We start from the raw sequence: 64,711 nt of genomic DNA on the forward strand, positions 1-64,711 counted from the left end.
TACGGTTTGTATCTCGTTTCAAAAAACGTTCTCAGACCATTTGTACGCATTTTAATGATTTGGAGAACTTACTGGAACACGTCAAATCGAAATTTTTCGAGACGCTTGTTTTTTTTTTTCTGGCAGTCATCCGGAAAGCCCAACGCCATGTAGGTGTGATCGGTTTTTAATTGTCTTTTATTTTTGTATTTATTGTTTGATATAAAAAGCTAGATTCCATCTTTTTTTGACACTGACCCTTGTCATTTAAAGAGCATCCTGATAGAATATATAGTAATAATCATATTTGACCTCAGGGATTTCCTGAATGCTCTTTAAACATATTACTGTAGTGAGATTTGGACCAATCTTCTTACATTTGCGCTTTTGAACATTCCATTGAATATAATCCATGCTTTTGCAGCCTTGACCAAAGTTCCATACGTTATAATGCACGACAGCCACATACATGATAATTAGGTACATGTGTCATTGCACAACACATTACTTTATTTTAAGGTGTCCAACAGCCTTTTACCTCTCTCTCTCTCTCTCTCTCTCTCTCTCTCTCTCTGTCTACAAGTCTGCCTCTCTCTCTCGCTCACACACACACACACACACGTGACTGCGGAAGTATTGTCTGCGACCCCCGTGACCTCTGCCAGGACAGTTCTAGTACAGCAGTGTCCTCTCCTCTGGATTGACTCATTGATTTGACCTGTTTCAACACTTTCCCAGCATGCATCGCTGCTGCTACACGCAGCAGTTGACTTAAAAGGCCAGTGCATTCTGATATCAAGCCATTTGAACCCCCGTCGATGAGAAGTTTTTTTTCCCCTTTTCTTTATTTTGCCGTTTTGCTGCTGATTTATTGTCCGCTTCACTGTCGCTCTTCCTAATAGAGCTGGGGATTTTTACCACAGCGAACTCGAGCTGTTTAGAACTGCTGTTTTTTATGTTACAGTTCATTCGCCCTTTTGAATTTAGCGTAGAGCAGAACATTGTCTTGCTGTGACATGGACACGATAAATACTATATCACTGCCAGCAACAAATGACCACCCCACCCTAGTCATTAGATGTTCACGTGGTGCTTTCAAGAATTATTACAGCCCTTTTTCCTAAAAATAAAATAAAATATAAACTGATTATTGCATTAGAAATAAGACAATTTCTACAGTGTGGTATTGCTTGTGTGTCCAGTACGATCTGTCTATTTCTTATTCCCAAATCGACCTTTGGGAGAACAGGTCTATAGCGGAGGGGTCCGTTTCGGAGGCTTTTTCTCTGGTGGAATCCTACATCTAAAGAACAGTCTCTGATGTGGAGACGGTCCCGAGCAATAATGTCGCTTCAAAAAGGATTTAAAAGCTTTGGCAGCGGCAGACGCACCTGTTCGGAGAAGGCGTTCATTTCAGGGTTGCTGCCGGCCGCACTGCGAGCCTCACTGTGCCTAACTTAGCTGCAAATGTAGGGAAACAGATTTGTTGTCTTCGAAGTATATCCGTGTAAAACATATCCTCCTGTTCCTTTTCATGTTTCTAAAAAAATGTTAAGATAAATTAATCGTATGAAATAAAATATATATACAGCAAATTTTCCACTTTTTTTTTTTCTTGTATCGGGGCCAAAGGAGTGTTAATGACTTATATGTTGAATTTTGATACAAATTTTGTTCTCGAAAATTTCTTCCACCCACTGTGACTCGACTCAGCAGCTGAGTCGCTGTACACTTCTTGTGCAGACCGGACATCGAAAAGCTTGTCACAGGAGCCTCCGGGTGGCTGCAGGAATCAAGAGTTTAAATGAATACCTTTTAAGACAACCGTAAGACTAATGTACAGACGAAAAATACGTTTATGAACTTCAGGTTTGGACTCGAGGCTGACATTTTGACAAAATAAATTGATTCAAATGAGATCAAATGTTTTGTCTTGAAAATTAAGACCTCGCACAAGACTTTCAAGGCCTAATGTTTGTAAAATAGAAGTTAAGGACATTTTAAGAACACCCATGTCATGTTGACCATTACCGAAACAAGTTATTTCATTGGTTTTACTATTGTACATATAGTCACTCTTCCTTAAATCCGTGTGTGATCAAGAGCAAAATTGAAAGCCTTTCCTCCGGTCACTGTTTCTAAACAGGAAATCCATACATCGGTTCTTCCTCTAGACACCAGGACACCAGAAAGGCACATCAAGAAGGGAGGGGGAAAAAAAAGCATCAAATGTTAACATTTTATTTACAAAGTTGTTTTCTTGTCATACAGAAAGTAAAAATGTAGCTACAACCTTGATTTATGCAACAACCGGCCACACACACAAAAAAACATGGCTCGCTTGTTGCACAGTTGCTATAGCAATAATTTTATTGGGAAAAAATAAGGAACGGAGGAGGAAAAAAAAAGAAAAAGAAACAAAAAGGACAAAAAAAATTTGAAATAACCAAAAAAAAAAAAAAAAAAAATTCATCCAACAAGTTATTAAAAGCACAGACCCAAAACTAGATACCAGTCCCAAAGTCCTCACGCAGGAATACATATAGAGGGGTCGACAGTGAAAGTGTGGAATGCTGAGTGGGGGGCTGCCTGAGAACCTTGGGAAGGGGGGGGGGGGGGGAATTCGTGGTGTGTGTGTGTGGGGGGTGGAGCTCTCGGTTCCACGGGAGAGGGTGTGGGGGTGAGGGGGGAGGGTGGCAGGTCCACTCAGCCCACCCACCCATCCTACAGTCTTGCCTCACAGAAGGAGCTCGGAGCGAAAGGTCGGCGGTTTGGGCGGGGCGGCGTAGAAAGGATGACAAGGATTTAAGGAGGGCGGGTGTTCGGTGGGAGTGGGTGGGGAGGGGAGGGGTGGGGTTGGTAACTCGGTAGGCTCTCGTTTTTTTTTTTTGTTCTTAAGTCTTGCTCATTAGTCGTCGTCTTCGTCATCGTCATCCTCGTCCTCTGGGTCCCGCTTCCGCTTCTCGCCCCCTCCGGCCTCCGCTTCTGCAGGACGACAAGATTTCAGGTCAAACAGGATGGACAAGTGTTCATCTTGACACACGGGCAGCCTGAATACCATCAAGACATGGTATTGCTGACAAGCAGTAAATGACAATATCGATAGATTGTCATTTTTAAGTTTGCATATCGAGCTGTCAAGTCAAATGCGGAAAATTCCTACGGGGCCCAAAGCGTCACCCTACATGCAGTTAAGATTTTTAGGAGAGGCCGCACGTCGGCCACAGCGGCGACCTCTACGTCCCGCACAGGGACCGGACGTACCTGGGGCATCGCTCCAGGCGTGTTTTCATGCACGACCATAAAGCTGCCCCTACTGTAGCACGCGACGTGTTACCACCGCCTGGCGTACGCGACTCGAAGAGCCGCAGCTTTTTGGGACGTATGACATCTTCAGGATTATTTCTGCTTCTTTCCGGCGAAATGTAGATGATCAATGCTCCCATAATGCATTGTGGGATGCGCTCGCCGGCTAAGCGGGCAGTGTCTGTATACTATGATATTTGGGGGGATGTAGGATGTCATCCCGGTGCATTTCTCCTACTATTTGATGCATACTATGGGTTTGGACTTATTAAACACACATTTGGCAAATTATTTTTTTAAGTATCTGGTGTGCCATACAATCCGCTCCCTCAGTCCATGTTTTTTCACCATGCTAACAGATGTATGTATGAGTATCAGCATATTTAAATTATACATTATTCTGAATATTTTAGCTTAGTCCAAATTTAGTGTCTTTATTGTGTCATTTCGTATGACCCAAAAAAGACATTTCATTTTATGACATTTCTGATAAGAAAGATAAATATTAAGTGAAGGCCTCACAAGGGTGTTGATGGGATTAATCAATGCATTTCTATGAGTTTTAACATCGGTTCTTTCCGGCTTCAGAAAACACATTTTTATCTAAAAAGACAAATAAAGCCAAACAGTTAACACTGACCATCTTCATCCTCGTCGTCATCGTCATCATCATCATCATTATCCACTTCCCCTTCCTGTCCAAAGTCTTCCTCCTTAATGAAAGAATGGATAAAATGATACACCACGCACCAACAGAGCAGCTGGTTCCTCAGTCTGAACCTGGTTAATACCATTGATAAAACAAGCAAAAACAAGGAAAAGGCCCTTTACTTCCTCCTCTCCGCTGCCCTCCTCGTCATCCTCCTCTCCTTCTACCTCCTCTTCCTCCTCCTCCTCGTCATCCTCTTCCTCGTCAAAGTCCTCCTCCTCCCCGTCCTCTTCCTCCTCCTCCTCTCCCTCTGTAAAGCCAAGTGGAACGCAGCTTGCTAGTCACGGGGAAACAGCAGCAGCAGCAGCAGCAGAGAGCCACGGTAAACACAACTGAATTTCTTTTTCTTTCTTATTTGATTGCAAATTCAATCATTTTTACCTATTTTTTTGTTGGAATCTGATTTTCCTTCACATGCAAAACATTTCATGCGTAGTTTGTAGACTCTTGTATTATGACATTATATGATGATTTCATTCCACCTCACAAGGATATCTTTCCCCTTGACTTTCTTAATCTACTTTCCTATTTTAACAAATATATATTCTCTTACTCCAACTAACGAAAGATACTTATTCCAAGGGGATGTTTAGCTGGCTGAGACATAGACAGCGGTTTGATACTGCCGAAAAAATTTACTTATTCTAACGCCGAGTTCAGACTACGTGATTCTGGCTGGTTTTCCACCCCGCAACAGGTTTTTGGAGATCGGCGAGCGAAGCCCCAGTGAGGAACGAGCGTGTTGTGTGAGACCGCTCACAACGCCATCCGAGCGCTCGCCGACGCCAAAGAGACATCAAGCAGGTTTAATATCCGGTCGTGTCGGGATGGAGTCAGGAGTAACGCAACGAGCTACAGCCAATAAAGCAGACACGGGGTGACCGGGGGGGTCGAGAAGGAGAGACTGGAAGAGGGGAGTGCAACATATCTATTGTACTGTTCTTCTCTGGGTTTTTTAATGTATTTCCCATTTCAATTCCGCTTTTATTCGTTTTACAGTGATCAAGAATCTAATAAAATATAAAATCCTGGCCCGCGCGTGGTATCACGTCATTTCCGGTGTCAATTCTCAGGTGCGTTTCCTCTACAAAACATAGTTTGGAGGCCCGGCACTCATCGGGGATTCCTCCCGGTGAAAGACATTGTCGCGTATGAGCCCCTGTACTGATCGGTCATGTAGTGTGAAACCACAACAACTTCAAGATTCCCGATCGCAAGACAGAAAGTTGTGTAGTGTGAAGGGTACAGCGATCTGATGAGTTTCAAACCCGTGTCGTGTGTCCACGCCGTGGGTCGCTTTCAACAAAAGCGTCTGCTAAATGACCAAATGTAAATAATGTCATTGAGCATTGATGAACAATATGCGGTAAGTTGACCCAGTATCCACCCAACAATGTATAATATTGATTCATTATTTTTCTCTATTGAGCACTTTCACTCCGATTTATTTTCGTTACATTTGGTATAAAGCAGAAACACCCTATCGTATTCCATTTCACAAGAGCAACATGGACTCCGTACATTGATCCAATGTAGCCCCCACTTGCTGCCACACACCTTCATCGTCGTCGTCGTCGTCGACGCCGTCCTCCCTGTCCTCCATGTCGTAGCCGTCCAGGTAGGTGAGCTGGGGCAGCAGCTTGAACACGCTCTCTCTGTAGTCGTTCAGGTTTGTCACTTCGCAGTTGAAGAGGTCCAGACTCTTCAGTTTGTCCAGCTTTTTCTGTGACGGGCGGACACGCAGGGTGAGAATCTGCCGCTGCGTCGTGCCCTCGGGGGGTTTACTTACTGTAAAGGGGCTGATTTCTTCGTGCCCGAGAAACCGCATTTGCATCGGCGTCCCCCGCCCCCAGGAAGGGTACCAGTAGGTGTTACACAGTTTATACCGAGATCTAGCGATAACTCTCTTAAAACAGCAGACCTTTCCTTTCAGATCAGATTATGTGTATCGCTCTCTTTTTGAGAGAAAAGCAGAAATGTTGCAATGACACTCAGTCGTCTTTTTAAGGGAAATGTAATACCAAACTATATTAAACTCAGTCACAATGCAATCAATGCAGCTAATTTGGTAGAAGTTTACGCCAAAAACGTCAAACAGCTTTACTCTTGCTCTGTGTATGCTTAGTATTTTATGGCATAACGGCCTAAAATACTGGCACGCATAACAAGTACGGCGTAGCTGTGGAAACTTATTGTAACCATGTGTATGGAACCTTTCTACTAAAAGACAGAACCGGAGAAGGCTTTACATTTTAGTGGTCTAACGGAACAGAGTTTATCCCTACGGGTCGCCGCTACTTTATGACACCTTGGGCCGAGCTGCTGTCTCTCACCGCAATGCGTCAGCACGGCCGCCATATTGGAGAGGTGAAAAGCCGCTAATAAACAAATACCATGTGTATTGAGAGATGCAGACCTCTCTACAAAATTGACTGTAACTTTGCTTAATTCTGAATCCGATTTTCATGAAATCGAGTTTGTTATAAACGTGAGACACTGAACGTGATGCTGGTTTCTTATCGGAATTCAGTTGGATTCAGTTGCCGGGGGCGGATTGAATCATATTTTTTCATTCGCTGCCATGTTTAAGCGGAAGGAGGTTTCATGCGCGCCTCACATTGCACTTTAATTAAACAACTGAGTAGTGAATATTTTAAGAATTGAGTTAAAATTTGGACATCTTGAGGGTTGCTTTCATTTCAAGATCTTGGGCAAAAGTCCCATGCTTTAAGCACAATGAATGGAAACCAAGTCTTGCAAAATGTCTCCCTGTCACTCAAAACCGTGATACCAACCCAGCCGTGAGTTTTGTGAAGCGTTGCACCCTGAATATTTTTTAGTAAATGACTATTAGTTAAATTAAATAAATGTCTTTTTGAGACGCTGTGGATAAAACTTTCCCCCCCGTGAAGCACCACCAAAGCTCAGAAAACCTAAAGACTAAAGAATTGTGTATAACAATTCAACAGTTAAACAACTGATTCAGTAAATGTTGTATAACATTTGATTAGGTCTCACTTAGTATACGGCAACATAAAAGGTGTACCGGTAAATTTGGTCATTGCTGCTTCTAAACTCTCTTCTTGGGCGGGGTGTGGAAACATACCAGAGGCTCCAACGTGCTGATGTCTTTCAGTTTGTTGCCGCTCAGGTTTAGATGTGTGAGGTTGGGGAGTTTCTCTGCTAAAATGTCGAGGCCGCCGCTGATTCTGTTGTCGCTCAACTCCAGCTGGAAGGAAGGGAAAGTGGCAAATGAAAATTGAGAAGCGCTCAAACTCGGCCACCTCGCAACACAAACCACGCCAGCCGTGAGCTATGAAGGTCCGGCGTCACCTCACCTTTTTCAGTTTTCCTAGTTTGGGCAGGTTGGAAACTGACATTACACCAACGTTTATTAAACTGAGGAACTCCAGGTTGACGAACTCCGCTGTGAGGCCGCCGATCTTCCCGTCAGAGGATCGGCAGTTGTCGAGGACGAGCTCTCGTACCTGGGGCACGGGAAACACACGTGCAAAGGATAACGTTGATTTTGCTGTAGCATCTGAAGGGTTAACTTGCTTATCAAAATATGAACTAACAAAACTAGTTGGAATAGTCTGCAATTCATACACACACACACACACACTTTTTTTTCAGTTTGCTTAATTTGATGCGATAATATTGCTTTAATAAATAAAAGTAAAACGTTGAACAGCACAAAATGGGGTAGAAGTTACTTTGTAGTCCTGGTGGTTTCTCAAAGTCCCCTCTATATAAACCACTAAATGCATTTTAACACTTGGGAAGGCGCGGTTACGTTAAAGCTTCTCCAAACATTACCATTCGGAGGAAGTCAAATTAACAGGCTCTAAACAATACACTGTGCACAACAAACGGAGTTGTTGTTTTTTCTTTGAAATAAATACTATATTTGTCCACACAGGAGGGGTTATTTTGTTTGAATGCACTGAACCTTCCCTTGGGCTTTTATTAAAAAGGGTTTTCAATATTAACTTTTTTTTAATTTTTTTTTTAATTATTTGGGCATTTTTTTTAGGTTTACTGTATATTGACATACTATATTTATTACATTCTATATGACTTCATTGTTATTGCCTATTGTTGCGATGGGCGCTGCTGTAACAGCGCAGTTTCCCTCCGGTGGCGAATAAAGTCTCCGCTAACGATGCAGCCGCTCATGATAAACACACTTGACTTGTGTTGGTTGGCTCAGCTAAAACAGGCTAAGCTAAGATAGGCTAAAGTAAGCTAAGCTAAAGTAAGCTAAGCTAAGCTATTGTCCTTTTAAATGCTGCCGAGCCGCGGAGGAGCCGCAGCAGAGGAGTCTGCCCGCCATTAGCCACCCAACGGCAGCGGAAAGGACTCAGTAGTCGTGCCTTTTTTTTTTTTTTTCTCTCAATTTAATCTCCTTCAAAAATAACTCGGGGAAAACGACTTAAATGGGGGAAGTGGAATCCCTACGGACGAATTGGGGGCATTTTGGCGAGTTTGTGCCGTCGAGTCGAGGTCGAGCGGCGGAGGAGACGTTGAGAACGGAGCGCTAGTGAAAAACAAAGATGGAGAGAGTTGCTTTCTCCACAGACCAGACAGAACGACAACATGGCGACAGACACAGTACGCAGCTTCAACACTTCCGAGGGGCGGAATGGCTACGCGCCGCGGCTTCCCGGCCTCGTTTATGCACCATTTCGACGGGGCTTTTCGATGATAATGTGTATTACTTTCGGCATGGGAACCATATAAAACGCCGAGCGTTTTGTGTTTTTGCAGCCCGGGCTAGGTGCGCGGCTGCGCCGGTCCAACTGGGCCTGATTCCCGGAACCACCGGGTCAAAAAACAAAACAAAACACCGAACAGATTAAAAAAACAACAACGAGTTGTCTCAAAGCTAATGATTATTTTCGGATTTATTATTGTTATTTTTTTTATGGTAATATTTCAGCGACGGGGCGCGCGGCGGTTTGTCGTAGTGGGTCCACGACGCAGTGGGTTCGGTTGTTTTTATTAGTGCCGTAAAGGGGTTAATTTGGCGGGAAGCGAACGGGCAGCACCGCGGGCGCCGCACGGATCCACTGGACCAGAACCGAGGACGCGACGGACACAAAAGGCTGGAAACAAGTTGGAGAACGTTCGTATCGATCCGTTAGGTCGAGCAATGGTGGTGGTGGTGGTGGTGGTGGTGGCGGGCAGGCGGGCGGGCTGGCGGGCGGGGGGGGTTACTTCGCAAGGGTGTAGGCTGCGTGTCGGCGGGGGGAAACGGGTCCGACTGAACAAGTTAGTGCGGGTGGAAGGTGTGTGTGTGTCGGCGTCCGGCGCCGCTATGGACACGGACATGTTATGGATGTGGATATTTACTGGTTCGCGGTTGGGGGTGGGTGGGTGGTGGTGGATCGGGCTGATTCCTGGACCCAAGTGACTTATCTTGTTGTTTGTCTGGCTCTCAGGAATGTCTCTTGGAGGATTTAGAAGAGCGCTCGGCCCGGGTCTGGGGACGGCACGACGATGTTGTTCCACGGCTTTAATTCCAGACACGAGGAAGGCATTTGGGGGAGTTTAGAACCGGGGTTTCGTGCGGGCAGTTGTGCTATTCACAAACATGGCTTCCAACAAGGGGGCTGTGTAAAAACGAAGCCGCTCCGTGGGAAAGCGGGGAAATGCCCCGCATACTACCCGACACGGCGACGCGGACACTAGTTTCTAAATCGTGCCGCGGGGGCTGGAATAGAAGATCGGGGTGAACGCGTGTGTTGTGCGGCATCGACGGGGAAGCTGCGAAGCGGCGAAAACGCCGCGATAACGAAGAATCTGCTTCGGAAAGTAACGATCGAATAACGAGCCTTTCTCGTCTTGTTTCCCCCCTCACACCCAAATCCCAGACCGGAGCCCCGGGTCGGCCGAGCGTGTTCCCCCGGTATTTTCCGTCCCCGTTAATAAAAGAGAAACGCAGCCCTCCAGCCCATGTGGTCACCATTACGTTTAGCCTACACAGGTCACTCGGAAAGCGGAGAAAAACTAAAGGATCGGCTCGGGGTGAGACTTACATCCGACGGCGTCCGGTTCCTCAGCTCCAAGTGGATCCTCCGCTTCATATCCATGTTTAAAATTAAACTTTTTCCTCTCCCCGGGGGTCGTGCGGGATTGTTCTTCAGTCCAAAAGGCAGAGAGATGCCCTAATGGAGGGAGAATACGGGACTAAGTTAGTCCGGCGAGGAGAGAAACCATGGAGGGAAACGGGACTGGAACCCAATGACTGCTCAGCAGCGCCCCCCGTGGCCAGAAAGGCACATCGCCCCGTTTTGTATTATTTTTTTTTATTTTTTTTTTATAAATAAGGCAATGCAGTCACAAAATATGACGCTGCTCCGAAGCGTTTGGAAAAGTGCTTTATTAAGTCGGATCGGGTGTAAACGTCTCGTGGATTTCGCCCCGTGCAATGAGATCCTTTATATTGACATGTTTTCAAATCGTGCAAAACATGGAATTCTATCGATACATAAATAATAATTAAATACAAATGGAGAAGATTATTGAAATACTACAATCCAATCCAATGTACTAAGATTTTTAAATGGAAAAAAACCCATTCCATCCATAACTACATGATGTATTATTTGTGTTGCTTAAATTCCTCTAACACGCTTTAGTTTTTTGCATTTAAAAATGTACAATAGACTTGTAGATTGTAGTATTAATTTCATCTGTATTTGTTTTATGTATATATGTGAATTGTGACACAGAATTCCTTCCATAGCAAAATGACATTTTTCCAATTAAAAAATAAATGTAATTGTTTAGGTTATATGTATGTTTGATATAACTTGAAATACTCATTAAATTAGTATCATGTCATTTTATATTTTTTTATTGAAAAGTAGAGTAATATAAAAAATGTCCCCATGTTCCATCTCCATAACACTACCTGTTGCCATGTGATTTCTTATTTCTCACAATACACTGCTCACTGTACATTATCCTTTAAAACTGCATATTCTTTTGCATACTGTACATACATATTTTGATTGTATATATTTTTGCTTATATTTTACCTATGTATTTTTGCCTATATATTTTGCTTTTCTAGTACATACATTTTTTGTGATTCAGATCATTTTTAAATTTAATTGTTTTTCACAATACTTTGTTTTGCACAGCACTCGCAGTATACTTGTATGGCTGCATGTCATGAATACAAATCTTGAATTTTGACTAAGCAAATGCTGAAGTTGTAAGCCCCCTCTGAGAAACTTGATCAATAAATCTCAGGTCAACTTACTGTTTTTGTTGTCTCTAGTCAGTTCATGTTCACCTTCTTTTCCTTTCCCGCCCGTGCTAACACTGAAGGTGTGTATTTGGTTCGTTGTGAAGAGAGCATTGTATATGTACATGGTGGGTCCCCCCCCCCTCCACATTACTTCCTGCGTAAAGCCAACATCCCTGCAGCAGAAGCAGTCTAGTGTGCCCCACTACACGGCCATGCCTCAAAACGCCATCAAATCTAAGTACTAAAAAATACTAATCCACATTATATTTGTGATACTGGAGATGTTTGCATAATAGTCACAACAGCTTAATATATATGATGTAATTTTAAATGTGATGTGGTGTTATTGATGGAGAACATGTCAGTCACTGTTTGAAACAAATTATTTTAAACACTGGCCTTTTGTAAGTGGGGAAAATTGCATTTTACCTCTTCAAAATCAACCTCCAGTATTTAAAATCATTTTCCAGGAGAGGGCACTAATATGCATTTTCTGAACAGTCTGCCTTTAAACTCAGGCGTTAATAAAATACAGCAACATGGGTTTACACAGATAATAACGCCTCCCCCCCTTTGCTATAACGGTTCATGATAATAATCTGACAATCTTTGGAGGTGGAGGTGTGTGGGTTATTTGAGGATTGTCAACATAACACTCCAGTCACTCCAGTGAATCTATAGAACTGCCATTGGTAGAGCTAGTGTTCGTCGTTTTTCACTGTTTATGTACTCTTTGTACTTCCTAAAGTAAGCTAAAGCTTAAGTAAAAATACTGTGCAAAAAGCACTCCAGTTAACGTAAAAGTTCTCCATTTATCATTATACTCAACAAAAGTATTAAAGTACTTGACATTAAATGCATTCAAACATCAAAGGTAAAATACTCATTTAACATGAGCTCATATTTTTGTGGAATAAAATGGTAAGTTTAGTAAGAGTTACACAAGTAATACCTCAAAAGTGTACAAAATTGTTAGTTACTTTCAAACCCCCAGGATCAGGATGCATAACACATATTTGTAAAATAATGTTCATATAAAATGTTAGTATTTTAAAAATAATTGTGTATTTTTGGTAAGGTTGATCCACTGCTGATCGCACAAAGTTGGAACAAACTTTTAAATTACGCCTTGTAGATGTAATATGAGTGAGGATTCAGCGACTGGATTGCTAATTTCTTGCTTCAAATTTGTTCAGAAACAGATTTTGGTGGACTGAAAAGGAGTTTACAGACGGATCACAGAATGCGAGGCCTCAAGGGGAGGGTGCCACCCATTTAATCAGACCGTTAGAGGTGTGTTAGAATGGTTAGAATGCATAATATGAGGTATCTTCAGCAGAAAACTTAGGTCCCCTTTAAAACCACCTACCTAATATTGAGGAGTACCCCCCAAAACAGCTCTGACCCATTGTGGCATGGACTCCACAAGACCTCTGAAGGTGTCCTGTGGTATCTGGCACCCAGACGTGAGCAGCAGATCCTTTAAGTCCTGGAAGTTGTGAGGTTGGGCCCCCTTGGATCAGGCTTGTTGTACCAGCTCATCCCACAGATGCTCCATCGGATTGAGATCTGGGGAACTCGGAGGCCAAGTCAACACCTTGAACTCTTTGTCATGTTCCTCAAACCATTCCTGAACAATGTTTTTGCAGTGTAGCAGGGTGTATTATCCTGCTGAAAGAGGTCACTGCCACCAGGGAACACCGTTGCCATGAATGGCTGTACTTGGTCTGCAACAATGTTTATAGGAGGTACAGTACCAGGTAGGTACAAAGTAACATCCACATGAATGCCAGGACCCAAGGTTTCCCAGCATCACACTGCCTCCACAGGCTTGCCTTCTTCCCATAGTGCATCCTGGTGCCATCTCTTCCAAAAAGACAAAAAAAAAAGCCACACTGTGTGCGCTGACACCTTTTCTTTTTTTTTTACATAGACATCACTACATTAGCTCTTGTGTGTGATCAGGCCAGACGGGCTAGAATTTTGCTCCCCACAAGCATCAATGAGCCTTGGGCAGCCATGACCCTGACCAATATTACACACACATTAAAAAAAAATAAAGCTTGAATAAATTGAATTTACTTATACTTCGCCTTTAATTATGGAAATAAGTATTAAGTCAAAGTATATCAAAATAAACTTGGTACAACAGTAGATCACCTCTTATTCGGTTTTTAGAGCATGAACCCTCTGAACAGTTGAGTGTGTCTTGCTACTGGGCATGTCATGAACATGTAACTGCCAGTTTAGTCTTCCGCAATCATTTGAAAACAGCAATTCAGCCCTGGTACAAATGGCAACATTTAAAAAAGCCACTGTTGCAACGATAAAACTGGTAGCAGCATCTTTCATCTACAAATCCCCAGCAACTTCAAATGGACAAAATAAAGCAAACAAGGACTGCTATACGTAAAGCTCGAACCCAGAACTTGTCCTCAAACCCCTTTGGCTCAGAACTAGGGGCGTGGCTGCTCCTTCCAATTAAAGCTACCCACACTGAAACAGCCCGTTTTGGAACAGTCTGGGTTTAGAGGCATGTCACAATGGCTAAAATGCAAAATTGGCAGGGTATTTTCAGCAAAAAAACGTAAAAAACATGTTTTTGGGACCTCAGAGACCTATATTTACATGTGTGAAAAGAAGCATAATAGGTCCCCTTATAAAAGACGGGAGAACAAAAGACATAAGAACTGGCGAACATGTCCCAGGACACCGTTGTCAGAATTCTCGAAAAAAATAGTGTTTCCACACAAAAATAAGCAGGGTCAACACCCTAAAATAGGCGATTGACACCTTTCCCATTGCCAGGAGAAATGCATTTTTTTTCTGGCGCGTCACGTTCGACCTCACAAACGCATCAGAAAAGGGGCGTGTCATGGTTCCAGCGTGATTGGAACAAAACATTAAGAGGAGACAGCAACGTCAACAAACATAAAACTTGGGGGGGGGGGTATTTTGAGCCGTTCAAAAGAGTTGGATCGTTCATGAACGACCCAACACTACAGTAGAAGCAGCGTGGTCCTTCGGTGGTGGGGAGCGGGGATTCACCGCTGTGCCCCCCACGGTGCGATCCCCACACGCACAAAACGTCATGGTCCCCCGTGCGGAAAAAAGTCAATAACTTCTGATTTTGGATCCTCAATGGGATATGAATCTTGAAATGATGGAATGACACACGGGTATTCCTGTCCATGTATGCGCCAACGTCCGGAACTTCAACGCGCGTCGCATCCCGCAGGTTAGGTGGCCAAAATGAGCAGGTCGACCCGGGTGTCCTGTTCTCACATCAGAGCCCATCAGAGCTGGAGCCGATAAAAACCCGGGTCTATTGCAGGGTCATTCGACCCGGGTTTTTCCCTTTCCCGCTGGTGACAAACACCGGGTGTTAGCGGGTGTGTCTGGGTTTTTGGTGCAGTGGGAAAGTTATAAGAACTCCGTCTACTTTACGTGCCATTAAATGCCACTAGGGGCGCAGATTCCGTGACACTTGTTTTCAGAGCGAGTTGCTAAACAGAGAAACAAGCAAAACAGCAGCAGCAGTGAAAGAAGCACATATGCAACAGCGAGAGGAGTCGTCTGTGTTTTTGCTTTGCATAAAGATAAAAAACAAACAAAAAAAAACAATCACCTATAGGCATTATTTTAAAGACCGGAGTTCATTTCAGTTTAAATTCTAGTTATGGCTTTTCTCATTGGAATAATTTCAAACTTGAATGTCTTATCAATATAATATGTTGATTGCATGATTGTTTTGTCTGTCATCATTACAGCTGTTTTCATATGCTTTGAGCCCTTTCTTCAGATGGGACACCTTTGTAGGTTTGTCGATATCAATTATCACCAAGTACAGTGGTGGAAGTGAAACTTTTATGGAATATAATTACAGTTTAAGTGGAAGTTCTGAATTCCTTATTCTGCTGAAGTGTCTACTTACCGTGGTGTCAACTGTAAGTAAACAGTATTTCTATGAAGTGTGGAAAAACGTGTCAGCAAGGTAGTGAAAAGCGATGATACATTGAAAGACAAAATTGTGAAATCAAACTCAAACTGTGTCACACAATGTCATTTATTAACAGTATATAGAAAAGTGAGAAAAATATATAACAAAACAAAGACGCACTTCAACAACTCAAAACTGGTCAAATTTCTTCACTGAAAGTGTGGTCATCCGGCTCTCCCATTTCCATTTCGTACATAACGTCATTGACCCTCTTCTTGAAAATGGCAGTGTGCCGCCGAGAGAGACCACGCATAAAGTGTCGAGCTCGGCATCTCTTCCCTCGGTGTTATTCATTTTTCACTAGTCGTTTGCTCCGAGTCTTGTGGCTCCGGGAAAAGAAAACAAAAAACAAAACAAGCCAGAAAAGAAGAGCCTGAAGTCCGTCCCCTGCCGTGACGCAACAGTATTTGGGCCAACATAACAAGGGGAGCTCTCAAATGAGAAAAAGACATCGGGGGCTTGCGCCGAGAACACCGCAACAACCCAGATCACCGTGTCAATTTGTTCTCATCTTGTTCTGAACGCGACTTTTTGGTGAAAAACTTCTACTTTTTTTTTTTTTAAATATGCCTCCACCTTAAGTCTTATCAACCTTCTTATAGGGATTATAAAATCTGAAGTGTGCCCAAATGGCTGCCTTCATTGAAGATGGCGCAGGTTGAATTTGGTTTTCCTCTGCCATGAAGTCTTACAATTCCACTGCTTGTCTTTCGCGGCAATGTGTTCTATAGTCGGAGATGAGACTCACGTTTCTATGACCACAACTGACCTGTCAACAAAGTGCCATCTGTAGGATTTATGCCTGCCACAGTCTCTTGCGCACGTAGTGCGTGCACTCGCGCACAAAGCACTGGGAGTTTAAAGTCGGCGCATTGTCCATTGCAGTATCCTCAGAAACCACGGGTGGCAGTAGAGAGAAAGTACCACGTGAAGAAGGACGTAGTAAACAAAGAAGAACGCTAAACAGCAAACATGGATGCACGCACAGCATCGGAGCATGTTAATGCCAAGGAGAAATTGCTGTTCATGGTGGTTAAACTGACAAAAGCGCAGAGGAGCTGGTCTTCCATGTCCGTTCCATGCAGACAGGAGAGGGGGGTTGAAGTGATGTCCCGCTCAGCATTTTATTGACAACTTACTAAACTACGGAACAGAGTCACAATGGGTAATTATTTCTCCCTCATTGCAAGCTTCTGTAAAAATAAACTGCACATACATACAAAGAAAAATAATTACCTTTTATTTGTAAACTAAACTTTACAATGCCCCTGTTAATTTTAAATAAAATCACCAAAGTACTTGAATTAGCTGTTTGCGTATACAGGTAGTCCTCACTCAACAACCTACCTGTTTAACAACCGTTCTGACTTAAGACCAGCTCTCTTACCAGTCTGTATTGTGCGCCTCCTACAATACCGCGGCGTGTGCGCTGTGTGCTTTGAGTCTCTGCGTCAGGCACCTCATCACCGTTCTCAGTCTCGTTCTCGCAGTCTGTCAGTATTCACTACCCTAGCGTTTGTAGTGGCCACGCCCCCTTACCGTGAAATAACACGGGTCCTCGCTTATCGACCAATTGGCTTAATGACCTGGTCCGAGGAATGGAACTTGTCGTTAAGTGAGGAGTACCTATACTATTTGGTATCGGTAGACTTTGTATTTCACATCTGGCTTGGGCTGCGGATCAATTTTGGCCAAAATATCAGAAAAAAAAACAGCAAAACGGTGATCTCCCATCGACCCAATGCATGTCTTCCAGGGAACGCCCCTTGCGCTGCTCGTCACCCATGCGAGCCAACCATATATAGTTCTTAGGAGAAAATGAAACCGTATCATCACAATTTAAAAAAAATAGATTTTTGGAATTTGAAAAATCGATTTAGAATCTTAGAAGACAAGAGTTGCGATTCTTACGTGAATCTATTTTTTCCAGAACCCCTATTAACCACTGCATACCGAGAACACCCTACAAGACCTGCTGTTTTGGAGATGCTCTGACCCAGTCGTCTAGCCATCACAATTTGGCCCTTGTCAAAGTCGCTCAGCTCCTCGTCCTCTGGGTCTCGCTTCCGCTTCTCACCTTTTCCGGCCTCCGCTTCTGCAGGACGAGAAGATTTCAAATGTCAGTCAGGTTGACTGACTCTGTGTTCATTTTAACACACTAGCAGACTCAATATCATAACGACATGATACTGCTGACAAATAATAAATGACAATATTGATAGGAAAGGGCGCCTGGATCGGGGCGGGGGACCCAGGTAGGAATGTGCGCGATAGGTCAGCTAGTTGATGAAACGTTGCTACCCTCGCTCGTCTGCACCATAAATGCTCAGTCAGTTAAACGTATTATTATTTAACTAATGTACACATTTAAATTACACATTGACATAATTTGCACTGAAATGTCATGTCTTCCTAGTCAAATGTTTATAAAAAAACGAGCATCCGTTACTAATGTCAACAATGCCGGATAGACAAACTACATAAATAATAATAAAATGAAAAACATCAATTCATAGCTGCGAGCAAAGACGGAAGAGCCCAGCGCCCAATGCCTGCCCGCCCGGCCGGGTGCGGGAAATGTGCCGTACGGAAGATCGTTTTCCAGATGTTGGCGTTCCCTCGTAGAGGGACCCCTCACCGGGCGCACGATAGTACCCGAAAGATGGTGAACTATGCCTGGGCAGCGGCATTTAAAACACAATTTGGTTATTGGAGAATGTGATTAACGGTATCAAATGGCTCTCAAAATATACGCAATATTTTTTTACAATATATGCAATCTTTTTTTCCCTGACTTTTGGACAAGAAGACTAGTCTAGGTTTAAACTTCCGCTTATACGGCAATTAGTCATTAAGAACATCCCTAGACCCAGGGCATTAAGGCCGAGACATGGTTCATTGTAAACTCTGCGGGTGTTCGCTGTGCACTGTCTATAGCGGTGGTTGGCTGTTGTTCAGTAATAGTAAAAGAGGGTGGCACACGCCGGCCTCTTTTACTATTACTGAACATCTTACTATTTTACTCAAATTTCACTGAGCTACTCATCCCAGTTCCCGAGCCACACACACGCCATAAAAAAATAAGTAATAAAAAAAATAAGTAATAAAAAAAATACATTTGTTAAGGGCTGGTGAATAATGGTGTGATAATTCATATTCTTTTGTCAATAGTTTTCAATAGTTATTTTGTAATTTGTAACTTTGTTCATTCGCTATCAAGTCAAATGCGGAAATACATACAGGACCCAAAAGAAGCAGGCCAATCACAGTGCTTGCTGTGCTGCATGTTTTGATGCACGACCATAAATCTGCCTGGAGCACTTGAGGGAAATGGTGTACAACATACAACATGATGCTGCCATCGTCCAGCGTATGCGAGTAAAAATATTTTCATATTTCAAGGGATGTAGTATGTCTTCCTGGTGCTTTTCTCCTACTTTTTGATGCATACTTTGGGTTTGGACATATTAAACACACATTTGGCAAACTTAATAGTATTCTAGTGTGCCATAATATCCGCTTCCTCAGCTGTTGTTTTTCACCGTGCTAACGGATGTATATGAGTATCAGTGCATTTAAATTACACATTTTCCAAATTTTGATAGTGTGTCATTTCTGATAAGAAAGATAAATATTAAGTGAAGGCTACACAAGGGTGTTGATGGGATTAATTAATGCATTTCTATCAGTTTTAACATCGGTTCTTTCTGGCTTCAGAAAACACATTTTTATCTAAAAAGACAAATAAAGCAGTTAACACTGACCATCTTCATCCTTGTCGTCATCGTCATCATCATTATCCACTTCCCTTTCCTGTCCAAAGTCTTCCTCCTTAATGAAAGAATGGATAAAATGATACACCACGCACCAACAGAGCAGCTGGTTCCTCAGTCTGAACCTGGTTAATACCATTGATAAAACAAGCAAAAACAAGGAAAAGGCCCTTTACATCCTCCTCTCCGCTGCCCTCCTCGTCATCCTCCTCTCCTTCTACCTCCTCTTCCTCCTCCTCCTCGTCATCCTCTTCCTGGTCAAAGTCCTCCTCCTCCCCGTCCTCTTCCTCCTCCTCCTCTCCCTCTGTAAAGCCAAGTGGAACGCAGCTTGTTAGTCACAGGAAAACAGCAGCAGCAGCAGCAGCAGCAGCAGAGAGCCACGGTACACACAACTGAGGTTCTTCATTTCTTTCTTATTTGATTGCAAATTCAATCATTTTTACCCTTTTTTTGTTGGAATCATTTTCTTTCACATGCAAAACATTTCATGCGTAGTTTTTAATTTGTTTAATTAATTTGGGAATACATTCAGTTGACATGAGACTCTGGTATTAGAACATTATATGATTATTTCATTCCATCTCACAAGGATATCTTTCCCCTTGACTTTCTTGATATTCTTTCCAATTTTTACAAATATATATTCTCTTACTCCAGTTAACTAAAGATACTTATTCCAAGGGGATGTTTAGCTGGCTGAGACATAGACAGCGGTTTGATACTGCAGACAAAATGAAATTATTCGGAGTCGCTTTGAACAAAAGCGTCTAAATGCTAAATGACCAAATGTAATTAATGTTATTTAGCATTGGTTAACAATTTGCAGTAAGTTGACCCAGTATCCATCCAACAATGTATAATATTGATTCATAATTTTTCTCTTTGAACACTTTGACTGAGACTTTAAGTCTGTTGTTACTGCGCAAATTGTTTTTAATTTTTGAAAGTTTTTTGAGCTAGAAGTATCTGAAACGCGACGGCAGAACGGCAGAATGCACAGACATGGTTGAGGTCTCGTTAGAACCAAGACGTATTAGACGTTTGAGTTTGATCAATATTGACCTACATTTGGAGCAGAAATTAGGGAAAATCAGTAGTAATTTCATTAAGTTCAGGAGCGGGCCACTTTGTGACATCATCATCCGTATTTATACAAGTCCAAGCCTCGTCTCTCCGAAGTCATTTTATATGCAGCGACTTGCGCCAGCCACTTGGACTGCATAGCGTTCACAGACAACCCATGTAGACGGACAACTCGAGCAGGGCTCCAAACTTACACCATCCGTTGACCCGGAGGCGATAGAAAATGTGTTTGAGACAAACAGAGATCTTCCCTGGGACGTCTCCGGGACCAAAGGGATTTTTGTATGTATCAGCCCGCCAGGCCAACCCCCCCCCCTCTTTTAAATGCAAAAAATGAGGCCAAATTTCAACTTATTATCCGGTACCATATGTGCTTGGTTAGCTCTCTCTACTATCAGTGAGTTGAGACACACACACACCCCGCTACAGCGCCCACATAGCCCTGCCTCCTAGCGGAGAGCAGCTCCTGCTTACACTGCTAACGGGACACACTGTACCTGCTTCTCCGCGTCGGGGGGCTATGTGTGGGGCTTTTGTTGCAAAGTGCGGGTTTGTGGTGCAGCAAAGCTGTTTTCCTGCTCCGTAACTTGTGCTCCGGCTCCATTTCTAGCTCTGTTAGCCGTTCTAGTCGTCCAGCCCATAGAGAACAGTAGGAAGCCCATGCCAAAGCTAATGCCAGCTCATTGGCCCGCTACTTTAACTGAAAGTCACGTGGAATTGACTTTTTAAAACTTGAAATATTCAAATACATACATTTCTTTATGAATGTTATTGAAATACAGTTATCAAGTACAATTTATTTAAATATTATGATTATTTTCTTATTTAAAATCGAATAATTTAATATGACCAGAGGAGAATATCAAAACAAAGCAAACACATAAGTAAATATTGAAGAGTACAGTGGTACCTCGACTTACGACTGTAATTCGTCCTATAAGAACGGTCGTATATTAAAACAGTTGTATGTCGAAGCAATTTTTCCCCATATAAATTATGAAATCATGAAGGGTGAAAATAAACAAAACACACAGCACAAACACAGTAAATATGAAAAAAATATGGATAAGCCACAAACTACGTGCACACACGATGTAGGTCGCCCGCTGACTGACTGCTGACTGGCCGCCGATGCGCCAACTCCAAATTTCCACGGTCGTATCTTGGAGCAGTCGGTCGCAAGTCGATACAAATTTTCGCGACTAACGCTGCTCGTATCTCAGATTAGTCGTAAGTAGATGCAGTCGTAAGTCGAGGTACCACTATCTCAGAATAAAAACATAATATTCTGATAATATATTATTTTTATGACTAGAGATGTGAATGTGTAACATCTCAGAGGCTTTTGAACAAGTGCACTACCTCAAGAATATTGTTTTCATTAATGTAAAAGCTTTAATTCTAGTTAATGTTTACTAGTTATTCTGCTGTTCTCTGCTACTAGCCAAGAAAAATAAAAGTTAGTAATAATAAAAATCGAAACTTTTGATCAAAACCTATTTCTTTGAATGGAGCAAAGTAAATATAATTAATTATTTCCTCAACATTTTAATGGTGTTCTTTTATGCCACTAAAAACTATATAGAAACAACATTTAGCTTTTGGGATGGTTTACATTCACTTCGGGATGGTAAAAATTGTTTTTCGAGACAGTGGTGAAAAAATTTAGTCTGGAGCCCTGCCGAGCCGACGCTACGTTGAATAGAAACTCGGAAAACTGTAACTCGCACTGTGTTTCACAAAACCCCGAAAACTATAATCGGTCACAGAAGGCGTTTATGCACCGCAGGAAGTTCTAAGAACCTTTGGAGGAAAAGTCCCTTTCTTTTCTGTACGCACTGCATAATCCAGGAACAATCGTTTTTGTTAAAACACCGCTCTTGAGGGACATTTAAACGACACATCACAAGAGGAACATTCAGTGACGTAAGTGCAATAGGATGTGTTTTACGGAACCTCGGAAAATATACCTTACATGGCTAAACTGGACCCTGTGTATTGCTGCCTGCAGCTAAATTTATCATTACTTTTGGTATAAAGCAAAAACACCCTATTGTATTTCATTTCAAAAGATCAACGTGGATTCGATACATTTAACAGCCCACCCAGCCCTCCACACCCCTGAACCTCTAATCCACACACCGTCGTCATCGACACCGCCCTCCCTGTCCTCCATGTCGTGGCCGTCCAGGTAGGTGAGCTGGGGCAGCAGCTTGAACACGCTCTCTCTGTAGTCGTTCAGGTTTGTCACTTCGCAGTTGAAGAGGTCCAGACTCTTCAGTTTGTCCAGCTTTTTCTGTGACGGACGGACACGCAGGGTGAGAATCTGCCGCTGCGTCGTGCCCTCGGGGGGGTTTATTTACTGTAAAGGGGCTGATTTCTTAGTGCCCGAGAAACCGCATTTGCATCAGTGTCCCCCCCTAGGACGGGTACCAGTGGGTGTGACAGTTTATACCGAGATCTATCGATAACTCTTAAAACTACAGATGTTTCCTTTCAGTTGTATGTGTATTGGTCTCTTTGAGAGTAAAGCACTAAGTTTTCTTTTTTAGGGAAATTTATCTGGGGAAATACATCCTCTCACACGTCGTGTGTTCAAATTGCACAGCAATACACCCCGCCAAGTGTGAAGTAAATCGGATGAATGGTTGTCGACTTCCTTTATAATTACAAACAGCCCAAAATACTTTGGACGCAGAACAAGTAGAGTGATTGTGAAAACTTATTTTGTATGGAACCTTTTCTACTAATAGAAGTGAGATCTTGAGAAGGCTTTACATTTTTAAGAAGTTACTAATATAGTTAGATTAAATAATTTTCTACATTTTTTTAGAAGCTGTGGATAAAACCTTCCGCCGTGAAGGACCGCCAAAGCTCAGTAAACCTAAAGACAATACTTGTTGCTCTATATTGCAAACATTTGTGTGTAACAATTCAACAGTTTAATAGCTGATTCAGTAAACAGTGTTTCCCCTAGAATTTTTTTTCAGGCCCGGTGGTACAAACCGAAGAAGCCCTGAACAGCCATGGTGCTAGGATGGTATATTGGTGCCGTCGGCTTCCGACAGATGCCGCAGCAGGCGGTCTACAATTTATATTTGCGTTTAAATTTTTGTTCGCTCTGTATATTCAAGACTTAAAACAAAGTGATCGCAAAGAGAGGACAACTTAATAAGCTGCATTTATTGCATAAAAATAAGCTGTGTAACCAATGACCTTTGCAAAACATTAGCACATCATGAGCACAGTGTGCATGATTCATTGCTGCACTTTATCTTCCTTGGCTTGGGGGCCCATTTTTTTAAATCGTCATGCCGGCCCCCAAGTTGCTGTGCTTGCAGCCTGCTCCTTGGGTCTGTTTTCACCTACAAAAAGCTTTCATTCCGATTCATGGGATCTTTCATCACATTCACAGCACCACATGGTTTCGTCAGACCCTCCAGATCTTATGGGAAGTTCCCATTTTCAAGCATGCAAAGTGAGAAGGAGAAGCGCCTGCAGCGCACGCCTGCAGCGCACGCCGCGGCGGCGATGCCAGTGCCAGTCGGTCGTTTAGTCGGTACATTTTAACATCCCTAGTTTTACATGTGTTTAAATAGCATAAATGGACTGCAAATTGACATAAAAAAAGGCTATAGTACATTTTTTGGTGGGGGGGGCTAGCGGGGGTTCTCATCGACCTGGTGGCTCGCCAGGCCTTTACAATTAAAGGGGAAACACTGGTAAATGTTGTATAACATTTGATTAGGTCTCACTTAGTATACGGCAACATAAAAGGTGTACCGGTAAATTTGGTCATTGCTGCTTCTAAACTCTCTTCTTGGGCGGGGTGTGGAAACATACCAGAGGCTCCAACGTGCTGATGTCTTTCAGTTTGTTGCCGCTCAGGTTTAGATGTGTGAGGTTGGGGAGTTTCTCTGCTAAAATGTCGAGGCCGCCGCTGATTCTGTTGTCGCTCAATTCCAGCTGGAAGGAAGGGAAAGTGGCAAATGAAAATTGAAAAGCCATCTTGCAACACAAACCACGCCAGCCGTGAGCTATGAAGGTCCGGCGTCACGTTACCTTTTTCAGTTTTCCTAGTTTGGGCAGGTTGGAAACTGACATTACACCAACGTTTATTAAACTGAGGAACTCCAGGTTGACGAACTCCGCTGAGAGGCCAGTGATTTTCCCATCGCATGATCGGCAGTTGTCGAGGACGAGCTCTAGTATCTGGGGGACGACAAACACACGTGCATAGGATACACTTCATTTTGGTGTAGCATTTAGGGATGCCCGACGAGTCATCAGTAGGAAGCCCGATCGAGCCCCGTTCCTCCAAATAAAACAACCAAAAACAGTGTGGGGACGGGGCACGACTCGTAGACCCCTTAAGATTATTTTCTTTGAATAATGCATGAGGGGGGTGCTCAGCGAGAGAGTCCCAGATGAAGTGTCCCCGTTACGCACGTTTCATTACGTACTGTACTCGTTTTGTTCCATAAGCAGACCTAAATTAAATGACCTACATCTTAAATAAAAACACAGTTTTGGCGCGCCGATCGCGGGCGCCCCGTCGTCGGACAGGTGCGCGAAACGCGACCCAATCGCTGTCTGGTCTGCAATCCATGTGTATGTGATAAAATGTTTTTTGGTTTTGTTTTTTTATAAAATATACGTTGAACAACACAAAATGGGGTAGAAGTTACTTTGTAGTCCTGGTGGTTTCTCAAAGTCCCCTCTATATAAACCACTAAATGCATTTTAACACTTGGGAAGGCGCGGTTACGTTAAAGCTTCTCCAAACATTACCATTCGGAGGAAGTCAAATTAACAGGCTCTAAACAATACACTGTGCACAACAAACGGGGTTTTTTTTCTTTAAAATAAATACTATATTTGTCCACACAGGAGGGGTTATTTTGTTTGAATGCACTGAACCTTCCCTTGGGCTTTTGGGCTTACTTTTTTTTAATTATTTGGGCATTTTTTTAGGTTTACTGTATATTGATATACCATATTTATTACATTCTATATGACTTCATTGTTATTGCCAATTGTTGTGATGGGAGCTGCTGTAACAGCGCAGTTTCCCTCCGGTGGCGAATAAAGTCTCTGCTAACGATGGCTGTTGATAACAACAACACTTGGCTCGGCTATAACAGGCTAAGCTAGCCTATCTGAGCAAGCTAAGGTAAGCTAGGCTAACCCTAACCTATTGTCCTTTTTAAATGCCGTGGAGGAGCCGCAGCAGAGGAGTCTGCCCGCCATTAGCCACCCCACGGCAGCGGAAAGGACTCAGTAGTCGTGCGTTCATTCCTTTCCCATCTCTTTCAAAAATGACTCGGGGAAAAAAACGAAAGGATCGGCTCGGGGGTGACGCTTACATCCGACGGCGTCCGGTTCGTCAGCTCCAAGTGGATCCTCCGCTTCATATCCATGTTTTAAAATTAAACTTTTTCCTCTCCCCGGGGGTCGTGCGGGATTGTTCTTCAGCCCAAAAGGCAGAGAGATGCCCTAATGGAGGGAGAATACGGGACTAAGTTAGTCCGGCGAGGAGAGAAACCATGGAGGGAAACGGGACTGGAACCCAATGACTGCTCAGCAGCGCCCCCCGTGGCCAGAAAGGCACATCGCCCCGTTTTGTATTATTTTTATTTGTAATAACACAAAATATGTGAATATGAATATGACGCTGCTCCGAAGCGTTTGGAAAAGTGCTTTATTAAGTCGGATCGGGTGTAAACGTCTTGTGGATTTCGCCCCGTGCAACGAGATCCTTTTCCGTGTGTTTTCGAAGTGTGCAAAAAATATTCTGTCAATTCACAAATAGATATCGTTAAATACCAATTGAAAAGAATATTAAATACTGCAATCCAACAATGTGTATTAATATTTGTAAACGGGGGAAAAAAACAAACAAACACGAAGCCCCGTCAGTCTAGTGTTTGACTGCGGGACAGTATGACAGGAGTACCCCCCTTATACAAGCACAAATCTGTATTCTACTGTATAAATAAATGAATAAAATACACGGAAAAGTATTGGAAAATTTAGAAATGAATCCGCCTCTATTTCCTTGTGACAGTGTGCTGATTATAATCGCAAATTAAAGAATAAAGCCGTTTTTCTTTTCCTTTTGAATGCGTTATGATATGCGATGTATACTCTCTGTGTATCATCTGATGAATCCCGTGTGCTTGTATTCGTTTCTCGTGTTTATTTATTTCAATTTGATTTTATTTTTTTTAATTGACATCTTATTTTGAAGACCGTGCATCGTCGGTGTGTTTCCATGTTTGGTCTCCGCCCCGTCGCGCTCTGGGTCGGTGCCGCAGCCTCTACAGTAAAGGTCAGTACACGTGTGCGCTCCAGTTTTAGGGGCGACTTATTGGAGCCCGTTCAGACACGCCAGCGGATCTGTGGGACTGCCCTTGGAAAGAGCCCGTGTTGATCATTCTCCAAGGTAGGCTTTCCACTGTTTATGTGCTTCTCACACTCCCGAACCGGCAGGTCCTTGCAGACAAGTAACCCCTAGCGCCTTCCTCCAGAGAGGGAGAGCAGAGCACGGTTTGTATTTTATCACCTTGCAAAGCAATGTTTAGAGGGGACCGGGGAGAAATAAAGAAATGGGGAAAACGTAGGTAAAGCTAAAGTAAAAAATACCGTGAAGAAGTACAGCATTCTACTCAATAAGAAGTAGAAATTACTTGACATTAAATGCAGTCAAGTACCAAAGGTAAATACTCTTTAAATATGAGCTCATATTTCTGTGGAATAAAAATGTAAGATATTTGCTTTGAAATGTAATGGAGTGAAACAAAGTTACAGTCACCTAAAATGGAGTAAGACAAGTAAATACCTCAAAAGTGAACAAAGTTGTACAGTTAGTTTGTCAAAACAGAGCCATCATGAATGTGTTCCATCAAAAACAGCAGGTACCACTGGATGAGAACTTTATGATACAAGAAAAAATAAAGCCTCGACTTGACCAAGATACTATGCTTGAGTTATGGATTATTTGAGAAATTCTGTTTGTGTTCACGCAGGGGTAAATGAATAAAAGTGAAGAAATTGATTTCAGTTTTTGAAATGACTATCCCGTATATATGTTACATCTATGACAAACAGTGTTTAGCATGTCTACACCAGTATAGATGCCATTGGCCATCAACTGCTATTTCCACACAGGCACAGTCGTGCCTCAATGTGCTGCGATAAGATTAAGAACACACCCCAAATTTAAGCAGCTCCCTCCAATGAGATAAGTTGGGTTTACCCATGCTCCCCTTTGGAAGATCTTGTTTCATGTAACACTGTTTTGGGCTTTTCCACCATACTAATAGTTTTTACATTTGTACAGGATAATGAAATATTTCCAAGTGACAGACTGAAGGAGCTTTAAAATCATTATTATTTTTTTGAGTTTCTTGAGTAGCGCTTTTATCTGTGTAACTACCTGCTTGTTATACAAGACGTTGACACGTGGAAGTGGAACGACGACCACATTTCTGTCAGATCCGACCATTTCCACAGCTAGGCACCAGCTGCACTCGGCACCTCTCATTATCACGCACACACACACACACACACACACACACACACACACACACACACACACACACACACACACACACACACACACACACACACACACACACACATGTTTTACAAACACACACACATTTTACAAACACACACACACATGTACATGCACACACACACACACGCAGATGCAGGCACACACACACACACACACACACACACACACGCACTCACATATCAGACTGACATTCTTCCACACACTCAGTTGCAGTTTGTTTTTTGCTGCCAAGTCTCCACCTTTTTAAATATGATAAGAGTGAAGCTGCAGAACTCTCCCGCCATCCTCATGCTAATGGTTAACCAGATAATTCAGTCTAGAGTGGCAAGTGGAAACAGTTTGAACATATTCGGTCTCATTCCTTTGTGCTTCTCCCTCCTGAATGGATTAAATATATAAATATATAAATATATCTATATATATTTATTTTTGGCCGTTGCAAGGATTAGGAATGGAAGAGACGTTGACCAAAGAGGAGCCAGAGCTGGAATGCAAAACCTCCGATGAGACTCAAGGTAACAAATGACCTTATGATAAATAAAACATTTTGTAAAAAATGTAACAACTGAGGTCTGACATTCCGACAAAAAAACAACAACCTACTACATGTGTATTTGGTAAACTTTGTCCATGAGTGGCTTTAATACGTCATCCCACCTCAGCATGGTACCAGCAGATGCTGGTTCTACTTCTAGATTCTCCAAACACATCAAATAGTCACATTCGCTGGAAGTTAATGTCAAACTTGAATAATGATTGATGTTTAACGTTTGAGCGTGGTTGGGGAAGGGACAGATATGAGTTTGAAGCCTCTGCTCACGTGTATTTTCTGTATTGGATTATATTTTCTCCGTTTATCTGGATTTCTGTTTGGTAGGTGGGACTGGGATCCGTCGCCGGCTGCGGGACCGGGATCTTCTCAAAAAGAGAAAGGCCGAGGCGGAGGAAAAAGAGACTGACCAGTGGGTTTATGGGTAAATGTATCAACTATCAGTCAGGCAAATGTAGTGACTGTTAACCATGTTTGGGATTGGTTCAGTACTGTAGTGACCATTCTTCATGAAGTGATCATGATGCAGCTCGTGAAGACCAAAATCCAGAGCTGAAGTTTGTAATGCACAGTTTTGTTTTGTTTTTTTTGTAATACATGAAGGTTTAGGTGAGGTTCAGGATTAATTCTTACAAAAGGCAGCCTACATTCGGAGGTGAACAGATGCATTATCAGTTTTGTGTTTGCTTATCAGTGTCATGGTTTATATTGAATGTGGAGCAAGAGGAAGCCAAAGGTTGCTCTTATATTTCTGACTATTTACTCCCAGATCCAGGTCAAGGACTTTGAACTATCAGCCTTGGGGAAAAAAAAAAGGTATCACAGAGAAGTGTATCGATATTCTGTGTTCTGTCAGGGTGGAGAGCAGGAGGAAAAGAGCGAGAAGAGAGGGAGGAAGCAGCTCGGGGAGGAGAGGGAGGCCGAGGAAGACCGAACCAGAGATTCTTGTCATCCCAGAGGAGCCGGCGCCGGGTCCCGAAGCTCCTGTCGGAGTCGTAGACGCGGACGTCTACGACCCTGACCCTGAACCCGCTGAGACCGTCCCTACCCAAACTTTCCCCTCCCTCACCCCGTTGCTCCCTGTGGAATCCCAGCCGGCGTACGACCCTGACTCTCCCATTCTGGTACCCGTGGATCCTTCTGTCCCGACCGCCGTCATCACCCTCAGTTCGGCCGCTCTCCCTGCTCCTGCGAGGGAGGAGGAGGGGGCCGCTTTGGCCCCGGACGCCGTCCAGACCCCGGTGTCGGCCCAGATCCCTGCTCCGATACCGAGCCCATTCCGAAATACTCCTCCATCTACTCCCATAGCTGAGTCCCCAAACATGGCACTCTCTGAAACGTCCGTTTTAGCTCCATCCCAGGCAGAATCTGTTTACATCGAGTCGACGGACAGAGAGATCCTGGACCAGGTCTTGATCGAAGACCTTGGCCCAGATGAGCAAGAGGACCTCTCCTCATCGCAAAAGAACGTTGGGGAGCAATGTACGGCTGTTGTGTAAGTACCATGGTAGCGCTGTACCAATCTGGTATTAACACATATCTTGTATTTAAAGACATTTGATGTGCCGCTCTGTTTTGCAGATTTCAGTGAGCAAGCGTCTCTCAACGAGCCTGAACAGAACAAAACGCCCACCAACCCATCGCTGATCTCTCTGCCTCCCCTGCAATATTTCTAAGGAATTTAATCTGAAAACGCAACTTTTAGATATTTTGTCTTCAAAAAAAGAACAGAGCATTGCCACCCACATATTTGATTTTTAGTTATTATTTGGTTTGCACACTTTATTGGTTTGAAACACTTTATTGATTGAAAAGAGCAAAAATATAGACGCTTTGCAGATGCTTATATTAAGTATATATTAAAAGCAAACCTGAACGTTTATTTATTGTCATGCTTTATTGTGCTTCTATAAAATAAATGGCATATGGTATTCAGCCTTTTTGTGCACGCTGTTTAAAAGTAAAAACTAAATCAAGCATGGGTAACAATGTCTTTATAACAATGATTTTCTACTTAATTTTGTAAAGATTGTTGTTAAGAATTGTAATAAAATAACTCTTTCAAGTTCAGCTGCATTGTTACTGAAAACTTTATTCACATAACTCTCATAAACAGTGTGTTCGAGCCGTTTTGAAAATGAAATGGATTTATTATTACGTGTGCTAGAGCAGGAAAAATAAGTGTTCCCACTCTGTTGACCTTTCTAGAAACAAAGAAAGAGCAATAGAAATGTAAGTAAGTACTTCTAAGAGGTTACACAGTTTAATAGTGTTAAGGTAAATAAGGTTAAGGTAAAATAAGGTTAATCAAGTAATATTAATCAAATAATATTAGCAAAATAATATTAATAAAACAAGGTTAATAAAATAATATTCATCAAATAATATTAATTAAATAGGGTTATTGAAATAATAATAATCAAATAGTATTAATTAAATAATATTAATCAATTAATATTGAAAAAAATGTGTTTTGCATTCGAAGCTGAAACTCACAAAGATTATGGTCATTAACCAACCAATTTAAAATAGTAATATAATAAAACATAAAACGTCAGACAGATTTGCTCAGTGGTGCCATCTTCTGTCTCCAAATAAACATATTTTACATTATTTGTTTGTGTAAATGAAATATTTCCCCTTGTCATGAATTGCAAATAGCTCGGTTGAATCTGAATTGCAATAACGGCGCCTTTTGTTGAAATCGTACCTGATTCATTCTACGGTTGCAAAACAAGTGGTGAAAATATTTTTTGGGATGAAACACATCATTGGATCATTTCGAGGAACGAGGTTTCCGCCCTCTTCGGCACACGAATGTGGATTTTTCCTGGGAGTCAGAAAATATCAATATTTTTGTAATATATCATGACTTCAGGTAGCTATGACATTAAGGCATGGACATTTCGACGTTGTCGCCCTAAAAAAAAAAAAGATTGTACGTTTGTTTCCCAAATCTGTAAATAAAAGGAAGTGTGAGAATACCCCGAAGAGTAATGAAACAGAAGCGCGTTAAACACAGTATACACGTGGCCCGCTAACCCCACACACACACACACACACACACACACACACTCGCACGCACGCACGCACACACACGCACACACACACACACACACACACACACACACACACACACACACACACACACACACACACACACTTTTTTCTCCTGTATTTGCTGAATGAATGACGTTGACTACTTTATTGGTTCTTTAATCTTGTATCTATTTGTAAATAAAATAAAAGACAGAAATAAAATTGGGGGAAAAAAAAAAAAGCAAATAAAAAAACCCGTGTCGCGGGGAAAGTCGTTGGTTGGCCAACGGGAATTCGCCCGCGTCCTTCCGCGTCGACACGCGTTTGTTTACGTTCCGCGAGGCAGGGGAGTGAAGGCCACGGGCCGGAGGCGCAGCGCAGCGGAGCGACCACGACGACATGTCTTCGTGCGAGGCTCGTGGGGATCGCGTCGAGGAACTGCACCAGCAGGTTTCCGTCATGCGGAGGGAAATCAAGAACCTCAGGTACGTGCGCTCACACGACCGAGGCACGTCCGCATGATCGTCGACGTGAGCGTGATGGGTGCACGTTTTTACTCCCACCCGACAGGCGGCTGCTGGGGTCCGCAGCCGGTTCTCACCGTAAACACGTGGCTTCGCTCCGGTCCCTGGTGTCCAACATGGGGCATGAGGGAAGCGCACTCCCGCAAGCAGCACCGAATGCAGGAACACTAGAACAAGGTAATCACCTGCTCGAGTCGAAGATCAAGACCATTTCGATCGTTTTCTAGACGAGTTGTCCACTGTGTTCCTTCCCCCAAGCAGCGTGACTGCCTGATATATCAGTTAACAGGTTGTTAAAGCTTTTAAAAGTATTGAATTCCGTTTTAGGAATAATTGATCTTCACAGTCATTAACCGATTTTAAGGGTGAATTCAGGAGCTAATCAATTAAAGATAAACACGTTGCCTTATCGTATTTATTTTTTGTCAAAAGGAGTCAAACTGCTTTGCATCAGTCATCATTTGTGATGCTTTAACCCTAAGCTGAACCTAACGCCTACCTTTATAACAAATGTATAGTAATTACCTCTATACTTATAGCCATCATTTATTGACTAAGCGAAATGATTTGTTAAAAAAAACCCTGTTTTAAATTCAGTGAAACATTGTCTTAAAAGGGTCTTTAGAAAGTATGGAATTTAACTCTACGATACCTGCGCAGGTATTGATGCAAATACACGTCACTGATTCCACTGTGGTCTGTTCTCTGTATTACACCTGAATTCAGGATAAATGCTCAATCCGAATGGCAGTAATGTGAAATGTAGAACCTTGCAAAAATGTAATCCAAATCGGCAACATCTCTCAGTACGACGGTCTTACCAAAAAAAAACAACACAACGTCCCCACCGGAATCTCAAGAGAATTTGGAGCTGACGATTCAGACCAACGCCATGTGGCCTTCATTCTGACGATCACTTGTCATTATTTACAGGAAACATCCAGACAGTTCCTATCGGTTACATAAGTTCTTGCTTCTCTGTGAAGAACGGGACTCCCAGACAGCCCACCATCTGTGGCCCCTCCAGGGCCACGCTGCGTGTCAGGAAGAGCGTGTTCAACAACCCCGAGCATGCGTTGCTGGGACTGGAGCACTTCTCCCATGTGTGGTGGGTACCAAGACCTCTGTAGTTCAACACTCAGTGCAGTACAGTCATTCGTTTATAAAACATGTGGCTTATGTTTTTTTTTCTTTGCTTATGGAATGAAACCGTGTTATTTCAAATGGTATTTGGGATTTCCCAGTGTGTGACTGTCTTTTGGTTTCCACAGGGTCATCTTTCTGTTTCATAAAAACGGACACCTGAGCTACAAAGCCAAAGTGAAGCCGCCCCGGCTTAACGGCCAGAGAGTCGGCGTCTACTCCACCCGCAGTCCCCACCGACCCAACGCCCTGGGCTTAACCCTCGCCAAGCTGGACAGAATTGAAGGCAAGTACCACGATGAAAACAATGCCGGCTGTCCCTCGGTTGCTCATTTTGTTGGCCTGCGAATGCATACTTTGACAGGGATTTTCACACAAACGCAAATGGATGAAACCCTCCTTGATGTTGATCTGAAAGAAACTGTTATACTTTTCAAACTTTATTTTCCAGGGGATACAATCCATTTATCGGACATTGACATGATTGCCGGCACTCCGGTTCTGGACATCAAGCCCTACATCCCTGACTACGACTCCCCGCGAAGCAGATCAGGTGCGGACGTAGAGCCTTGTGGGTCGGACGTTGAGCCACAGGAGATAGCTCCAGTGGCATTGGACGAGGTGACAGCTATCACACAGCTTTGTGAAAACTCTGGAACATCATCCTCTGAAGCGCATGAAAATATCCACATCAATGTCGGAGAGAAAGCCAAAATTAACGGTCAGAAGGGAGACGCTGTCTTACGCTCCGCTGCTTCCAACATCAGTACACATCTCAACACCGTGTTGAGGGAGGTCCGGGCCTACGTCGACGACACCGACCCCCCAGAGTGGAACGGCGCAGAAAAGCCCACTAGGCCTTCTGACTCACCCGAATCGAATCCGCCAGAATCCGCACAGCACAGCTCCACTCTGTGCTTTGGGGCCAGCACCATCGCTGGATGGGTCAGAGAGCCCCCCGTGTCCGGTCTGGAGGTGCGATTCACCCCTCATGCTGAGAGAGAACTGGAGCGCTTTTTACCCCCGGACCACTCGGGTAAGCAATGCTGGCGTTGCCCAAAAAGCAATTAAAGCCATCTTTCACAATGATTCATAATAATAATAATAATAAAAAGATGTTCTGTAAATCTTCTACCGTGTAGGAGCTCCTGGAGACGACAGACCCCGGTTTAACTTCTTGTGCAGCGCGGGGGAGGCCGTGGCTGCCATCAGGGGGGTGCTGTCGGCGGATCCCAGGTCAGTCTACAGGAGGACGCGCTGCGTGGACAGACTGTTCTTCTTCACCCTGGACACGGCACACATCACCTGCTGGTTCGGACGAGGCTTCGCCGAGGTGCTGCGGGTCCAACCGGTCGAACTGGAACCTAAGAAGCTCTCGACCTGAGGAGGGTCATCGGTCTTGTTTTTGAAGTGACGATATGCGCCAACTCAATACCGGCGTCCGATATACAGTACTAACGTTACATACAGAAACATTACGAGATTTACAGCTATTTTTAAGACAAAGAAGCGTGTAAAGTTGTCCGTAATGTAGAAAAGTGGATGTTCCAATGACTCCAAACTATCAATCTAAATCTACACTGTTAAGAAAAAGTGATGGTTTGGTACTTGATACTTGAAATCAGACAATATCAAGTACCTATATGATATTGGCAATAAAAGTGTGGCTGTTGCATCCCTACCTAAAATGCCCGTGATTCAGTTTGTGTTATAATTCTGTACTTACAAATGTATATTTGTAAGTACAGACGTATTTATCACTTGGATTTACCGAAGATCGCTCAACAATAATAAAAGGAACCTAAATCAAATACTGTAAGAAAGTCATTGACCAATAACGGAGTATTTTTAACCACAGAGTAATTGATTTTATTTGCTTTTCTGCCGTCTTATATGGGTTCTTGTATCGATATCCTGATCAGTATGCATGACGAGTCTTAGATGATCGCATCGATGTCTAGTTGCCTTTCACAGGTTTCAGTAGCAACGTCATAACATCTCAGGCAAATCAGTTTCTCCTAACTGATGAAGTAACTCCCATACTTGCAGCGTCGCACTTTGGGATGAGGAGATGCAGGTTCATGTTCAGGTGTTTCTGAAAACTGGTAAATGTGTTCACTGAATACATGTGGACAGTTGAAGTATTTTTTTTTTAAGTTTTTTTTTATGATTTTCTTTTTTGTGCACAACATGTCTTTCCCCGTGCTTTGTCCTTGGGTGGCCTTGATTGCCAACCATCCAACGGGAAAATAAATTGGGTGATTCATATGTCTTTCAGGTGAAGCTCTTTGTTTCTTCAATTTCAGCAGCAAACCACTCACCAGCCGGGGAATGTGAGTGTTGTGTGTATGCGTCCGTGTTTCAGTCTGAATGAGAGTAAAGTCAACGTGGGATACTTACAATTGAGCTCCTGATCATCAGATGCATAGAATTTCTAATTGAAGTGAGTGGTTGGACCCACTATGAAACAGACTTCTAATACTTGGTGCACTGTTGTACAGACGATTACCATAAAAAGCTTAATAGACAAAAATGTACACGAAAAAATGTGCATTATTATTATTATTATTATTATTATTATTTATTTTATTTTTTTGTAGTGCATCGCTGAAGATGAAGACCTGCACCGGTGTTACAGCGCCACCCACTGCTCCACTGAGGTGCTCCATAAAAACGTGCCAAAGTAGCTGCAATATGAAATCCCCCCAGCGGGTGGCAGCACTTTGAACCCGGAAGTAGTTTCGACGAAACAAGGTGACGTAGCCCTCCACGGACCAATAGGAGCGCAGCGCGTCTCATTTTGAACGTAGAGCGGTTGGAGCCGACGGAATGAAACGAAACGCGAGGTTTGTTTACGTCTTCGTTCACTTTGTTGAACCTTTCCGTCTTAAATGGTGAAACGTCCATTAAGCTTTTGCGAGAACTTATGCCCCAACGACCGTCTTAAGCGGGTTTTATCCATTTTGGGGTGCTCTTGGCTGCGGTAACTTTCTATCATTTGACGCTATTGCTGTTGGTAAACCAGAGCCTGTGCAGTTATCACATAACCCACATTATCCTAAACCTTTTGTAAAACACACTTCACCATCTATATCTCTATTATGTATAACGTATGTATAATATATGGATCTAGATCATCCAAGTGTCAGTGGGATTTTAAGCCAACTGATAAAATTGACGAGGTCTGATTTGAAACATAAACCTTTTGTCCGATTTTGTTTTTTTTCCCGTGTTTTTTATTTGGACAAGTTCATCTCCATTAGTCTTACATTGAACTCTCTGGAACCTGCAGACACACTGTCAAATATCATGACGGCGACAGCCCTGTAATCCGAACACTCGTACAATTTATATAAGATGACTGTCACCATTCCCATGTTTGTTTTTCCAGAGTTTAACATGTCGTCTTTGTATTTGTTCTTCTTTTGTGGGTTTTGTTCACCCAGTACTGAATGCTGAAAGTTCCCAAGGATGTCAAGTTCAAACGGAGTACGTTCTGTCACACTTTTTTTTTTTTTTTGTCTCTGTCTGTTTTCCACATATGATTGAGTACTTAATTGTAATGGAGCAAATGAAATAATTTAAGGACTTGTTCTGTTGTCGTTAGACTCCCACCAGGTCTTTGGATCGCACTCCTTTCAGAAGTCTGCAGAATGAAATGCAGCATTTTTCAACTCCATCGACATCACCAGCTATTGGAGATGCTACGAACACGATGAAGGCAAGTTCACATTGTGACTTCACCAAGCTCCTTTCATAGCAGTCTTTTTTTTGTTTTTTTTTTTCTCTCCTGTACTCTCTTTTTCTAAACCCACCTTTACTTTTATCCAACAGAGTAATGCTCTTGCCTGTGCCCAACAACAGTCCTCAGAGAAGTGTTCACCAAAAGACAAAGACGCCAGTTATTATAATTTAACCGGCCAAGTCCCCCCAGTACCTATTGGTACTCCTGAGGCGGAAGTTGGAGATGTGACATTCAAATCCTTCAACTGTGCTGGGGCTGAGATTGAGATCTCAGAGCATTCAGTGGTGGCGGAAGATGTTTTTAATATACCGGAGAACCAGGCCTTAAAAAACAGGTGTTTAAAAGAAGACACAGTCGTCTCTGACAGCATGATGAGCCAATCGTGGAACTGCCACATGGAGCATCCCTACTGTAGCCTTGAGACGGGCGCAGGCACCGTAAACCTCAACACGGGATCTTGTCTAGATGACACGGGTGCCAAACAAGACTCCGTAATGTCTCAAAACACCTGTTGTAGAGGAGCGGATGTCACAATAAAATCCTTTTTTTGCAATGGGGGTGAGGTGGAGGTCTTGGACACCACCAGCCGAGCTGATGCGACCATCCCTTTACCGAGACCAGAACTCGTGGAGCACCTACCGAGCGACGATGTGAATCTAAGTGTCACGCTGGATGACTATGGCCAGCGATGCAAAGAGGACCACGCAGACCATCCTTACTGCAGCGGAGAAAGGGGAATTCCTTATTCGGTTACCCGAAGCCCCGAAGCTGCCAACGGACAGGGTGACATAACTTTAAAATCATTTGTCTGCGCATGGGGTGAGGTTGAGGTTTCAGGTGACACTAAACCTGCAGATGACACAGTTCCTCTTCCCTCTGTCCAGTTTGGGAACATCACGGTGGAATGGAATGAAAGCGTCAACAAAAGTGCTCTAGCTGGTGACCATCACACAGGTCCATTTAAAGACCATGCAGAGCACCCCTACTGTAATAGTGAAAAGCCATTATCCTACCCAAGTGGTCCCCATCCAGCTGTCGAGGAGCTGTCAGCTAGTGCCTGTGATTATGTTGAAGTTGATGAACAAAATATCTTGGTCACAAGTGGTGGCAATGCTGAGGTCTTTTCCAATCCCTCCATTTGTGAATTGAGTGAGGTTAATCTTTCAGGCGCCACCAGAGGGTCTGAGAAGACCGACTTTCTTCCTGGAAATCACGCTGCCATTATGTGTGATCACAACCAAGGTCAGCTTAAACCCCCCTCCGGCACTATGGAGACTGGTGGAGTCGAATGCCCTACAGATAAACACACTTCTACGATGGGAAATGCATCTGCAGAGCTGATAAACTCTGCAGGTGCACTGAAACTGGATTTGTTACATCATGAAGACAACGGAGTGCACAGTGAGCTTCCCCACACAGAGGCCTCTGACGGCAGAGAGGATGTGACACCTGTCAAAGTGCTGGGACGTGTGAATCACAAGTCTAATCTGCATTCCAGGAGCGGAGCACCAGACATTTCTCAAGGCTCAGCTGGAAACGACCCAGTTTTTGGTGAATCCGACACAAGAACACACTCTGAGAACCTCTTGACTGTTTCGACCCCGGTACCTAAGTTTCCAGGCGTCGAACAGACCTTTCAGTTTGAACTCCACACTCCCGTGATGAGGGGAACTCCCCTAGCCAGAGTACAGGCTTACAAGGATTCTCCTCTGGCAAGGTTTTTGGCTCACAGACCCGTTGTGGGCCGTGAAAGGGCCACGGCGACTCCCGCTGACCCATTTGCTGGGCCGTTAGAGAGTCCCATGCCTGAACCATGTTTCAACTCCACTGTACTTGCTTCCGGACGCCAGAAGACGCCTGTGGTAGTCAGAGAAACAACTGAGCAACTGACTGTTGAAGCCCCATCAGCGCCCCCACTTGGAGACCAGATTAACATCTTGGACATCCCGTTGATCCCCAACGGCCCCCTGCAGCAGCAGCTGCGCCAGATGGCAGAGTTCCTCATGCTGGCATCAGGAAAGGTGGGCACCGCTGCTGCTCCGGCTCCTGGACCAGTAGCTCCGGCCCCGGCTCACACTTCTCAAACCGGTTCATCAACCGCCAATACTCCTGCAGAGTCAGTCAGCGTCTGCGTCGGCACCACGCCCGTGAAGCTGGTAGAACACAGCGTCAACACATCCGGCCAGTTTGAGAAAAAGTGGGAGATTTCTGTGGCCGACAGCTGCACTATCACCAACCCTCTCCTATGGAAGTGAGTAATGATCTTGGACTTTTAACTTTGTTGGCTGTTGATTAGTAACTGACTAAATCTAGGAGATAGCCTCAGGATTTGTTTTTGTTTTTTGACTGTGGAAAGACGCCCTCACTCTCTTTCCCTCTCAGCGTACCACCAGGCAGCCTGGAGGGACTTCCCAGGCCGGAGCTGGAGCAGAGGTTGAGGTCCAGCATGATCTTGGTGGAGGCCTTGGCGCAGCAGCTTGACTCGGCCAGGGTCCAGCGACATCCTGCGGCTGGCCCAGCGCCCTCGGAGCTCAGGGACGTGCTGGTGCAGACGGACCACACAGAACTCAGTCAGGTACGGGCTTTGGGGGACCAGTCACCGTATTCCAAAGGCAACTGCAATGAAGTACACAGGCACTAAAAGTATCCGCGATCTGTGAAATATAAAAACAGATATATCATAATTTATTTTTTTTATATTAGTTTTTGTTATTTCACCATGAGTACTCAACCAAATTCTTCACCTGACAATGGAGAATTGTTTGTCTCCACAGACCACAACATACAGGGACCTCTATGTGGAAGCTTTGGGTAGAATTAAAGAAATGGAGTTGGACAAAGGCTGTCAACAGAGCCTCATTCAATCCATGCAGGACTCAAAAATCGCCATGGTAATATCAAATAATGCATTCAATTGAATTCAGTTTTACGTTGTGTGATGAGGATAAATCTCTTTTGGGTTCTGTAGTTCTGTTTATTGGATTGGCTTTGTGTGTGCTTTGGGATCAGACGGCTTTGAGCGCTGACACAGGCTCGGCTCTCGCTGACATGAAGCAGATGGAAGAGCTTTTCCGAGACGACTACTGTAGTCTCATTACGCAGGTGATTCCTATTTAAATGAAAAGCAAAATATTGTTTTCACTAATCGCTATTGTTTAGTCTGTGGCGACATTGTAAGTATGAGTATAAACAAGTCTTTTGACTGTGCTTATTTCCTCTTTCTGTTTTAGTATGCGGAGATGAAGACCCTGTGTCAGAGGTTCAAGGAGGCGCAGGTCAGGATGGCGCAGAAGGTCCGACACACTCTCCAAGAGAGGGAGGACATGAGGCAGCGGAGGGACGAGGCCTCCACGGCCAAGGAGGCGGTAAGAGTGGTGTTTGTTTATTTACGTATTAAGTGGTCATCTCCGTATGATTTTGTTTTTGTTTCAATGTTTGGAAATAAAATTACTTTCATTTTTTTTGTTTGTAACTTGGGAAAAAGAGAGGTCTGGGTTACACATGTGAGAAACACATGTCTCATAGCTATGCCATAGTGAGAAATAATAGATCTATTACAGTAGATTTAATGTGGTGTTTGTGCTTTAAAAACAAAAAAGAAGAAAAAAAAACCCCATCTCATATAATTGAATTTCTTTTTTAAATTTTTTTATGTTTTTCTTTGTTTATGTATATTTTCTCAAATGCCGATTCAAAATGAAATTCCTCTGCAAGTACCCAGCATAAAACAAACCATTTAAACACACAATTCCTGTAAAACATACTTATTTTTGGTTCTCTGACACAGAAAATATTGCATACTATACTATCATATACTAGTAGTTGAATTTGGCATATCATTTTTTTATATGAAGGAACTGCTAAAGCAGTTGCAATTTATTTGCTTGTTAATTGTTAAAAAGATGAACATGGTTTTACGATGTTGCATGACATGAACATTTTATTCGAGTCCTCATCGCAGGAGCATTAATAAGTGTTTGTCTGAACATACGTTTCCAGGCGTTCAGCGTCTTGGAGCAGCTGAGAGTTCACTCTGCACAGCAAATATCCAAGCTGGAGGAGAGCGTGGGATCCCACCAAGAACTAATGGCCGCCCTCATCACGACGCACTCCGAGCAGGTGCAGCGCACGTTAAACACATGCAGGCCGACGGCAGTGGAGATTTTTCTCAGGATATCGGCAAATCATCTCTGTTTGATAAAATGTTTTATTCCTTCTTTATTGCGCAGGTCGCATTAAACGAGGCCTACGTTGAATCACTCAACACAGCGTCCGGTGTTTTGACCAGAGCCACGAGAGACCAAGCCAGCTTGACTGAAGAGGTGTGGTTGTTTGCTATTTTCAGACTTGAGGAAGCGATGGGGTTACCATTTTAACACGTGATTGAGACAATAATAATCAGCAAAAAATTAATATTCCAGAAGAAAATACCATATTATGTACATGTTATCCCATATCATATACTTGATTATCGTATACTTAACCTGTTTTGACTATGAACCAATAATTCAAAAAGTCCTGTAATGGAATTTTCCTCTCGCTCCCAGCTCCGAGCGGTCTGGTCCCTCGTCCAGAAGACGAATCCCATGTTGCTGAAGCTGAACGAGAAAGCCGCCGCTGCTCATAGAGAGAGAGACGAGCACCTGCAGGCGCGAGACCGAGCTGTGGAGGAGAGGCAGCAGGTCCGATCCCTTGTTTTTAAGGTTCTTCACGTCCTGCTTCCTTTTTCAGCCTGCGCTTGGCACGCTAATGATCGGTGTGACTATCAAACTGTACACCACAGATTCAGGAAGAGCTGGATCAAGCTAATTTGGATCTTCAAGATGCCAGGCATCATATTGGAGATCTCGACATACAGGTCACCATCATGACGACGGGTAAAACACCACCTAAATGCATCTTTACCCCAAAGCAACTTTAAACATATTCAAAAGGTTGAGGCCGTTAGGATAGCCAAATAGCAAAGCCAATCGTATTAAACTTGCTGTCACTCTGTGCACCAGAGATGGGTGTGCTGCGTCAGAAGCTGAGCGAGGGGGAGGAGGAGTGTGCTCAGCTGGAGAGGAAGGTGACGGAGCTGTCCGCCACCATTGACTCCACCCTACACTCCTACACGTTCCTGGAGCAGACCCTCGCTGCCACCACAACCAAGTAAGAGCAGCACAGTCACAAAATGGAACTTTCTCTCTCTCTCTCGAATCATCAATTGCTCTGATGAACAAGAGGTGCACAGCCGCCCCTGCTCCTGGGCCCCATTAGCTAGACCCAAGGCAGGTGTGGCTGCTTAAATCACACCGCCCCCACACCACATTCACTATGATGGTTAAATGTTGCGATTGATCCTCGGTTCACATGCGTGCCGTGGGGGGCGATCCGTATGGATCACGGATAATCTACGTTCCATTACACCACTAGTTTAGAGCGCCAACATGTTTCATTATAACTATCGATATTTGGCGCCAGTGTATGTAACGTATCGCAAGAGGAAGTATCACAATATATATTGTCCCAAACCTAATAACTGTACTGTATATATCCGCTATTTAAATACATTGAAGCTAAATGTTTTCTTCAATACAATGGTTGTCCAGGTTGGAGCAGTCATGGAAAGACGTCCAGGTAGCCAATGAGAGGGCAGACGGGTGAGTTATGAACTTAATTTGCATACTCTTCTCTAAACTCTGACTTAATTATCAACCACATCTATAGCACGGCCCGACAATAACAGTTGATCAGTTGCCCAGTTGCCCCAGATTTGCACCAAATTTGCGCCATTATCAATCATCTATTGTCGAGAACCTTTCATAATAATAATAATAAAAAAAAAACAAAAAAAAAACTTGGTGTTCCTTTGTATGTTTAGAAACCTCCACCATAGAAAATGAGTTATCCTGCAGCACTGATTTACTCTAACAAGTGAAAATGGAAATTAATTATAATTTTTTCGGATTATTGTCACTCATTTATAAAATAAATACATTTTTGGCAGCCGTTTTGTCAGTCTTGGCAACCAATGGCTTCTTATAAATGTTCATGTCAGGTCCATCATATTACAACATTAATTTTTATTAGCCACAGTAGGGCTTCACAATTAATTGTATATTAATTGTGACGATTTTTATAAAAAAAAATAAAAATAGATTCATAATGGTATGCCAGCACAAACAAGCCCATAAAGTTTTGCTGCTGAGTGCAATTTGCCCTTGTTTTGCGTCTGATCGCAATTATCCATGTGGCTAGATAAATAATCTGTGCATCCGTGCGTCAGCAGGAGCCCGATGCAGGCTCTGTGGAACACACGGCCAGGAACCCATCCTGGCTTGTCCTTCCTCTGGGGGGGCAGCCAGGAGCAGTGGGCAGCATTCAATGACGTGCCCGGGGACCTGGTTCCAAATGTCCATTGCTGGTCAGACGATGATCTGTGCATGTTTTTTAGTGGGGGTCCTTACTGATGTTAGATGGAGGAAACCCCATGTGAGCACGGGGAGAACATGCAAACAGAGAAACAGAAATGGATAAATAATCGTAATTAAATAATAGTGATCACAATATTGGGATCACTATTGACTAGTGTGATCACACTATTGACTAGTGTGATCACACTATTGACTAGTGTGATCACACTAGTGCGATCTGAATAAATAATCTTGATTATCATTTTAGCCATAATGGTGCAGCCCAAGGCCAGGGTAATGACCTCTTTCATATCTTTATTAGTTTAGTCAGTCGTGGACTCGCTCAAACGCTGTCTCCCTGTATGTGTCCACCCGCTGCAGGCTGGAGGCCTCGCTGACTCAGTCTCAGCAGAGTGAGTGTGAGCTCAGCGATGCTCTGTCTCGCAGCTCGCAGGAGCTTGAGCAGCTGCAGACACTGTCTCACACTCAGAGTGTACGCATCCAGCAGCTCCAGGACACTCGCACTCAGCTCAACAGCGTCACGGAAATGAACGAGGTGTGTACGAGGGTGTATATTTCGCTGTAAACTGTATGTAGAGCATTTATATATTGTATAAAATAATAAAAGCAACTGGTTGCATTAGTGTTTTTTCACCCAATGTAATCTCTACTCAGATAAATTAGTGACGTGTTCCTTATCTAGAGAGATAAAGATCGGCTTGTCTTCTGTTAAATATATTAACTTTAATCCACCAAAGGGCTATTTGTGTTTGTTTTCGCCCGTGCTGTAACCTCTTGTTGCTGCATGCTTCAGTTCCTGCAGATTGAGTACGAGCTGTTGAGAGAGCAGATGGCAGAAAGCGAGTCCACCCTCCGGGCCAACCTGCAGGGGCTCCGGGAGAGGAACATCGAGTGTGAGGACCTGAAAGGGGCCCTCGCTAAACTCCAGTAAGCGTCGCTGTTGTTACGGGGGAACTTGGAAGTCGTAAACAACAACAACAACAATAATTACGGGATCAAGTTCCAACGTTTTGACACTTGGCATTCGCAGACTGGAGAAGCTGGCATTGCAGGAGGAAGCCGACGCCACCCGGCAGAACCTGGGGGAGCAGCTGGCTCAGGCCGTCAGCGACATCACCGTGCTCCACCACACCCTGCGAGGGCTGACGGACGAGCTGCATACGGCGCTCCACGGAGAGGTCTAGTGTTTCCACTATACTGCCTCTGTTTCTTTTTGTTGTTTTTTTTGTTGGAGGAAAGTAAAGGGCTGGCCGGTATGGCCTAAAATTGATATTGCGGTATACTTTGATTCACGGACGGTAACGGTTTATGTCATAGTATTGGAAACAATTTCAAATATTCAGAATCCATATACATCAGCACAGTATAGTCAAAATCCATACTGTAGAGTAAATTCATACCGATGTACTTTCTATACCGTTTCTACCGTCCACCTCCATCTAATCTCTCAAGAAACTATTGTTATATAACTTTGCTCTGTGGAAGTTTCATCTCCAGGTCAATTCACACACCTTTGATTAAAGTATATACACGAGAAACGTTGCGGTTACCTGATAATGTCAGCACAACAAGCGCCGGGCAGATATAAACAATGAAGCAACAATGCTGATCAAATATTCAGGATTATTATTCGGTGAAGGGGAAACAGTCCTGCAGCTTCACGTGACTATCGCACAGTAACAACAAAGCAAACTAAACCATTTGAACGGAGTACACGAGGAAGTAGAAGCGCCCCAGTTAAGAAATTGCTTACATCCCACTCATACATATTATTTGGATAGAATTCATCGCACGTGCGTGAAAAAATAAATAAATAAATAAAATAAAAAATGTCACCTCCGCTACAACTCCATCCTCAGAGAAACACTGAAGTCACTCAGACTCTGTTGTTGGACTAAGTCCACTGGTTACCGTAGCGAGGCTTGAGGTTTTGTTTCACTCTTTGTTGTGACTTTCAGAAGCGGGAGTCCTCTGTGGACAGAGCTCAACAGACCCCCACCGGCCCTGCCTGCAATCCCCCCTCCAGCTCCTTCGTGGACGGCGTCATGTTTGCACTGATGGCCGCGAAGGGAGAAGAAGGGACCAAGAAAACGCCCGCTGAGCAAGGTTCCTCATCCTTCCTTCCTTCCACTAGAGATGGAGCGATGCTGCGATCTGATACTGACCAGATATCCCACTAATTAGGGCTGTAACTAGGCTTGGGTGATGGATGAATATATTGGATACCCCCATATTTTTTGGGGGGAGGGTTTTTTTTGTTCTTTTATTTCGCTAATTTAATGACCTCCTCCCCGTCTGGCGAATTCCTCAAAAAGTAGGAATAATTCTGAAACGGGCTTCAGAATTCAGGTATTGGAGGAACAGCATGGCGGTGCAGAGCGCACTGAGAGACACCTGTTACCGGGGGGTGGGGGGACCGTCCCGGGGAAGCCGCCCAGACCGAGAGGCCCCTTTCTCCGGGATAATTACACAGTTTTATCCTTTTATTTTGCTCCTGCGCTTTTTGTTGTGAGATTTTAGAAAGCGGCCCCAAAAATTGGAAAAGGAAAAAAAACAAAAAAAACGCCAAATTAAGCGAACTTTTTAACCGAACCTCCGCACTGCGGCTGCTGAGACCCAGTGCTCCATCCCGGGCTGCGTTTGCAAAGACGGAAAGTTAGTTATTTGCCTTTTGCTTGCCGGTTGCGTCCGCCTTAAAACCAAAATAATCCCCAAATAATCTATTTCGCCACAAGCTCTTCCATGATTGCATTCGCTGAAAATCTTTGTTCCACCATAGTTGCCCTGCGCGCGCCACACAGAGTTGGAAAACTTTGACATATCGCCCAACTCTAATAACCATTCATCCACCTGGATTTATTCATGAACTTATTGGGCTGCGATTATTTATTCTTTGGATAGAAACAAACAATTTTGAAATTAAACTCCTTAAACATGGATCTTGTGTTGGGCTAGATATTGATCTGCATTTCCAAGAGAGGCCTCCTTTTTTTTTTTTTTTTTTTTTTTTTTTTTTTTTTTTTCTCCTCCAGAATTGAAAGTTCATGGTGCTCATCTCAGGGTTATTTAAGTTAATTGGTCAAAGCCAGTTCTTCAAGAGGAATGTGGAATTAAATAGTGCACAACAGAATCTTCTACAAATCTATCTGGATTGTTTTAGCCATGCGTATACAATATTTCGAATGAAATAGTTCTAACATTTTGTCAAAATAATTGATATTGCGAAATATAGAATGATGAAAGTTGTAGATGTACACCCAAAGCTACTGTATAACTGGATATCCTGTTAAAACAATTTTCTACCAAGAGCCATCTCAAATATGACAGAAAACCAATTAATTTGTCTTTGATTTTACACATGGGGCCATGTAAAATAGATGATATGTTAATTATAATGTTGTGATGACCCCCAGCGATCGAATTCTACACTGTTAAAAATAGTGGATCAGATGTGTACTCTTTCACTCTTAATGTTTAGGATTTGGGATCTGTAATGAAAAACGGGGCGTCGCTCCATCTTTATCTCCCCCCCCGTCACTTAAATACCAATTTAACGGGAATATCACCGTCATATCCGCCCCCTCAGACGTGCCGCAGTTTGAAGGCTTGTTGAGCCAGAGGAGCGCCTTCACCCGCATCGTACACATCACCCCCGAAGAGGAAGCGAGAGCCGATCCGGAAGAGGAGGACAACAACGTGCCGGAGCTGCTCGCCGACCTGGGCGACACGGTGTCCGAGCTGGTGTCCACGCTGAAGTCGCTGCAGCAGCACAAAGACACTGAGCTGCGGGAGCTTCAGAACACCATGTAGGTCCTGAGAATCATGTGTGGGGGCATATGTGTAAATAAGAGAACATGTGCATTTGCCCCCCCCCCCCTCCAATAAAAACATGAAATTACATAAGTAAATACATTTCCACCGTGAATGACTGTGTGAAAAGCCTAAATTGGTGCAGGAAAAATTCACTGGAATTCAGGGAATGAAGTGTAGGATGCTCAAAATTTCCTGTGGGAAATGTTCAAACGAAACCTACGCCATGTTGTGGGGCACAGTTCTCCTGCTGTTGGACCCATTTTCTGTGTTTATATGATTCATTAGATTGTTACTCATTATTATTATTATTAGATGATGATTGTTCATTCTGACTTACAGGACACAGGAAAATCCCCCCCCCCCCCAAAAAAATTGTGTACCAGTGTTCTCAGAGCGTGTTTATTCAACTTAATGCCAATAAGTTTCAATCTATTGGTTTATCACAATCATTGAATTGAAAAAAATAATGACAATTTTTTTATTCGCTTTTCAATATTTAGAAAAATGCATGTACATTGTAATGATACAAATACATTCAACATTTTGTGGCCCACTTGCAGTACCCTCTCACGCCAAGGGCTTCTGTGTACCGTACGCTGATTGTGTCGCATGTTGGATGACCGTGTTGCTTTTCCAGTCTCGGCCTGCAGGGGGCGCAGCAAGCCGCGGCCAGCGCGCACCAGGACGAGGTGAGGGAGCTGAGGGCTCAGCTCAGCCGCCTCGGCAGCCAGGTGGAGAGGGGTAACCAGGCGCTGCAGCAGAAAGCTCAGGTAAGAGCTCAATTGCGTGCGGGTGAGAGCCCCCCCCCCCCCCCCCCACACACACACACAACACACACAACACAAAGCAATTCCAGAAATAATGGAATAAGTACGTCAACATGTACCTCAAACGGATCCCCCCTTGGTGGTTTCCAGGACGAGAAGACCCTCATGCAGCTGATCGCGGAGGTCAGCCAGGCCCAGGAGCTGCTCAACAAGCACAATGCCGACAACAACGTAACCGAGCAGACCTTTTTTCTTTTTTTTTTTTTTTTTTTTTTTTTTTTTAACATTTTATGTCTGTATATATTCCTGTACAGCTGGCGGAGGAGGTCAGCCGTGTCTAACAAAGGCTTTTTTTAAAATTGTATTTATTTTTCTTTATCCGCAGGTGTTGCGTAAAGAGGTTTCGGAGCTCCGTCACACGGCCCAGAAGTCCCAGGTTGAGTCCAAGGCCCTGTGGGAGGAGCTGAAGAAGGCCGGCAGTGCATCGGCCAACCAGACTCAGTTCATGAATGAGAAGATCCAGCTGCTTGGAGAGGTATCGGCCAATTAGCTTCCTTATTTTTATTTTTTTTACCTGGATGTGGAACCTTCTGTGGTCCAACGACGTTTAGTTCTGCCCTGAGTTAACCGTGACCTTCCCATGCGAGGTGGCGAGCCTGAAGGAGAACCTCCAGGATGCTAACGAGACCAGAGCCCGGCTTCTGGAGAGGGCCAAGAGACACGTGAGCACTGATTCTAGCAATGACGAGGTGGTTCTTCAACCGTGTTTTAAACAAGCAGGAAGTGTGTTGATGGTGTTGTTTTTTTGTTTTTTATGTCTGCACAGCAAATGATCCACCAGAGCAACCAGCAGAAGATGGAGAAGGAGCTCCTCACGCTGGATCACATGATCGATACCGTCAGGAAGGTTAGACGAGGCACCTTGTCGTCTTTTCGGAGTCCTCCTCTCTTAAAGCTCTTTGAAGCGTGAGACTTTTCAAGGAACGAGAACCGTAGTAAAATGTTGTCTTCCCCTCTCCACAGGCCCTGCTGTCTGTTCCGGACGTGGTGAACAGCTGCAGGGAGCTCAAACAGCTCGCTGACTACATCGGGTGATGCGCTCTACGTTGTGATTGTCTCTGTTGTGTTAGTACTAACTTTTCTACGGGCCTTTAAACTTTTATTATATCCTTTTTTTTTTATAATATATTAAAAATGTTCCTGATCACCAATGGTGTGTATTCATTTCACTTATATGCCTTACCACAGTAGAGTAAAAACATCTACGCATCTTAGTGAAGCCGATGGCACAACATCTTCTTTATTTTTTATTTTATTTTTTTCAATAAATACGTTTATGTTTACTAGATATCTGGTAGAAACTAAGTAGTGTATTTTAATGTCTTAAAAGACAGTATACATGGGAGAAGCAAGATAAATAGAAATGAACAGGTGAAATGAATGGGTAGTGTTGACTACCTTTACTAATCATAAATATACTTTAATAATACCTGCACAGAGTTCCACTTTTAAGGCCATAAATAACAGGTTATTCTGATCAATCTTTTCAGTGCTCGGGCATATTTAATTTCACTTCTCTCCTGTACATTATGTTTATCCATTTATTTAAATGTATTTATATTACAATTTTCAGGGAAAACCCTTGAAATCAACATTCTTATTCCAATGTTAACTGTATAGGCCTCTTCAAAATGATTTGTTAAATCTTCGATTTTCGCGGTTAATATATTTCGATCGATAAGGCATAGAAAAAAATCCCATTTGAAACAAGAACTGTGGGACTGTTTCAATCCTTAAATTTGGCCTTGTCGCTGCAGTCAACATTTTTATTTTTTTTAAATTGTATTATTATTATTAGTTTTTAAAGCTTTCAAAGGACTAAGTACATTCATTGCACCAAGCGTTTTCTTTTGTGCCTGACCTTGTCACATCTAATGGTGTGTTGGTGTGTGTCGGTGTCGGAGTGTGTGTGTCGGAGTGTGTACGCTTGAAAAGACTTTACATTCACAGATAAAAATATCGAGTCAATTCATTTTGCTGATCGGTTGCCCTGCGTGGCGGATTAGCTGCGGCTCTTTGTCTAAGTGCTGTGTTGATGTCTGGATGTGATAATAGAAGCCGGTCATGGTGAGTGAGCCACCGTGGCTCCAGACAACACTTTAAACCCGGCCGAGCCGAAATGGAGAAGAAAGCGCTGGAACAAAAGAAAGAATTGGAAGAACGCATTCTTGTATGTTTCCTTTTTCAGGTCAAAGATGTTCTACTAAAGCTCATTGTAGTTACTTTTTTTTAAATATATATATGTGTGTGTGTGTATGTATATATATATATATATATATATATATATATATATATATATATATATATGTATATATATATATATATATATATATTTTTTTTTCCTTTTAAATATATATATTCCTTTTTTTAGCAGGTCAGAATGTAAGCAGCTAATACAAAAACCACATAAGTAAAATGCAAATAACAAACAAATTTATAATCCTGGATTTATTTATTTTGAATATAGCGATCAAAAGCCGAGATGCCTTTGATTACCACTTGGCAAAAAAAATGCATCCAAAAAGCATTCCTATGCTTTCTCAAAGCAAGCCCTTTATTAAAAAGCCTGTCATAATAATTTATACAGAAATCTTTTTTTTTTCCATCAAGTTTTTTTTTTTTCTTCCATATTCGAAATCCAACTCACATATTTCACTCACGTACAGCTTGCAAATACAGAGGACACGCAGCCGACTCTCTTGGAGCAAGTATCTCAGTGGATCAAGTTTCTGATGTCTCAATAATTTACAAATATTATCTGTTTAATTGAAATCACTTAAATGTCATCTTTCACAAAGACACTAAAAACCACGACAACGGCTGCAGTCCACAAACATATCATTCATTTCATTTTCTGACCCGAGCAACTTCCCCCCGACGTGATCTTCTGCGTTGACCGGCTCAGACGGCTGACACGAACCTGTCCATATTCCCCGGGTACGTGGGGTGTCTGAGGTAGCCTCCGGTGTTAGCGGTGGGCCCCGGAGCTCCGTTATACTGCGAGAAGGAGGTTAAGTGCACCGGGGAGACCCTGCCGTAATGGTCCACCGTCTCCATGGACCCGGAGGACGCGGAATGGAGGCGTCCCATCATGCCGTACCCCTGCCCCTGGCCGTGTCCTTGTCCGTATGAGCCCTGCGCGGCATGGTGGGCGGGGTGGCCGTGCGGCCCCGAGTAGCTAAACCCGACCCTGTCAAATCCGACGTGAGCCGAGGCTCGAGGCGGCACGGCGGCGCCGCACGACTGGTTCTGAAACCCCGTCGCTCCGAGGCCGCAGGTGCCGGAGCCATTCGGACCCCCCTCCGGGCTGAATCCCCGACTCCCCGGGTGCTGCAACACGTCTTGGCCCTGGCACCCCAGAGCGCCGGACGGAGCCGGGTGCCCGATCAGGTTGTTGATGCTAAACATCCGGGTCTGACCGCCACCGAACCCGGGTGGCGACGGGGAGGGGTAGTACGTAGAAGGAAGCTGCTGCCCGTACGTGGGACTGACCGTCATGTTGGGGTAGACAGAGTTTGCGTAAGTCGCCGACCTGGCGATCTGGACGGGAGAGAACACGGGCGTCTCGTGGGCGTACGAGGAGTAGGTGGAGAAGTCGCAGCGCTTGAACCTCTTCCTGCGCCGCAGGAAACTGCCGCTCTCAAACATGTCCTCGGCGTTGGGGTCCAAGGCCCAGTAGTTGCCCTTCCCCGGCCGCCCGGGCTCCCGCGGTATTTTGATGAAGCAGTCGTTGAGGGTCAGGTTGTGGCGGATGGAGTTCTGCCACTTCTTGGAGTTGTCCCTGTAGAATGGGAAGCGCTCGGTGATGAACTTGTAGATGCCGCCCAGCGTGAGCTTGCGGTCGGGGGAGTTGGCGATGGCCATGGAGATGAGGGCGATGTAGCTGTACGGGGGCTTCCCCCGCTGGAGGGGCCTCTTCCTCCTGCGACCGCGTGGCTGCTCCCCCGCCTGGGCGGGCGCGTCGGAGGAGGGCAAGGAGATCTCCGACGGGGGCTCTTTCTCCACTTTCACGACTGGCATTGTGTGGCGGGCGCCTCCAAATGTCATCCAGAAGACCAAGACGTCAGCACTGCGGGAGGCCAGGGGGAGACGATCACACCTGCGGCGCCGCGCAGTCACAGTTCCACGGAGGAACAGCTCGATTCAAAGCCAAGCTTACCAACGGTCATGCCTAGTCCTCAGAGAAGTGAAAAGATTTACTTTTGATTACCTGCTTGTCTTTGAACCCCAAATAGAAAGATTTCCGTCACAGAGCCCGTCTCGTGCCAAAATACGGAGATCCGTCGAGGAGACAACGCTGCTAAGTCGGTAATTCCACGAGTGTGTTTTTTCGGAGTTGGGGTGAGAAGTCAAGGAGAGTGAACACCAGACATGTTCTCCACGCCAAGTGGGAAAATGACTCACTGTTAGTAACCTGAGGACCTGGGTTAGTCCTCTCCGCGCACCTGAAAGACCACACCTCCCTGAAACACATGCTCTCCACATACCTGTGCTCATAAGGGTCTATTGTTACCGTTCCACGAAATGCACAGGCTCGCTGACGGAAATTTCAATTTCAAGTGTCTTCTCCATTTTCATTGTGTGAATTTCACGTGTTGAAACAGCATTTATCCACTTATTATTTTGTTTTTAAACCCAAGGCTTTAAATTAGAAACCATTTGAAGAAATGCATTTGTAAATAACTATTTGCTAAATTTGTCAAATACTTTCACTCTATACCGGTGACACTATCATTGTCCTTGATCAGAACTGAAACCCCTGACGCATCGTTGCATCATCGCATCATTGCACCATTGCAGGGCACTATTCAAATCCCTTTCCGAAAGTAAACCTTGGTTTATTTAGGATCCTACAAAATGGGCCGTGCTGTGCTGATGTTTAACACTAAAAGACCTCTTTAGTGGTAACTTAACCTAGATATTGTTGTTCTTCCTCGTTTCCTTGTTTGTTTTGTGCCAGTAGTTGAACAAGCTGCATTATGGGATGTAAATGTGCCAACAAAGACTATCATCATGCAAAGTACCGGCCGTCCGCCTGCCTGGAGGCCAACAGATGCCTTCAAGCAGGCTGGAACCAATGTCACTATATATGACTATATAATACATAACTAGTTATATATTTTATATATATATAATATTTACTGTATATATAACCTGTATATACTGTATATATATATATATATATATATATATATATATATATATCATGGGAAGAGGTAGAAATCAAGTAGGCTGGAAGCAATATATAACTATATACATAACTATAGTTATATTATTATATATATGTATATGTTGTATATAGTCGTATAGTTATATATATGTAAATATATTACTATAGTTCTAGAGAGTCATATAGTAAATATGTAACTATATTATAGATATAAAGTTATATAGTTGTATAGTTATATATAAGTATCTATATTACTATACTTATGGATAGTCATATATAGTTATATAGTTGTGTAGTTAAATATATATGTAACTATATTACTATAGATATATAGTTATGTATAATCGTATAGTTATATATAAGTAACTATATCACTATAGTTATAGATAGTCATGTAGTATATATATATATATATATATATATTACTATAGTTATATAATTTTTTATAGTCATAAAGTTGTATAGTGATATATATGTAACTATACTACTATGATTATAGATAGTCATATAGTATATATGTAGCTATATTACTATAGTTATATATAGTCATATAGTATATATATATGTAACTACAGTTATATAGTTATATATAGGAGTATTGGGAGTGGGGAGTTGGTGAGGCCCGCTTCAGCACACATATAGCTATAGAGAAGGCTGGGCTGCACCATTAATCTGTTAGACAAACAGAGCAGATAGCAGGGCTGTGCGCTCCCAGCGCTCATCACCACACGGGGTAACACATGACAAGTGTCAGCGTTGCTGTGGGGCAAAGGGAGGCAGATCTTTGTGAGACAACGGCCCGTTGAAAGGTCTCCTCCTGTGGGGAGACGTGCTTCCCAGGCAGGGGCCGGTCCTGCAGGGCCCCGCCGCAGGGCCCGGCGCTGCGAGCGGAACCCCCCCGTGGGCTCTTATACCTGGGTGGAGAGCACTGCTCCGCTCGGCGCCTGCACATCGTCATCACTGGTGGTGATTCAACTGTGTGAACAGGTCGCTAGTGCTGTCGCTGCATATTATTACGATGACCTGCTCATACGTATATTGATGCCATTTGCCAGTATATAAAATGTGTGTGTGTGGGTATGTGTGCGTGGTTAATATATTTCGATCGACAAAGCATTAAAAAAACCCATTTGAAACAAGTAGTGCGACTGTTTCAATCCTTAAATTTGGCCTTGTCGCTGCAGTCAACATTTTAATTTTTTTAAATTTTTTTTTAAGCCTTCAAAGGACTAAGTACATTCATTGCACCAAGCGTTTTCTTTTGTGCCTGACCTTGTCACATCTAATGGTTTGTGTGTGTGTGTGTGTGTGTGTGTGTGTGCCTGTGTGTGTCTGTGTGTGCGTGCGTGCGTGAGTGTGTGCGCGCGCGCGTGCATGTGTGTGTGTGTGTGTGTGTGTGTATTATAGTGCACGGTAAAGGGTGTCGGCTCCTTTTTGAGCCGGCACCCTACTTACCTCAGAGATGAGATTAGGAGACACAGTGATCACAAGGTGCTTTCTGGAAAATCAAGATCAGATCAACGATATCATACGAGTTGCGCCATCTGTGAGAAGTATCAGGAACCTATTTCAGAAAAGAAGACAGAAAATAGATATTGCAAAAAAAAAAAAAGGAAGAAATATAATCGATTTAGCATATTCTTAACATTTGACAGTTTTTCCCGAAATAACATAGTATAAATGATAGTGCATTTAAGACACGGTTTTACTCGTGTAAATACCTGAAAGCTTGGTCAAACCCCCTGACACTTCGTGACAGACGAGACAGGCTCACGCTCTGCACCGGACCTCACCCTGCGCCCAAAACGTCTCATGCTCTGTGGTTCTGAACAATTACCGGTGACTAATAAAACTCAGATACACAGTGCTGTCAAGTGCTGAAACTAATACTCGCCATAGTTTACTCATGCTTCATGACTTGGCACCGGCACAGCATTTGCTTTTAATATTTGCTTGTGATCCTTTTTATCTGCCTTTGTTTTGATGGAATCAAATGTGACTAACGCCGATCAACATGTATCCCGCTTGTTTAAATAGTGGAAACTATTTGGAATCAGTTCAACTATTGACTCAGATGGATATGTTTGTTTGGAGCTAACCCTCGAATTCTCATTTAATTCAGAGACGTTTTTCCTTTTTGATGTAAAAAGCAGAGTTGCAAGTCGAGATTATCCCAAGTTGAGAGGCATTGAAGGGGAAATGTAAAAACCTAGCACCGCTGCAAAGCCAAAGCCCAGAGTGTTCCTAGTGAAGCAGTGGAACGGTGTTCGGTCTTCCGCCAACAAGGGTCCTGGAGCCTTGATAAAGGGTCCTGGATCCATGGAAAAGGCACCGCAGCCCTTTATTGCCGCACAGAGAGGCCTCGGCCTGCTCGCAGCTGTCGGTCACGCTGCAGACCAGACCAGGAAAAAAAAAGGCAAATGACGGCCGCCGCCCGAGTGGCGCGGCGGCCGAGGCAAATGAAGACGCTTGGATTCGGGTCTGACGTGTAGTTCTGTCCGAGGCCGAGAGGAACGGCTCTCCCTCCAAACAAAAGCAAACAAATCAGCCATTTGAATTTGAACACTTGACTTCAACCATTAAAGTGGCCGTACGTGGTCAGGTGTTGTGTAACTAGAACTCAAGGCCCGATGGGCGAGTTGGGAAACAATGCAGAGAAAGGCTGCAATGATGGAGGAGCCGTTCACTGATCACTGAAGTGGGCGAAGACCAAAACACATTTTAATATGAGTGATTTATTTATTTATTTATTTATTGATAATCCATTAGGAGTACCATGGGTAAAGGGGAGACTATTTTGTTTGCCGTTCTCCCATAAATTAACTATTTTTTAGTATTAAAACTTTAATCATTTTAATATCACATGTTTATATGCAACGAAAAAGCACCTCAATGGAACACACATTTTGGTTAATAGAAAATAAAAACAATAAAAAATGATCTTATCTGTGTGAATATCCTTTTAGTATCTTGGTGGTGGTGTTTTAACTGGAATATGTAATTTTGATAAAAATGTAAATTTAAACATTAGTAACTAGACATCAGCAATTATTCATCTCCATACACTCACATTTACTTTCCCAAATTTCGACTATGAATCGATCAGTTCTGAAGTGTATATCAGTTCTTATTTAGGTGAATGTTAATGCCTCTACTATTTGTAAGAGAGGGTTTTTTTTTATAGGGAATTGAGCTCCTCATTTCAATTCATTTTCTAGTCGCTCCCAGTGTGTAGGTGCCTGTGTGTGTGTGTGTGTGTGTGTGTGTGTGTGTGTGTGTGTGTGTGTGTGTGTGTGTGTGTGTGTGTGTGTGTGTGTGTGTGTGTGTGTGTGTGTGTGTGTGTGATCGTGCTAAGTTGACCCTCCAGTCGGTCCACGGTAGCGAGGCCTCTTGTTTGCATTAGCGCTGCAGAGTGGAGGTGCAGATGCAAAGCCCTGACGGTTGACTGGCTCCAACCTGGGACCAGTTTACATAACTGAAGCAGCATGCACCCAGGAAGACCGCCGTTAAATCATTGTGTGTGTGTGTGTGTGTGTGTGTGTGCGTCTGCACCTGTCTCTCAAACAGGCATGTGCAGAGGGGGTGGGTGAGGGTTCCCCAGCACCTGCCCATTTGCCCCTTGATGTCCATGGCGCCCTTTTTGATCAGGCACCGTTTTTTAGCGTATATGGGCATTGAGATGTCGTTGGGAACAGCTGATCACATGACGTCACTCAGTAAGACTCAGTGGCTCATAGAGATAAGTCGTTACCTGAGAATTTCAGTGTTGACGTTCACGCGTGCTTTTGAAACAGGAAACACACACGAGCGTTTCAAAGCGCCCGGTGACCCAGGTCAAATGTGAAGGCGACCCGGGGGCGTGGCGGTGTTATAATCGTGCGCAAATCTAACGACAGACGGATGCAGTTTTGTGGTACTCCAGCACTCGCAAGAATGTATTTTCTCACGAGAGGCAAAATATCTCGCAATATTTTCACCCGAAAACAAACGTAGATGCCATACAGCTCGCCACTGTGGTTGTTTGTGCAGTGCGGACACTATACACTAATTAGACCCTCATGAGTTCTGTTATGTATGTATGTATGTATGTATGTATGTATGTAAGTATGTATGTATGTAAGTATGTATGTATGTATGTATGTACTGTTAGAAATAATATGGTTGGAAATGTCCTTTTGTGACCAGTCGTGCACATGTTGTTCCTGTACTTTTCCGTTTGCGTAGATGTTGTTCATGTTGGTCGCCTCTGGTTGGAGTCAGTTCTTTGTGATCCATGTGTCCTTTTGTGACCACTTACTTAGATAAGACTATATAAGGATCCAGGGAAGAAGGATCAGGGCTTCCAGCGTTTTCCACGGGCTGGGCTGAGACTTGGCTGAGCTCGGCTCCTGGAGCCCGGGCTCAGACTTCGTGAACTGAGCCTGCTGCACTTTCTGATTCTGCCTGACAATAAATATGACCAACTCTCCAACCCATCAACGAGCATGTGGAGAACCTCGAAGGTAATTGTTATACTTTAATTGACCAACAGAATAGAGTAATTGATTGAAACAGGTTTTCTACAACAGAACAACTGGGTGATCCTCAAGGATTATATTCTCCAACAGTATGTATGTATGTACATATGTATGTATGGATGTACATACGTATGTATGTATGTATGTATGTACGTACGTATGTATGTATGTGTGTATCTATGTATGTATGTATGCATGCATGTATATTTGTATGTATGTATGTATGCATGTATGTATTTATGTGTGTATGCATGTATGTTTGTATTACAGTATATGTATGTATGTGTGTATGTATGTATGTGTGTATGCATGTATGTGTGTATCTCTGTATGGGTGTATGCATGTATGTTTGTATGTATATGTATGTATGTACGTATGTACGTATGTATGTACGTATGGATGTACATATGGATGTATGTATGTATGTACATATGTATGTATGTACGTATGTATGTATGTATGTATGTATGTATGTATGTATGTATGTATGTATGTATGTATGTATGTATGTATGTATGTATGTATGTATGTATGTACAGTGGGGCAAAAAAGTATTTAGTCAGCCACCAATTGTGCAAGTTCTCCCACTTAAAAAGATGAGAGAGGCCTGTAATTTTCATCATAGGTACACTTTGACTATGAGAGACAGAATGGGGGGAAAGAATCCAGGAAATCACATTGTAGGATTCTTAATGAATTAATTGGTAAATTCCTAGGTAAAATAAGTATTTGGTCACCTACAAACAAGCAAGATTTCTGGCTTTCACAGACCTGTAACTTTTTCTTTAAGAGGCTCCTCTGTCCTCCACTCGTTACCTGTACTAATGGCACCTGTTTGAACTTGTTATCAGTATAAAAGACACCTGTCCACAACCTCAAACAGTCACACTCCAAACTCCACTATGGCCAAGACCAAAGAGCTGTCAAAGGACACCAGAAACAAAATTGTAGACCTGCACCAGGCTGGGAAGACTGAATCTGCAATAGGTAAGCAGCTTGTTGTGAAGAAATCAACTGTGGGAGCAATTATTAGAAAATAGAAGACATACAAGACCACTGATAATCTCCCTCGATCTGGGGCTCCACGCAAGATCTCACCCCGTGGCGTCAAAATGATCACACGAACGGTGAGCAAACATCCCAGAACCACACGGGGGGACCTGGTAAATGACCTGCAGAGAGCTGGGACCAAAGTAACAAAGGCTACCATCAGTAACACACTACGCCGCCAGGGACTCAAATCCTGCAGTGCCAGACGTGTCCCCCTGCTTAAGCCAGTATATGTCCAGGCCCGTCTGAAGTTTGCTAGAGAGCATTTGGATGATCCAGAAGAGGATTGGGAGAATGTCAAATGGTCAGATGAAACCAAAATAGAACTTTTTGGTAAAAACTCAACTTGTCGTGTTTGGAGGAGAAAGAAAGCTGAGTTGCATCCAAAGAACACCATACCTACTGTGAAGCATGGGGGTGGAAACATCATGCTTTGGGGCTGTTTTTCTGTAAAGGGACCAGGACGACTGATCCGTGTAAAGGAAAGAATGAATGGGGCCATGTATCATGAGATTTTGAGTGAAAACCTCCTTCCATCAGCAAGGGCATTGAAGATGAAACGTGGCTGGGTGTTTCAGCATGACAATGATCGCAAACACACCGCCCGGGCAATGAAGGAGTGGCTTCGTAAGAAGCATTTCAAGCTCCTGGAGTGGCCTAGCCAGTCTCCAGATCTCAACCCCATAGAAAATCTTTGGAGGGAGTTGAAAGTCCATGTTGCCCAGCGACAGCCCCAAAACATCACTGCTCTAGAGGAGATCTGCATGGAGGAATGGGCCAAAATACCAGCAACAGTGTGTGAAAACCTTGTGAAGACTTACAGAAAACGTTTGACCTCTGTCATTGCAAACAAAGGGTATATAACAAAGTATTGAGATGAACTTTTGTTATTGACCAAATACTTATTTTCCACCATAATTTTCAAATAAATTATTTAAAAATCAGACAATGTGATTTTCTGGATTTTTGTTTTCTAATTTTGTCTACATTTTTGACTAAATACTTTTTTGCCCCACTGTATGTACGTACGTGTGTATGTGTGTATGTGTGTATGTGTGCATGTGTGTATGTGTGTGTGTATGTGTGTGTATGTGTGTGTGCATGTGTATGTGTGTGCATGTGTGTATGCATGTGTGTATGCATGTTTGTACGTATGTTTGTATGTATGTATGATTGTATGTATGTATGTACGGATGTATGTATGGATGTAGTATGTATCGATGTACGTATGTACGTACATATGTATGTATGTATGTATGTATGTATGTATGTATGTATGTATGAATTTATGTGTGTATGCATGTATGTTTGTATTACAGTACATGTATGTATGTATGTATGTATGTATGATGTATGCATCTTTATTTGTATGTATATATGTATGCATGAATGTATGCATGTTTATTTGTATTTATATATGTATGCATGAATGTATTTATGGGGATGGTAGCTCAGGAGGTAGAGCTGGTCGTCTAGTAATCCAAAGGTCGCTGGTTCGATCCCAGGCTCCTCCTGCTAGCATGCTGTAGTGTCCTTGAGCAAGACACTTAACCCTGATGGCTGCGTCCGTCGGTGTTTGAACAATTGTAAGTCGCTTTGGATAAAAGCGTCTGCTAAATGTAAAATGTAATGTTTGTATATGTGTATGTATGTATCTATTCACACCAAAGCGGGTGTAATTCCGCAGACACTTTTTAGGTAATAATAAAAGATTATCAAAATAAGTTGTAAATAAAATGGCTGGAATGCCAGCAGGGTTTATTTTGTGCATAAATATAACATACATATAACAGCCAGAAAACACAGATAAAGCCCTTAATTTAAAAACAGGAATGGCAATTCAGCAATGTCTCTATTTAAGAAAAGGTAAGGTAATTTTCCCTCATCCTACACACACACACACGCATGCGCGCGAGTTACCACATCGCAACAATTGGTGCTGGTGTAAAGGCCTCCACCTCAGATCTGCTCGGCTGCTCTGCCAGAATCCTGGCATCCACGCCCTGCAGACGTTCCAGAGCACCTCAGCGTGCCAGGCCCCACGCCGTCATCCTCTCTACCCTCTCCTGCACCTGAATGGAGTCGTGCTTGCGCAACCTCAAACACACACGCACCCAGTCCTCTAAAGGCCTTCATTTTGTTTTTGTTCTACTTCATTTGCACAGATTCATCACTCCGCAGGCACCGGCGAGACAACGGCCGATTGGGGAGGGATTGAGATGTTACCACATGAAGATCAAACCGGTGTCTTTGGGGAAAGGAGTTTCCCATGAAGAAGAAGCCTCTGCTGTCTGTCCTAAGCCTTGCACGGAACATGTCGATGGACACTTTAAATACCTTTTGCAATTTATACACAGTGTGAAAAACACAAACCAGAACATTTTAATTGATAAAAAAATAAAAAAATAGTTCTCTTCCGATTTGACTTGAATTTCTCTGGTCAGAGGAGCTCGGCGCTGCACAACACAAGACCTTTGTGTTTCCTCTGTGACAAGCTTTCACCACCGGCTAAATCCTGTGATTCCTAAGCAGGAAGATACAGGTATTCATGCAGCGTCCGACCGAAATCCTCCGGCGCGGCGCCGTGTTTTCTCAGCTGTCAAGCCCCCCCCTGATGTGTGTCTTTTTAGGCGTGGCAGATGAAGGACCGGTGGAAAGGGTCCCGGGTCCACAAACGCACCATCTGTCAAGACGCCGAGTCAAGCTCAGAGCAATGACTCGATGTGAAAACAAGCTTGATTAACAGGGCTATTCTCACTCCGATTAAATAAACACACTCGGTAGTAACAAGAAAATGTGGATGTGGCAGTGTGGCCACTTGTCAGGGTTGGATGGAGGAGGCCGACAGCGAGGGGTGGTTCAACGCCGTTTGACGTGTTTATTTAAGGCGTGAGGCTTATAGGCTTTATTTTAATGATCCAAACTGAGGGGCACACAAAACGATAAATAAAAAAAATAATAATAATAATTAATCAGGGTGCCGGAGGGAGGCCTTCTTGGGCCCCTGACACTACGGCTGGGCTCCTGCATGGCTGTCGCCCAACCCTCAACGCCAGACCGACAACTATTAAGAAATCGCTTGCTGCTAATTTGGACGATTCTGGACAGCTGTGTTGCCACGGGAAGGAAGGCACGCTGCCGTCTGCAGCCGCGGCTTAACCACGCCCCTTGGTCAGCCACAGTGGAAAATATGCGACCAAAGGTTTTGGTTGAGTGGACGTAATTCATGCACATGCACATGCATGAGCCGTAGAAGTGCATGACTTATATTATGGCATGAGATGTTATTCTAAGGGCCTCGATAGTAAAATGAAGGGTTCTATTCTAAATGGAGTGTAATCAATAGAAGGTCTTGGTCAGAAAGGAATTCCATGATAAGTAGTCACCGTAAAGAACCCTTATAACCCTTTTATATAAGTATATATAATAATATATAATATAATATAATAATATATAATAATATAAGTATATTTGGTTGCCAGCCAAAGGATTTGCATGTGAGTTTATGATAATATGCAGCCACATATTGATAATTTGGCCAATATATATTAGTGCTGGGCAATATTGAGAAAATCAAATATCACAATATATTTTGACAAATACTTTGATATCGATATTTGGCAATATTTTGGTTAACTATGCTTTCATAAGATGTTAACACACCAGAAATGTTTGAGAAACCATAAGTATTATGGATATTATGATCAGCCAGGTAGTTACATTGATTAGAACAGCTGGAACAGTCTATAGAGTTCAGAAATTATAATTTCTTAAGTGTAATGCAGCTTCCAAGATAACATTTAACTACTATCACAATATGACAACAACCAAAATCCCAGACCAGATGCAGTATAGTCCCATATCACAATATTGATATCATATCGATATATCACCCATCACATATACATGTGATGGCCTTGTGAGCAGATTCGACCTGCACTAGGACAAATTACACATATTGCACATATGAAGATATGTGACAAGGATGTGGTAGCAAACACTTTCTATAGATAAGGATAAGGCCTTCTGTAGAGTACAGCGATATTAATGCAAGGAAGCATATGTACACGGTGTGTGCAGCCCCGTGTGTGTGTACTAGAGGGAGGAAAAGAAGAGGGAGAGGGACAGACAAAAATTTTTGTATGTCGTATACAGACCTTCCCACAAACAGGGACCATGAAAGGAAAAACCAAATTTAACCACAATTTAAAAACTAGTCATTTTTCAAGTATTACATATCTCTGATAAGCACTGCACTTTCCTGAATTCCCCCCGAGGATTAAGAATATTAAGTTATCATACCGAATCATATTGTATGATATCGAATAATATCTTATAGAATCATATCAAAGCACATGGTAATGTATCGTATAATATGAATGAATTAAATTTATTGTCATTGTACAAGAAGGAAATGATGAAATGTGTCCTCTGCATTTGACCCATCCTATACCTAGGAGCAGTGGGCAGCCACAGTGCAGCGCCCGGGGACCAGCTACAGCTCTTTTGCATGTGCCTTACTCAGCGGCACCGATAGGAGTATTAACCCCCTAACACACATGTCTTTTCATATTGATCTTGATCCTTTGATATTGTATTGTACCACATTGTACTGAATTTTCGTGTACCATATTGTATATACCATATTGAATCTTATGGTATTGTATGGTATGGTCTGGTAAGGGTTAGGGTTAAGAGTGATGAAAGAGTACCGAAAATCCTTACTGAAGTAAGGGCTAAGAGAGAGATAATTGACTTAAATACAAGTAGAGGTTTTGGTGTAGAAGTTGAGGAAAATGACTCAAGCGAAAGTAACAATTCTGAACAAGTACCTGTGGCAGTTTTGGCTACCATGCGCCACCCAAGTGGCGTTTCATGGACCTCAGAGACACAGAAGGTGGGATTGTAGACACCCCAGTTTATTGTAGAGTGGGCTAGTTGAAATAAGCCCAGGAGCAGATAGACATGTGTCATGACAGGGCTCCTCTACTGAGTGTGTGTGTGGATGGGGGCTTTACCTGTTGCTCATTAGAGCAACCAATGAGCAACAGGCATGCAGCCACTCTGATCCAGGTGTGGCAGCTTAAACCACACCATCCCCACACCACATCCCCCGACACCAAACTGAGGCCAGGGAGAATACCTGGCTGAAGCCTACCACCACCTCCACCCACCCAACAGGCAGAGAACAAAAAAGGGGAAAAAAAAAAGCTTAAAACAGACTCTGACGCAGGGTTGCTATACCTGAAATGGACAGACTCTGGCGCAGGGTTTCTATGCCTTAAAATAATAAAACACCAGACTCTGAAACAGGGTTCCCATACTGTAAACCAACAAATGTCCAAAAAATGTCCTGTGGTTCCCCAGGACACCACAGTCGACTAGCTTCCTTCCCCCAGGGCGACAACAGACTGCCCCCTCCTCACGTCTAGAGTGTGGGGCCTCGGGCTGCTGCGCTGGCTGGTGAAGGCTTGGCTGGACTTGCCTGTTGCGGCGGCTGCTTGGAGGGGTGGGCCTGGCTGCTGGGCTGCTGAATAGTCCTGGATGGAGGAGCTAGCTGCAGGCGGTTACCCGTGGTGGCTGCTGTGGCTGCTTCTCTCCCGGTCTTCCGCCGTACACCCTGGGTGCTGCTGCTGTGAGTCGGGAGAGGGTTGGTCCTGGGGCCGCCCGTTGACCCGCTGGTGGCTCCAGGGCATTTTCAGATGGCCCCTCTGTGTCCCCTCCCCGTGCCGGAGAGTCCCTGTTCAGGTGCCATTGTCGCAGTTTCGCCTACCGCGCGCCACCCAAGTGGCTTTTCAGGGACCTCTAACACAGAGACACAGAAGACAGGGTTGTAGACACCAGTTTATTGTAGAGAGAGGGCTAGTTGGAATAAGCCCAGGAGCAGATAAACATGTGTCTTGACAGGGCTCCTCCCTCCTGAGTGTGTGTGGAGATGGGCTGCTGCTCGTTAGACCCACCAACGAGCAACAGGTATGCAGCCACTCTGATCCTGGATCCACCAATTACCTGGATCCAGGTCAGGTGTGGCTGCTCCAACCACACCATCCCCACACCACAGTACCTAGAAAACATACCATTACAGGTGGAAAGGTATGTGATGTAATGAGAGTTATCGTAGCTAGCTACCTTCCACCTCTGAAGATAACACTGGTTCCACTAAGAAAGTAAAGCAATTTCTAGTAACTACAAGTTGCATAATTTACCAGTACATATGGTTTCCT

General features: G+C 43.5%; 6 protein-coding genes and 1 long non-coding RNA gene across 8 annotated transcripts; 4 read left to right on the plus strand and 3 right to left on the minus strand.

Annotated features, from left to right (window-relative positions):
- Positions 1-2,375: 2,375 nt before the first annotated feature.
- anp32b (acidic (leucine-rich) nuclear phosphoprotein 32 family, member B) lies at positions 2,376-11,236 on the minus strand. 2 transcript variants are annotated; one of them, XM_079998823.1, is made up of 7 exons: positions 10,036-11,236; positions 7,333-7,482; positions 7,101-7,223; positions 5,552-5,717; positions 4,162-4,244; positions 3,926-3,998; positions 2,376-2,964 (listed from the first exon to the last, which is right to left on the minus strand). In XM_079998823.1, exons 1-7 carry the CDS (start codon positions 10,087-10,089, stop codon positions 2,888-2,890), a joined length of 726 nt encoding a protein of 241 aa, XP_079854949.1. In that variant the 5' UTR covers positions 10,090-11,236; the 3' UTR covers positions 2,376-2,887. The 2 variants fall into 2 exon arrangements, with proteins under 2 accessions (XP_079854949.1, XP_079854948.1); XM_079998822.1 differs by having other exon boundaries at positions 4,117-4,244.
- A 4,067-nt stretch (positions 11,237-15,303) lies between these two features.
- On the minus strand, positions 15,304-25,666 carry LOC307228964 (acidic leucine-rich nuclear phosphoprotein 32 family member B-like). The gene is made up of 7 exons (XM_079998820.1): positions 25,478-25,666; positions 24,174-24,323; positions 23,955-24,077; positions 22,254-22,407; positions 19,205-19,332; positions 19,020-19,086; positions 15,304-17,350 (listed from the first exon to the last, which is right to left on the minus strand). The coding sequence occupies exons 1-7, from the start codon at positions 25,529-25,531 to the stop codon at positions 17,163-17,165; spliced, it is 864 nt and encodes a 287-aa protein (XP_079854946.1). The 5' UTR covers positions 25,532-25,666; the 3' UTR covers positions 15,304-17,162.
- A 793-nt stretch (positions 25,667-26,459) lies between these two features.
- On the plus strand, positions 26,460-30,304 carry hemgn (hemogen). Its single transcript, XM_079998821.1, has 5 exons — positions 26,460-26,556; positions 28,137-28,208; positions 28,571-28,655; positions 29,100-29,738; positions 29,825-30,304. The coding sequence occupies exons 2-5, from the start codon at positions 28,145-28,147 to the stop codon at positions 29,832-29,834; spliced, it is 798 nt and encodes a 265-aa protein (XP_079854947.1). The 5' UTR covers positions 26,460-26,556; positions 28,137-28,144; the 3' UTR covers positions 29,835-30,304.
- A 1,324-nt stretch (positions 30,305-31,628) lies between these two features.
- On the plus strand, positions 31,629-35,215 carry trmo (tRNA methyltransferase O). Its single transcript, XM_079998818.1, has 6 exons — positions 31,629-31,767; positions 31,853-31,983; positions 32,740-32,914; positions 33,078-33,235; positions 33,401-33,985; positions 34,092-35,215. Exons 1-6 carry the CDS (start codon positions 31,682-31,684, stop codon positions 34,331-34,333), a joined length of 1,377 nt encoding a protein of 458 aa, XP_079854944.1. The 5' UTR covers positions 31,629-31,681; the 3' UTR covers positions 34,334-35,215.
- Positions 35,216-35,708: 493 nt separating this feature from the next.
- On the plus strand, positions 35,709-36,668 carry LOC307228967. Its single transcript, XR_013844106.1, has 3 exons — positions 35,709-35,795; positions 36,396-36,438; positions 36,557-36,668. It is a non-coding gene; the product is annotated as an uncharacterized lncRNA (long non-coding RNA).
- A 1,204-nt stretch (positions 36,669-37,872) lies between these two features.
- On the plus strand, positions 37,873-48,849 carry spag5 (sperm associated antigen 5). The gene is made up of 22 exons (XM_079998816.1): positions 37,873-38,945; positions 39,077-39,269; positions 39,469-39,585; positions 39,704-39,796; positions 39,925-40,059; positions 40,694-40,813; positions 40,924-41,016; positions 41,242-41,376; positions 41,478-41,571; positions 41,698-41,845; positions 42,286-42,336; positions 43,471-43,645; positions 43,904-44,037; positions 44,141-44,288; positions 45,069-45,216; positions 46,697-46,916; positions 47,561-47,693; positions 47,841-47,921; positions 48,076-48,225; positions 48,338-48,412; positions 48,517-48,597; positions 48,714-48,849. Exons 1-22 carry the CDS (start codon positions 37,918-37,920, stop codon positions 48,783-48,785), a joined length of 3,624 nt encoding a protein of 1,207 aa, XP_079854942.1. The 5' UTR covers positions 37,873-37,917; the 3' UTR covers positions 48,786-48,849.
- Positions 48,850-50,651: 1,802 nt separating this feature from the next.
- foxe1 (forkhead box E1) lies at positions 50,652-51,770 on the minus strand (the record flags this gene model as incomplete). Its single annotated transcript, XM_079999463.1, has 1 exon — positions 50,652-51,770. The coding sequence occupies one exon, from the start codon at positions 51,768-51,770 to the stop codon at positions 50,652-50,654; it is 1,119 nt and encodes a 372-aa protein (XP_079855589.1).
- Positions 51,771-64,711: the final 12,941 nt, after the last annotated feature.

The sequence above is a fragment of the Zeus faber genome (assembly GCF_960531495.2).
Source record: "Zeus faber genome assembly, chromosome: 4".
In the NCBI taxonomy this organism is placed as follows: domain Eukaryota; kingdom Metazoa; phylum Chordata; class Actinopteri; order Zeiformes; family Zeidae; genus Zeus; species Zeus faber.

Coding starts and splice junctions, on each gene's coding strand:
- anp32b (XM_079998822.1), bottom strand. CDS start 10,089: ATGGATATGAAGCGGAGGATCCACTTGGAGCTGAGGAACCGGACGCCG. Junction 5,718..7,100: donor TCAGCACGTTGGAGCCTCTG/GTATGTTTCCAC, acceptor CGCCCGTCACAG/AAAAAGCTGGACAAACTGAA. Junction 4,245..5,551: donor CGACGACGACGACGATGAAG/GTGTGTGGCAGC, acceptor TTGGCTTTACAG/AGGGAGAGGAGGAGGAGGAA.
- LOC307228964 (XM_079998820.1), bottom strand. CDS start 25,531: ATGGATATGAAGCGGAGGATCCACTTGGAGCTGACGAACCGGACGCCG. Junction 19,087..19,204: donor AGGGCAGCGGAGAGGAGGAT/GTAAAGGGCCTT, acceptor TCTTTCATTAAG/GAGGAAGACTTTGGACAGGA. Junction 17,351..19,019: donor TGACGACAAGGATGAAGATG/GTCAGTGTTAAC, acceptor CTCGTCCTGCAG/AAGCGGAGGCCGGAAAAGGT.
- hemgn (XM_079998821.1), top strand. CDS start 28,145: ATGGAAGAGACGTTGACCAAAGAGGAGCCAGAGCTGGAATGCAAAACC. Junction 28,209..28,570: donor AACCTCCGATGAGACTCAAG/GTAACAAATGAC, acceptor TCTGTTTGGTAG/GTGGGACTGGGATCCGTCGC. Junction 28,656..29,099: donor GAGGAAAAAGAGACTGACCA/GTGGGTTTATGG, acceptor GTGTTCTGTCAG/GGTGGAGAGCAGGAGGAAAA.
- trmo (XM_079998818.1), top strand. CDS start 31,682: ATGTCTTCGTGCGAGGCTCGTGGGGATCGCGTCGAGGAACTGCACCAG. Junction 31,984..32,739: donor TGCAGGAACACTAGAACAAG/GTAATCACCTGC, acceptor CATTATTTACAG/GAAACATCCAGACAGTTCCT. Junction 32,915..33,077: donor GAGCACTTCTCCCATGTGTG/GTGGGTACCAAG, acceptor TGGTTTCCACAG/GGTCATCTTTCTGTTTCATA.
- spag5 (XM_079998816.1), top strand. CDS start 37,918: ATGTGTGATCACAACCAAGGTCAGCTTAAACCCCCCTCCGGCACTATG. Junction 39,270..39,468: donor ACCACACAGAACTCAGTCAG/GTACGGGCTTTG, acceptor TTGTCTCCACAG/ACCACAACATACAGGGACCT. Junction 44,038..44,140: donor GGGGCCCTCGCTAAACTCCA/GTAAGCGTCGCT, acceptor TGGCATTCGCAG/ACTGGAGAAGCTGGCATTGC.